The following is a 60948-nucleotide window of genomic DNA, read 5'->3' as shown; positions in this document are numbered from 1 at the left end:
GAATAACGTTTAAGTTGATAATGTGTTTGGATATATAATACTCTGAATTAGGATGAGGTGTTACATATATATATTTTATAAAAATTATTATTTATAACTAAAAATATATAAGAGTATATTTAATTTCCAAAAGTATATATAATATAAAATTTGAATATATATATATATATAAACTAAAAATTAAAAAGAAAACAAAACAAATTGCAAGTCGGGGCTAGATGTTTCTCATGTCAAACAAATCAAAGAATATTTATAACAAACTAATAAATTTTTGCCTATTCATATACATACAATTGAATTCTTGCCTATTCATATACATACAATTGGGAACATCTATAACAAACTAATAAATTGAATGGTTGTCGTGGGTGGCTACTGGGTGGCATGCCGGGCGGGCCCTTCAAAGTGTACCCGAAATAGATCATTCAGTGGCCCGGACCTTTGGGGCTGGGCCCCGACGCTAACCTTTCCAGCCAACTGGTGATGGTGGCGAGGTGGCCGCTTGCGCCGGCAAAATCCCCCGGCAGAACCCTCCCCGCCTCTACACGACCCTCCATCAAAATGGCGGCGACGGTCACGAAGACGATGACCAAAACAAAGCTGGTTCGCAACAAACCCATCTTCTTCGTTATATATGTAAACTGTGAAAAGTGAAGACGATGACGGCGGCGGCGACGAACGGAGGTGTTTTCTTTGTCCTCTGAGGGTGTCAGGAGAGTTTCTTCTTCTGATGTGATTTTGGTTAATTTTGTGGGTTTGAAGCATTTATATATATATATATATATATATGATAAAGAGTAAGGTACGAACGCGTTGACCAAGCCCCATATTGAACCAGTCTTGTCTTACACTCAATTGTTAATTCCCGTGAATATTTCTACTTCGTTCCGGCGCGGCGGCCGCATGCATATGGCCTGGCCTGTGGATCCTTAAGTTTGAATATGTCAACCCTATTCCGAAACTGCACCACTTTGTCGGGTCAACTTTGCATGGAAGCAAGGGTAATTTGGGCCTTTTAGTTAAAGTAGAATGGCTGGGAGAACTGTTGAAGTATTCAAGTAAGATAATGCTACACGAACATAAATTTGTACAACTTTATAGATAACTCTAATTTTTTGCTATATTTTAACATCAAAATTTTGCAAGATTTTATATCCAAATTTCTAAATCCCCTTTCCTACTTTCTTTATCCTTCCTCCCCCCTCACTCACTCACTTTCTCTCTCCCTCTCTCTCATTTCCCTTCTCTTGCCTCATTCTCGCCTAGCATTCGTTGTCCGCAGCAGTTGAAATCGTCGTCTTCGCCCACCTCTGTCTCTACCTCCGCCTCCGCACACCTCTGCTTTCGCCTGTCTCTGCCTCTGTTTGCTCCTGTCTTCCTCCGCCTCTGCTTGTTCGCCGTCGTCACCTCCATCTCTTCCCCTTCTATCTCTTGGTCACTAACATATATATAATTATATAATATATTTAATAAAAATGTATTTGAATATAACTTTCAGTTAAATATATATATTTTTTAAATAAAAATATAAACTAAACAGAGATATAATAAATAATATATTTTAGTTTAAAAATATTTTTATATTATTATTTATTTTTATGCAGTGTGAGGGAGAAATTGAGAGGAGAGGGCGATCGGGAAAGGAAAGGCGGAACTGCTGGGAGATGGAAGTTTTTTCAATTTCTCTCTCTTTTGTTCATGTGTTTTCAAAGGAAAGAAACAATTGCCCCCAGGGGCTTGTCTGATGATTCTGGTGACTTTTTCTTGGTGTCACGTCGTTATGTTTGTGTACTGTGCCCATGATCGAAATAGAGGGCCATCAGATATTTTGATTCATCTCATTCACTACATTGTGAGGTCGATAAGTGAGGGCGCTTGTGATGGAGCATTACCCAAAAGAAAAAGGAATGAAAATTTTCTTATAGAAAATTGAAAATTGCAAATGAAAAATTTAATAAATGGAAAATAAAATAATTTATTTTTCTTTTATTATAATTTAATGGTCAAATTACTAAAAAGTTCTTGAACTTTGTCTCGCGTCTTAATTATACAATGAACTTTAACTTTTATCAAAGATATAATTAAATTTTCATAACTATAATAATTAGGTAACACTATCAAACTTAGATTAATGATGCAACTTTTCAATCAAAAAATTATATTTTTTTCTTTTACAAAAATTCATAAAAAATGGGAAAAATAAGAAAAAGCTCTGGTAAATTGCATTTAGACCTCCTTTATTACTAACTTTATCACTTAAACCCTAATTAAGTTAGATTTAGTTAAATACAAATTAACTTAAGTTAAGCTAATTAAACTAAAATTTACCAATAATAAAATTAAAGAAACATTGGCCGCCAAAAGGAACCTACTAGCAAATGAAGTGGTGATTGGCGATGGTTCCAACGATTAGAGCCTTCACTGGCCTGCAAACTAGTGGTGGATTTGTTCCAAATCTAGAACTAGTTGACCATCGATAGGTTCTAAGAGTGAGAGAGAGAAGAAGACGAAGAAGAAGAAGAAAACGAAAAAGAGTTTCAACTGATCATAACCCCTCATCAGTAAGGGTTTGCCAGCAACTTCCTTTTTTTTTTTTTTTGTATCGTTCGTACTTTATCATCTTTCTTGCCCCTTTTCTCTATCTCTCTCTCCCTTACGCGTACTCATGTGCACACACATAAATCATTATGGAGATTCCAAAATTGATCGTTGTTTTAGGTTTCTACACTACAAGAAAAATCAGTTTTAGTGACGAGTTTTGTGACGGGGATGCTCCCGTCACTAATTTGTGACGGGTTTAGTGATGGAAAGCCGTCACTAAAGTGGTTTAGTGACGGTCTGAAATTACCGTCACAAAATTGTGACGGGATATCTATTTCCGTCTCAAATCAGTGACGGGATAGTGTATCCCGTCACAAAATAGTGACGAAAAATAATCTCCCGTCGCAAATCAGCGACTGGAGCGAGGTTTCCCGTCGCAGAATTGCGACGGGACTGATGTTTCGTCGCAGTTCTGCGACGGGACTGACGCCCAGTCGCAGAATTGCGACGGGACATGTCAGTCCCGTCGCAGTTCTGCGACGGGGACTGACGCCCCGTCATAGAATTGTGACGGGACATGTCAGTCCCGTCGCAGTTCTGCGACGGGACTAACGCCCCGTCACAGTTCTGTGACGGGGACTGACGTTCTGTCGCAATCGTTCCTTTAAAATAACGCACGCCCCCCCTTTCCCTCCCACTCTTCCTCCACACCTTTGAACGGCCCCCCTCCCTTTCTCTCACTGTCTCAATTTTTCTTCTTCTTCACAGTTTCCTTGGTTCTTCTTCTTCTTCACAGTCTCTTTGTCTCCTTGGTTCTTCACAGTCTTCTTGGTTCTTCTTCTTCTTCAGTTATCTTCGGTGCTCTCAAGCTAAGTATTTTATGTTTTTTATTTTGTTTTAGTTTTAATTATATTCTGTTAGTTTAATTATAATTTATTTGTGTTAGTTTAATTGTAGTTATTTTATTTTTGTGTTAGTTTATTTGTAATTATTATTTTTGTATTAGTTTAGCAGTTTATTTTTATATTAATTAGTTTAGTTTTAGTTTAATTGTTTATATTATTTGTAATGCTTAATTAAATAATTAAACTACAACTAATTAATTATTTAGTGATTTTGATATGTAATAATTGGACTAGGAAACTCGTGCATGTGTAAATAATGTTTATTTTTAAGTTTAGATATATTTTAATGAAAAATATTGTAATTTTAAATAAAATACGTAAAAAATTATACACTAAAAATAAACTTACTATTTAAGAAAGCATATATTTTAAGAAACTTAATATTTTCTAAAAATATTAAGTTTATATACTAAAAATATTTTCTTAATATTTTAAGTTTATATACTAAAAATATATACTAAAAATAAACTTAATAAAATATTTTAATTTTATATACTAAAAATAAACTTAATATTTTCTTATTGTCATAAGAAAATATTTATGTGTATACATTAAAAAATTAAAAAAATTCTATTAAAAATATAAAAGAATTCTATTTAAAATATAAAAAATAATAAATAATAAATAAAATTTTAATTAAAAATTTTAAAACTAACATATGAAATAAATTAGATAATTCTATTTAAAAAATTAATGTTAAATTTGTTTTATTTTTAATGTGAATGTGGGTAATATTAATTTTATTTAATGTTATTTTTAATATTTTATTTAAATTTTTAAAAAAATTCTTGTTATTTTAAAATTTTTTATTCTTATAAAAGAAAATTTTAATTTTAATAAATATAAATTTTAATTTTATAAATTTAAAAATTAAAAATATATTTTTTGAAATTAAAAATATATTAATTTCATAAAAATATATTATTGATTTAAAATATTAATATTAATTTAATATTTTTTTTCAAAATTATTATTTTTTATTTAAAAAATATCTACGACGGCTGTCCCGTCGCAAATTGATCATATTAATTTTATTATTTTTAAATAAAATTATTTATTTAATATTATTTTTTTTATATTTAAGAATATTTGTGACGGGTACTCCCGTCGCAGATCTGTGACGGGGGTACTACCCATCACAGATTGTTCGTTTTAATTATTTTTTTTATTTTAAGAATGTTTGTGACGAGTAGCGCCTGTCACAGATCTGTGACGGGGCAGTACTTCCCGTCACAGATCTGTGACGGCTTGTCATATCCGTCATAGATTTGTGACGGACAGTTCCCCGTCACAGATTTGTGACGGGAATCACCGTCACAAATCTGTGACGGGCAGTACTTCCCCGTCACAGATCTGTGACGGGCACTATTTCCCCGTCATAGATTTGTGACGGGCAGCACTTCTCCCGTCACAGATCTGTGACGAGTAGAACTGCCCCGTCACAGATCTGTGACGGGTACTACTGCCCCGTCACAGATCTGTGACGGGTGTCCCATCACAAATATGTGACGGAATTGCTATCCCGTCACAAATCTGCGACGGGTAGCACTTATCCCGTTACTAAAATTCTGTCACGCCCCCTTTAGTGACGAATTTTACCCCGTCACTAAACCCGTCACAGAAAAATTTAGTGACAGATTTTATGTTTTTAGTGACGGATTTTTCCGTCACTAAAACTGATTTTTCTTGTAGTGCTAGAATCATTATTAATTTGTGATTCTAGAAATTTAGAATCATGATTTTGATTGGTTTCAAAATCACGATAAGAGAGAAAGAAGCAACAATGATAAAAGGAAGAAATAAAAAGAAGAAGAAGGATCAAGTGGAACCCTTGTGGGTGATGAGTTTACGTCTGTGAGAGGGTCTAAGTATAATTTATCATTTTTTTAATTTTTTTAATTTTTTTATTTTTCAATGATTTTTTTATAAAAAAAATAATTTTTGAATAGAAAGTAGGATCATTAATTTAATTTGACTGAGTTATATAATTTTTATAGTTATAAAAATTCAAATATACATTTGACAAAAAGTTAAAATTCATTACGTAATTGATGCAAAAGACAAAAATTCAAGAATTTTTTAGTCTGTTATGTTAGTGATATACTTTAATGTTAGATTTGGATTATATTTGTAAGACTAATTTGATGTACTTTTGTATCTTATTTTAAAAAATGTCATATAATGTTCATTCATGTGTATCCATATTATTATAATGAGTCATTAGATTACTTGTTAAGGTTCATAAGGTATTAAAAACATGTTGATGAGATTCTTTAATATAAGAATTCTTTAAAAAGTTTATAGGACTTAGATTTCCTAAATGGGGACTTTAATTAATAAAGTACGGACCACTATGTAAGTTTGCTACCTTGATTCGTATAAAATACTAATAATAAAATATGGTAATTCACATGTCATAATGCATGAGATTTAAATAGTAAACATGTGGGTGATCATTAGTTGATTATTCACTAAACGTGACGTTAACAACAAATCACATGGATAAGGGAATTAATGATATGTTATTAGTTGTAATTGTGTAAGTGGTCTTTTAACTTAAAAGGAGCATGGTTGTCTTATATACTAGTGTTTGATATTTGCTAGTGTACGGGGACTTACCCTATTCATGGATGGGAATGTTCACTCAGTGATCTCTTTCATCTGATGTATGAAGGCATGTGTTTGGTTAATAAGATTTATTACCTGCAATGTAAGGTAAACGTTTTATGTGATCTTATATTGGATTGTGTTTAAAAAAAAAAGTCCTTGGTCTAGACATGAATAATTGAAAATGAATTTTCAATGAGTCAACTCAAATCACACCAAATAGGATCTATGACATAGAATCCAGTTATTGAGGTTAATCGGTGCATAACTCTCACACGATTGAGACGTTAGTAATAGAAAGATTAAATGGCACGGTAATCATCAATGAAATAGGTTCATTTGATATTAATTTCATTGCAATTTAAATTGTCTTGATATATTGCTAGATATTAAAGACCTTTTGGATGCTTTGAAAATATGGAGAGATTTCAAAACAAATCGAAGAGTTCAATTAATGTTAAAGTAGTTTAACGTTTCCTAATCGCTATTTAGCGATGAATTTAGAAAGTCGCACACCCAAAAGTAAAGTGACAAAATAAATTGATCATCATCATTCCCTTTAGTAGATCTCAACTAGCACAAGGAAGAACCAAAAGATTAGGAGTGCTCATTTGGTGTGGACAATCTTGGACCTTTTCATTTGAGTAGGAGTTTGTCAAAAAGGTGCAAAGCGGACTTTAAGTATTACACTTCAAAGGGTGGGGACCGTCCTTCTTGCTTTTAATTAACATAACGTCTACAAGTTGCATAAAACACTAAATCATATGGGGATTTGTGTTTAATCCGTTGTACATCTATTCTTGTTAATTTGCATGTTTAATAAATCACACAAATTCCGCATGTGATTTCCAACAATTTGCTCTAATTTTATATTGAATTTGAATTTGATGAAATGCATCTATCTTAAAGATATTTTTTATTTTATAGAACTTTTATATTTTCCCATGTTCTTTAATGAAAAATATGTGCGTGTTCTCTTTGAATTTCAATTTTTAGTTTTGAGTTTTTAATTTTTTTAATTTTTTATTTTGGTAGTTTGTTTTTAGAAAACAAAAAATGAGTTATGTTTGTCATTCTGAAAAACTATTTCTCAAAACAAAAAACTAGAAAATGGGTTATGTTTGGAATTTTGAGAATAATTTTTTAATGACATTTTATTCAATAAATTTGACTATTGAATAAATTAGATCTATTTAATGCTAATATATTATTAAAACAAATATATTTTAAAGTTGGTGAATCTTTCAACATCTTTTCCTATTACAAAAATAAAATACGAATAAATAAATAAAATGACTCATCTTTTCAGTGTTTTGGTTGTTTTGGCTCAAAACAGCCAAAACAACTTTGTTTGAGTTTTTTTTTATAATTTTTTTTATTTTTGAAAATATGTTTTTGAAAATAACAAAGTAAACGCGTTTTTACTATTTTAAAAAATTAAAAATTAAAAATGACCTGTAAGTAATAAATAGAACAAGTCCATAGGTTTTCAAGCAAACCAACATCGATATAAATTGTATATCATTATATTATAATATTATAGCTTTAAAATAAGGTAATAAGAAATAAAATAAAACAATAATATAAAGATTAATATTTTAATATTATAAATATTGTGAATAATAATATGATATTAACTTATATAACCATTTTGAAGCATATTTTGAGGTTTTAGAATATGAAAATAATTTTTTTGTATCATTATATATTTGGGTTACAATTTTGCACCTATTCTAAGGCAATTTGAATTATTTAGAGATGCCATTTTTACACCAGCTAATACTATATAAGCTTGTCACATCCAACATTTTTATACAATTTTTGGATGACTATAGTAGAAGAAATAATGTGTAAAAGAAGTTATTAGGGTATGAAAATTTAGTGAGGCTTAATTTAAGACTAAGCCACTTTGGTTTGAGAGGATGAAGAGATTAGGCTTATCTTTGGCCCATAAATTAGAGATAATCTTTTATTTAAGATTAAGTGTCCTTGCAAAATATATATATATATATATATTATTTAAGAATAGTGATATTAGATATATCTCTAAAGATTGCTAATTTAGAAAAAAAGATGTATTCTAAGTTTATCAAAATTATGATTAATTACTAAATTTTAATAAAAATCTTGAATCACAATCAAGTTTGTCACTTTATTCTATGTAAGAATCTTAGTCAAATTATGAAATTTAATTCTAAGCAAAATTGGTTTTCTATTAGATCTTTGGAAGACCTAATTTGTGAGCTAAGTAGGCCCAAGTAGAATTCCGCACAAGATCGAGATGTATTAGTTAGTCGAACCAAGATTGAGTGTGACTCAAATAAAATGTACATGCGTCAACCAAGCTAAATTTCAAGTATCATCAAATACATAAACGGTTACGTCAATTGAAAATGTTAAGTAGACAATGAACGTGTTGTATTTATTTATTGAAAGGTACATATTCAAACATAACCAAGTCCGAGATTATAAATAGGAATCAATGGATAAATGGAGTTACGTTTTTTCTTCAGTCATTTCTTTGCCCTTTCCAAATTTGTACACAATTTTGCTACGAGACTCTCGAAGGTGTTTTGCCATTTCAAGTGAAAGTAGATAACACTTTAAAAAAGAGCGACTTCATTCATGATTATAGTTTGATTAGAAATTGTTAGTTTATCCCACTTTTCCAAAAGGACGTGTTTAAGAGGTTGTTTGGCGTATTTGTTTTAGCTTATAAGCCTTTATACTTAATTATAAATTGTGTAAAATTTTAAAGATAATTAACGTTTAAGTTGATAATATATTTGAATAATACTCTGAATTAGGAAAGGGTGTTATATATATATTTTATAAAAATTATTATTTATAACTAAAAATATATAAGAATATATTTAATTTCCAAAAGTATATATAATAGAAAATTTGAATATATATATATATATAAATTAAAAATTAAAAAGAAAACTAAAAAAATTGCAAGTCTGGGCTAGATGTTTCTCATGTCAAACAAATCAAAGAATATTTATAACAAACTAATAAATTTTTGCCTATTCATATACATACAATTGGGCTTCCCCGCTTGAACACAAACTAATAAATTGAATGGTTCCTCCCACGTCCTGTCGGGCCGGGTGTGGGGGCATCCGGGGTGAACAATTTTATCTTTTGGACCAATAAATTGAATTGTTGTCATGGGTGGCTACTGGGTGGCATGCCGGACGGGCCCTTCAAAGTGTACCCGAAATAGATCATTCAGTGGCCCGGACCTTTGGGGCTCGGCCCCGACGCTAACCTTTCCAGCCAACTGGTGATGGTGGCGAGGTGGCCCTTTGCGCCAGCAAAATCCCCCGGAAGAACCCTCCCCGCCTCTACACGACCCTCCATCAAAATGGCCGCGACGGTCACGAAGACGATGAGCAAAACAACGCTGGTTCGCAACAAACCCATTTTCTTCGTTATATATGTATTGAAGCGAAACTGTGAAAAGTGAAGACGATGACGGCGGCGGCGACCAACGGAGGTGTTTTCTTTGTCCTCTGAGGGTGTCAGGAGAGTTTCTTCTTCTGATGTGATTTGGTTAATTTTGTGGGTTTGAAGCATTTATATATATATATATAGATGATAAAGAGTAAGGTACGAACGCGTTGACCAAGCCCCATATTGAACCAGTCTTGTCTTACACTCAATTGTTAATTCCCATGCATATTTCTACTTCGTTCCGGCGCGGCGGCCGCATGCATATGGGCTGTGGATCCTTAAGTTTGAATATTCCGAAACTGCCCCTCTTTGGCCTGTGGGTAATTTGGGCCTTTTAGTTAAAGTAGAATGGCTGGGATTACTGTTGAAGTATTCATCCATCGTTGGAGTTCAACGTTTCGAAAATTTCTTGACCCAACTGCCCCTTCATGCAAAGTTGAGTTATGGTCAACGTTTTGAATTTTTTTTTTTTGTAATTTTTTTTAATGATTTTTGTCTAAAATTAAAGGCAAGTATTTAATGGTAGAAAACATTATGTATTTTTTTTAAATCATAAAAAATATGAAGTTTTTGCTATAGTTATGTTCAAGAAAATGGACTCAAAGTCAAGGAAGTCCAAGAGAAAGAAGCCTAAAAAGAAAAGCTCGAGAGGTTTTCCTGACAAAATTTATTACCTTCGACATGAGGTGAACGTCTTATGCGATTTTATGTTGGATTGTAATTAAAAAAAAAAAATCCTTGGTCTAGACATGAATAATTGAAAATGAATTTTTAATGAGTCATCTCAAATCACATCAAATAGGATCTATGACATAGAATCAGGTTATTGAGATAAATCGATGCATGACTTTAACTCAATCAAGACGTTAGTAAGAGAAGGACTAAATGGTGTAGTAATCATCAATGAAATAGGTTCATTTGATATTAACTTTGATGTGTCCTGCAAAACAAATGGACAGAGTGGATAAACGAAAATAAACGAAAGAACTAGAGGAATGAGACAGCACCACGTGGGCAGGTGGGGAACCCCTGTGTGCATGGTCCCGACCCGCCACACAGGCTTTGCAACAACCCCGTGCACACGGTCTACACCCACAAGTGATGTCACCCGAGGTGCCCCGCACCCCCAGGTGACCCGCACCCGGGGGTGCCCCAGCCTACACGACCCCGCACGACCATACGCAACCATGCGTGGCCCTGCGCGCTGCTGGCCTCTCATCTGGGCAACACCACGCGTGCTCGAGCCTGCACCCTCCAAGTGACCATCACCGAGTGACCCCCACTTGGGGATGCCATGGGCACACCCATGATCCATATGCCATCACTCCCGCGAGACCTGGTCAAAACCACCCCTGAGTTACTAATCGAAGAAATCGGGTCACCGATACCTGGTTGCCTCTTCTATTGCTATAAATAAGGGAGTCCTCATGTAATACTTGGGAAAATTCTTGAGGTTATAAATGGCATTTTACGAAGGGTATAAGTAGAATTATCGAAAGAATGAGGCTTAAGGTACACTATCATAGTTTGAAGTGACTGAATCGACCAAAAGGAGTACCCCGGACCTTAGATGTTTAAGAAAAATGGAATAGTATCGACGAGTGATTCGAGTCACAATTTTAGGAGTCAAAAGAAATTGGATCAGGAACGATTTTCGGTACAGCTGTGGATCAGGCTGAAAAATCGAATCGACATAGGATACTTTCGAAAAGTTAATGGCGTATTTTGAGGACCAATATTTTATATCTAGAACAACTCTTGATAAATTTTTGGTTGAAATAAAGAGATTTAGGGTCAAAACAATCAACTGGGTCAAAGTGTAATTTACTAATTTTGTAACGACCCTAAAGTGGGTTTAGGTGTTTTAATACTTGACGTTAGTGTAATAGTATTTAAAATGTAGGTTTAAGTATTTTTTTTTTAAATACTTAATGTTAAATTTCTTGGGTGACACAAATAATTTTAGATTGCATAATTTTATTTTATGGTGCATGGAATTAGAAATTTAAGTGAAAATGCCTCAATTAAATAGTTAAAGAGATGTCTAACTCAAGTGGAAAAATTAAGCCTGGTGAGCTTGGAATATATGTATATGGGATACATGTGATTTGGGCTTAGGCCTATGGTGAGAAATAATTTGGAAATAATGGGCTTGATAGTGTAATAAGAAAATGGGGAAAGAAAATAAATTAAGTTAGCATTTGTCAATCAAGCCCCTGGATATTTTTTTTTATAATATGAAAAGTAGGGCATTTTGGTAAATTCTGGAGCTAGCGTGCAGATCTGTACGCACTCTTTTTTCCCAACAGCCTCTGTGCACAAATCTCCTATTTTAGTGCAATGCGTATCCCCTCTTTTTGAATGCACTGTTCCATTGCTTCTTTAGTTCATCTCCGTGTTCTTCTTCTTCTTCACCTTCTCCATCATATTCACTCACTTCTGTTTGCTACTGTTGTTGCTTTCTGTGCGCGGGTGGAACTTTTCTCTGATTTTTACATTCTCAACAGGCAAGTTCTTCTTGCACTCCCACTTTATTTTTCAATGCAAGCTCCCTTGTTTATTTACTGTCTTGTTCAAGATCCCTTGTTAGTCTCTTCATTTTAGTCACTGTGAGAGATTAGATATATGAACATTTGTATATATATATGCTTGTTGCTGCGTATGGTTCTTTTTCTGTTGGTGTTCATTGACTCTTTATATCTGGGTATCTGTTAGAGTCTTGTTATGATCCCAGAATGGGGTTTGTTTCCACCCTTAGTTCCATTAAGTGAATGGCAGTTATCTGTCTAGATATAGATACGAGGCCCTGTTCGCTTCTGTATCTTCATGAGCTTAATCGTATATATATATATATATATATATGGCCAAACACAGCTCGCAGGAGCCTAAATGACGCATCTGAATATCATTCGTAAATATATATAAGTCCCATTCGAATGCCTTTTGAATCATCCAAATGTTACTGTGAATTCTGGTTTGGCCCAATATTCGTATATATTGTAATAGTAGAAACCTTGAATCCCTTGTCCTGAGCTCACACCCCAAGCCTTGGCCGCAAACTCTCTCTACGAGCTCTTGCGCGAGATCTTACCTCGAGCCCTTCCTTGTGAACTCTTGGTTATGATCCTTTACTGCGAGCCATTTCTACGAGCTCTGCCCGAAGCCCTTTTCACTAGCTCTTTCCTCGAGCTTTCATCCGTAAGCTGCGAACTCATGAGCTCGAGCTCATCCTATAAGCTTCGACCTCAAGCTCTCTCGAGCTCTTTTTGTAAGCCTTTGCCAGCGAGCTCGTCTCGAGCTCTTCCCATAAGCCTTTGAATGCGAGCTCTCTACTCACAGCCCATCCATTTATATTTTAAGTAAATGCTTTCATTTTCTTTAATTTATATTTTACCTTTCATTTACTTTAATACATAAATGAAAATAAGAAAGTACCCCCTATTTGGATTCAATAAAAATATCAAAAAAATCAAAATCCATAACAATAAAAAGATAGAAATTTGATTTTAGTAAAATCTCAAGAAATTACGATTTTACCACCCTTGAAATACATAGCTTCTAGTTCTTGAAAAATTCATTAAAAATCATTCTTACAACCATGAATGTTAGTTATCAAAATATCGGGAGTTAGTTTTTCAAAAAGAAGACATTTACAAAAACACGTTCTAGTTGGTCCTTTGCCTTAGAAAAATTTTAGATTTATTTTGACCAGCAAATTTCATAGCTAATTTTTGGAATTCACTTTAGGAGATTCTTTTAAATGTCTTTAAAACTCCTCATATGTATAAGAATGAACATAATTTGGTTTCTATTTGAACAAAATAACACTTAATATGAGTGAAAAATTATCCAATATTGTGAGAAGGGCATAAAATATGTATAAGTATTGCAACAGCTTGTGAAATTAAATTCATGATGTTTATATATATGTAGAAGTGAATGCATGACGTGTTTCATACACATTCAGTATGATCACATTATGAGGCATAGTACTATTTATCTTTGCGCACCTAATATTTTGCGCGGAGGGAAAGGGTACCCTAGAGCACCTGGCGCGGGATGAGGTGGCCATAGCTCGACAGGTTAGCTCTATATTTATCGTGAGATTTTGTTTATGTGATACACTTTGGCATGTGTTGATTGATGGCTTGCGAGCTTATGAGATTTGACACTGATATTAAATCTATATGCACATTTTCATAATAGTACATGGTGGCATGATACATTTAACTTGGAATTGATCAAGTCTTAAATTATGAATCTTGTATACAACTATCGAGTTCTGGATTACTTTCTTTTGGTGTCACCTTATTCTTGGTTCTTGTTCATTATTAATTATCCTAGAACTTGCTGAGCTTTGTGGCTCACTTAATCTTCCTTGCCATTCTAAGTAAAGGAAAAACTATTATTGGGGACAAGTCCAGTAGAACTAAGGCCTAAGGATAGTGGTGTACAGGGACGTGTCCTAACTTGGAGATCTTGATTTGTAGTTAGTGAGGCCTGTAATGAATTGAACCTATTTTGTTAGTTAACATTAGGGTCTTTTATCTATTTTGTATGGCTGTCAAGCCCAAACTCATGAGATATTGGAAGTGTAACCGAACTTAAATTTAGTTTCCGCTGCTAGTGAATGAAATGAGTTGTTTGTTTACTTATGGTTTGTTCTATATCATCTCTATGATGACTTCCTTTCGAATATCCTATGCTAGCGGGAATATTCGAGACTGGGCCCTTACAAATTTTTCCCGAGTGAGGTTAAAAGAATAGTTTTTCAAAAATTTCAAGGATTAAATGAAGAGTACAAAACCTGTGGGCCTTAATGGTATTGTTAGAAGGATCAAGGGCCTCAAGGAAAGGGGTAAACTGAGGTTCGAAATTAGTTAGGGGGGTTAAAGTGTAATAAATCAAAAATCAAGTGTGAACACAACCAAAAATGGCCGTCTCACTGCCACTGCATATGGAGCCATTTTCGGCAATGGGACTACAAAGGTAGGAGTTGGGGGAGGTTTCTATACGGCCTAGGGATGCTTGGAGGCCAAGCCTTGGCCGGTGATTGGTCGAGAGATGGTCGAATTTTGTTATAAAAAGGAGGCCAAGGGTTTCGAATTTTGGCAAACAAATTAGCCGAGTTTTGGAGAATTTTTTAGGGATTGGTTAAGGGGTTTTTGATCCTTGCATCAAGGGAAAGAATTTTGAAGTTTTTGGGAGGGTTTTCATGGAGTTTAGAGGTTGTTCGAAGCTTGGCCAAAAAATGCGAGGCAGACACTGGAGTCGCACCTGCAACTGCTTTTTTGGGGCATTTTCTTGCGACCTTTTGGGCAACCAAAGGTGCCACTGTGATTGACTAAGTGAGGGCTTCAAGAGGGTGGGATCAGATCGGCCATCTGAGCAATCACTAATAGCCGGAATCGAGGAAGAAGGTCGGTGCGTGAGTTGTACACGCCACACTTCACGCGCAGACACGTGCTTGGTGTGTGGCATAGGGGTAATCCTGGAATTTTGTTTTAATATTTTTCTTGAATTATTTTAGAAATTATTGTGTTAAAAAGATTGAGAAAATGTTTGAGGAGATAATTATTTTGGAATTATCGAGGTGAAAACTAGGAGAAAAATATGAAAATTTGAGGGAAAATAAATTTTGATGCTCCTTTAAATAAATATAATGTTTAGGGAGTGTTGAGGCTCGAGATTGAGTATAAATATTGGTGTTTGAGGTTTGACACGTAAATCGAGGTCGTGCACGAGAATCTAAGCATTCCGAATACGTTCGAGGTGAATGTTCGCCCCAAAACTTGATTTATTGTAGGTGTTTCTACCCCTAAAACTTGGTATTTGTGCTACCTAAATGTGTTGTGAATTCCTGCAAAATGGTTTTGTTGCATGCGAACGGTAATCGGTGATGGTTGGTTTCATGAGGGACGTTCATCCCTAAATATTTTGTACATACGCATTGTATTTTATAAAATATTGTTATATGATACATTGAGTTGTGAAATGTGGCATTATCATGCGTTTTGTGTTGTTCATATGGAATGTCAACCTGGAATGTTGTCTGGATAATGTAGCCATAATTCCCCAAGGGTGTTGTCGGAATAATATATAGGGGTATCTAGTGCTGCTGTGTATGCCGAGATAGCAACCTAGGTTTTTGTGCCATGTCGTATGGCCAGGGAAGTTGCACTAGGACGACTGGTGGTCCATATGAGATTTGAGTTGGGATTGGGTAGTGGTTCATGGATGTTTTTGAGTAGGAACGTAATCTCCGATGTAATTGTGGTGAGTCGGGTTCTTGCGTTGATGTGATCCTCCTAGGTTAAGAGTGGTAACGATTATTCCTGAGGTGTTAAGGAGATGCGTTGACCTTGCCCCTCTTAAGCTAGGACCATGTTATGTAAATGTGTCAGTATGGTGATGTTGCCTTTAGAGAGATTGCTCTTTCCCAATGGTTGGGTTAAGCGTTGTGTGGGATTCTCTTGGACCAGGGCTTGTCGGGTTGTGTTGGTTTGTTTCATGTCTTGCCTTCATTTATGAAGGCGTGTTTTTGAACTCTCACTTAGATGATTCATCATCTAATATGAACTATGTTCTTGGAATATTCAATCGTTCCAAGTGAAGGCAACGGTGCGAAAGGAAAAGGGATTGCCGAGGAGCGATGGCGATTAGTGGATAGTTTATAGTATGTCATTTTCAATTATGTTTTACCTTTTGATGACGTCATGTAAAACATTGGTTAGGCTTTATATTATGAATACAATGGTTTTGGTTATGTTCTATTGAGGTTTCGATCTAGCTTCTGCATTTGAGATGATTTACCTATCTTAATTTATTAATGATTCTAAGTTGATATACTGAGAAGGTGTAATGGGATTTTCGAGAATCGATTTATGTGTTGGGTTTTTATGGGAAAAAAGAATATATCCTTGAAATATTACGTTATCTAATGCCTTAAGAGAGTGGGGTGTTACATCTCCCCCCATTTGGTATACAATCACTCACACTCACATTTCCTTCTTGTATTCGACTACTTCATACTTTTGAGAGGTTAATTTAGGCATCGGAGGGTCTGAGCAGGGATCCTCATCCGCACCTCTAACAAATCTTTTTTTTAGATAGATCATTCATCGCTCTTAACATACCTGAGGGACTCATCCATTGCTCTCAACCTAGCTGAGGAAGTCATCCATTGCTATTGCTACCCCCGGGAAAGTCATCAATCGTTGTTTTTCCCCCCAAGAGATTCATCCATCTTTGTCACTCCACCCTGAGAGAATCATCCATCGCTCCCGATAGTGACCCATTGTTCGGATAATCCACACGTGAATAATCTTAAGGCGGTTTTCCATTTATAAATTCATTGCCATTTAAATTGTCTTGATATATTACTAGATATTACCTTTTGGATGCTTTGAAATGTGGAGAGATTTCAAAACAAATCAAAGTGTTCAATTAACGTCAAAGTAGTTTGACATTTCCTATTTGTTATTCAGAGGTGAATCCAGAAACTCACACATTTAAAAGTGAAGTGACAAAATAAGTTGATGCTCATCATTCCCTTTAGTAGATCTCAACTAACACAAGAAAGAACCAAAAGATTATCGATGCTAGTTTGGTGCAGACAATCTTGAACCTTTTCATTTGAGTAGGAGTTTGTCAAAAAGGTGCAAAGCGAATTTAAGTATCACACTTCAAGGGACAGGAAACGTTATTCTTGCTTTTAATTAACATAAAGTTTACAAGTTGCATAAAATACTAAACCATATGGGATTTGTGTTTACTCGGTTGTACGCATCTATGCTTGTTAATTTGCATGTTTAATAAATCACACAAATCCAGTGTGTGATTTCCAACAATTTACTCTAATTTTATATTGAATTTGAATTTGAAATGCATCTATCTTAAAGATATTTTTTTATTTTACAAAACTTTTATATTTTCCCATGTTTTGTAATGAAAAACATAGTTTTTCAATCTAACCAAGATCGATATAAATTGTATATCATTATATTATATTATGGCTTTAAAATAAGGTAATAAGAAATAAAATAAAACAAATAATATAAAGATTAATATTTTAATATTATAAATATTGTTAATAATAACATGATATTAAATTATATAACCATTTTGAAGCATGTTTTGAGTTTTTAGAATATGAAAATAATTTTTTTGTATCAATATATACTTGGGTTACAATTTTGCACCTATTCTAAGACAATTTGAATTATTTAGAGATGCCATTTTTACACCAACTAATACTATATAAGCTTGTCACATCCCACATTTTTATACAATTTTTGGATGACTACAGTAGAATAAATAATGTCTAAAAGAAGTTATTAGGGTATGAAAATTTAGTGAGGCCTAATTTAAGACTAAGCCACTTTGGTTTGAGAAGATGAAGAGATTAAGCTTATCTTTGGCCCATAAATTAGATATAATCTTTTATTTAAGATTAAGTGTCCTTGCAATATGTTATTTAAGAATAGTGATCTTAGATAGATTGGAAGAGATTAGATCTATCTCTAAAGACCGCTAATTTAGAAAAAAAGATGTTTCCTAGATTTATCAAAAGTAGCATTAATGGCTAAATTTTAATAAATAATCATGAATCATAGTTTGTCATTTTTTTTTGCTAGAATCTTAGTCAGATTATAAAATTTAATCATAAGCAAAATTGGTTTGCTATTAGATCTTTGAGAGACCCCTTTGTAAGCCAAGCAAGATCAAGAGTGGACTAGTTAATCGGGCTAAGATTGAGTGTAACCCCACTACAAAAAAACTAACATTTAACGGCAATTTTTTTTGTATTTAGCAACAGTTTTTAACCGCCGCTAAGTAATTTAGCGGCGGTTTTCAAAACCGCCGCAGATACAGCCGTCGCACAACATTTAGTGGCGATTTTTAGCAACTGTTCGTATAACCGCCTCTAAGTGATATTTTTAGCGACGGTTTTTAAAATTTAGTGGCGGTTTGGAAACCGCCGCTAAAATTAATTGAATTTAATATTAAATTAAATAATTTAATATTAAATTTAATTATAAAAAATAATTTAACGGCGGTTTTGGTAATTTTTTGTAGCAGTTTTGAAATTGTCGCTATTTCCGTTTCTAAATTCCTCTCAGAGGAATTTTTTAGACAAATTTTTCCGTTTTAAATTTGAGATGAACTTTTTCGTCTCAAAATTTGCCTCAATTTAAAAAGAATTTAAAGATGAAGAATTCTATCTCTAAATCCGTCTCAAATTTGAGACAAATTTTTTTACAAAATGATTTTCTCATAATTTAATAGAGATTTTGTGACGGATTTTTCCATCTCTAAATCTGTCTCAATATAAATATAATTAAAAAATAATAATTTTCTAAAAATTTCAAAATTCAACTTAATAAACACAATATACGAACTAAAAAAAATCATTCATACAATACAATAAATCCATAAAGTAATACACATCATCCATAAATATTAAAAATACATTGTAAAATCTATCTATACTAATTACACATTCATAAATAGTAAAATACATAATAAATTTTATCATCCATACAAATAACAGATCCTCTTAATAATCTGAAGGATCTAGGGGTGGTGATGATGAAGACGGTGGCGGGGGAGGCAATCTACCTTGAATGGCTGACAGGTGATTGTGAAAGGATTTCATAACTGTCTTAATAGCATCTTGAGTTTGTTCTACCAATGAGCTCGACGATAGTGGTAACCTACTTTCAATGGTGTGATGATGCCTCCTGTTATCGCGTTTGAAAATCAGCCTGTAAACATCATAAATACATGAAATAAGTTGTATTATCAAAAAGTCAGTTAACCATAATAGAATAATATAAAAAGACATAAGTAATGTATACTTACAAATTGCTTCGATTGCAAGGAAAAAAAAATGTTCATGCAAAAATTATACAATATGGAATACCTTCAACAATAGAATGAGGTGTTTGGAATGCCATCCAGATATTCTGACATGAAGCCATATCCATATTTAAGTATCTGCTAGCTAGATATGCAACACCAGCAGCAATCTAATGGGGTTTAAACTGAAGCCACAGTGAACTTCGAAGCCTGTATAATAACATCCAACTTCAGTATCACATAAAAGAAATAAGAAAACAACCAACCTATAACAATGATAGGTAATAAATGGATGATCAAGTGAACCCGTGTGGTGCTATACCATAACAAAAAAGGTAACATCTCGCATGTTAACTTGCCACATTAACACAAATAACATCAACTTTCAAATAATATTTGAATAATTGGAACATATTGTCATAGCCATAAAACTTCCAATTTCTTAAAGAATACTATGCTAAGACAACATAATTAAACTTTCAAGTAACGAAAGCAAGTGAAGGCAATTCTCTTACCAACTAACAACTCAGCAACCCAGGGGAAATATTTTCCAAGAACCTCCAACAGAGTACACCAAAACTATAGCAAAAATACAATATTCATCTAGAGAAAACATCAACATCCATGCCTAGTTCTGCTGCTGGTGATTTCAGTTGGGAAAAGAAACAAAAACAAAAACAAGCAACCCATGTTGCAAGCAACTAAACCGCCCAAAGCAAGCAAATGTTGATACCTTTTGCAGCTGTGCTTAATAGTTTTATCTGGAAGGATTACTAATGTACCTACTTCCTTGCTAACATCAATATACTTGAGAAAATGCTCTATATATCATATAGCAAATAAAATATTGAATGTATTTATAACAAATAACCTGTCAGGGCTCGCTCCCGGACTACCCGCTAGCATAGGAAATCCGTGAGAAGGTTCATACAAGATGGATATAGATACAAACATCACTTACATTTTGCTAAAAATTCTTCTCATGCCCATGTTTGCTCACTATTAATAAGAGCCAAAATAACATTATACATCATTCTTTACATCATAAACTTGGGTTTACAGCCCATACATTTTAAAAATTAAAGGGCATTAAGGCGTTAAATACAAAACGGAACCCTCTAAACATGCCCTCAACTACACCCATAGATCTTTGAGGCCGGGACATCTCTGTACACATCTAACCATAACTCGCCCACTTACTCATCTTCCATTTACCTGGAATGACAAAAAGAACAAGGGTGAGCCACAAGGCTCAGCAAGCATATAACAACAGGGAAGTATCAACAGGATAATATCTGAAGGCACGAACCATTTAGAGCCAAGGAAAGATCACAATCCCCACAAGTAAACCTCACTTGAATCCATGCCTTCTACACTTGACAACATCATCTCCCAAGAATTTATAATTCATTACAATTCATCAAAACTCATTTTTCAAAGTGAGCCCTAAGGCTCGGCAAGTGTATAAACCAACGAAAACTGGACATAACCAGACTTCCCTGAACATCATTCATATCATACCACATATGGACACACACCAGCTCTCAAATCATAGGTGATACATAATCAATCCCATATAGTTATATCACACGTTACCTAGCCATAACATCAATGCATGGATGCACATATAATGCACACATATGGTCTTTGGGGCCCACATAAGAAAATGCACCTAATGGCACCCAAGACCCTATATACAAACATGTTGTAGCCAATGACAGGCTACTAAAATAAGAACGTGAGCCCAAGGCTCTCATCTCACATCCATCACCATCGTCATCATGTGCCACGACACCCAAAATCTCATCAAGGTCATAAGTTGCTATGGGCCTCCACCCACAGTCTTACGCGTCACAAGATCTAGCTGTTATGGGCCTCCACCCACAGTCTTACGCACCATAAGCACAAGCCTATTTCCACCACTATCGCCACCACGCGTAAAGGAATCATGCAATGCAACATATAAGGAATGCAATGGCTCTTGTAGCATTAACGTGATGACCAGGCCTCCATAAGCCAAGCATTAGGCCATGCTACGCCCACGTAAGAATCCACACACACGAATGCCCTAATGTATATGTTTGGCTAACATACACAAGTCAGTACTCACTAGCCAACCGTGTTATGCCAATGCTCACGCTCCCATCACATACAAAGCATGACCCCCCAATGAATGCAACCCATGATCCAACATCACAAAGTGAGGCAATAAAGAAACACAATGCCATGCAACACAACTACTAACAATGCCATGATTAATGGCATTCATACATCCTCATTTGAAATCCCATTAGAGCTCTTGGCTCTTCCACACATTTCACATTGATTAAGGGCATTTATTTATACAATGATAGTCATGTATCAAGCATGAGTTACTTGGACATGCCAACCAAGATCACTTCTTATTGACTTCCCAAGGGATTATCATCATACTTTATCATGCAACTCAATTACATTCTTATCTTATGAACCCCACGAATATACATATAGGTACTTTCAACCATATTTTATCAATATAAGGGATTGAGGGATATCAAAGGAAGCATTTTAAAACACTTTACATTAGCCATCTTACTTGAGTTGGATTAAGAAGAGCCTTAAACCATTAAAATCATAACCAAAATATATGATAATTCATATCAAATCGAAGCCCTCAAAGTCTAGTTTATGACGCTTCAAACGGATCACAAATCCGAGTTTTACATCAAAAGTTATGGTTGAAAAAGTAAAACATGCGCAGAGTAGTTAAAACCACGGCCGAGTCGACTTGACTACTTGGGCGAGTCGACTTGGCCGAGAACGCACGAAAAAGGCCAAAAACCCACCAAAAACGCTCAAAATAGCCACCAAACCTCCAAAGCCTCTCAAACTAGCTTCCTAACCCACAATGTCATTCAATTAAAGAGAAATATGGGGTGATCAAGCCCCAACGAAACCATCAATGGGACATCTTAATGATTCAAGAGGAGACCCACAACTTGAAAAAAATACAAAAATATGGAGGACTTAGCAACCATTAACAAAGTTGGTTCTCACCACCACAAGAAGAGACAAACTATAATTATATATGCATCACTTTGCCATCAAAGGAGGTTCTTTTGGAAGAGAACGAGAAAAACATGAAACTTGCACAATATAAAAATAAAAGTGCAAGGAGAACTTGCCTTGGGTGATGCTTAGAAGAAGAAGCAATCCACTAGAACTCCACCCTCACCTCTTGAACCTCCAACCAAGATGATGATGGAAGAAGAAGAAATGAAGAAAATGGAAAGAGAAGAGCATTCGAGAGAGAGAGGGAGAAAAGAAGCAAGAAGAATAAATGAAGAATGGAGGAGGAATGGCTTTCACGCCACCTCCAACCACTCCCCCCAACCCTCTCTTCCCATTATGACCCTCTACACAACACACACTCCATTAAATATCTCACCCCATTTTAGACATTTCCAACATTTTTCATTTCTTTTCTCTTTTCTCTATCAAACCCATTATGCCAATTACCATTTTACCCTCTTCTTAAATCAAAAAGCAAGCCCATTTTTGACTTTTGCTATTTTCATTTCTTTTCTCCATTTATTTCATTCCACATATATAAACACATAGGCCCAAGCCTATTTCTTTAGCCCAACTCAAAGGGCCTCAACACAACCTTAAGCCCAATGGGCTTCACACATCACAACGATTAAAATATACAAAATCTCTCTTGGGCTCAACCCAAGTTTCCAAACCTCAACCCATTATCAAAACACATAATTTACTTACATATATATTTTGCCACATAAAATATTACTCACATTTAATTTAATAGGGAAAAATTTTCAATTCCCATAAGTAAATTATTAATAACTCCTAGACCTATTAACGGGTCGTTACATAACCCACCCAAGGATTATAAGTACTGTTTAGCATACAGGAAATACAACAAAATAAAAGCAGTTGGGCATGAAAACAGTAATAAGTCCAAGGATTGTAAATTATTCAATTCTAGGTTTGGAAAATTGGTGAAGTCTTGCGGTTGATATTAATTAAAAAGATTTTAACTGATAGAAACACAAAAGATTTAACTGGCAGGTTTGGAGAAAGGGAGAACACACCAATTTGATTCTCTCACTTCTAAAGCCATATCACAATTTTGTGACGGTGTTGCCCTTAAATAATCTATGGATATACTCTTTAAAACATCTTTCTTTCAAGTAAATTTTTTAATTGACAAAAACATATATATGATATGCACACCATTGCTGAAAACTCAAGAAAACTACCATTTTGTGGATTTATGGCCATACGATATGACACCATTGCTGAATCTAAACCAAGTATAGATGTCTGGGACAATTTTGATAGTGATTATATATATTTGAGATGTTATTTGGACTTTTATTTATAATATTTGTAGTAAAATTTGTGTATTAAAAAACTAAACCACATACAACTCAAAATCCAACTGTTAACATATACACACACAGAATATACATACACAGAATATACATACACACAAAATACATATACACACACAATATATATATATATATATATATATACCTTTGAGGCAGATCAGGCAGCGATGAAGGCGGAGGCAGCGATGGCGACGAACGCAGAGGCGACGACTAGAGGCGGATCTGGCAGCGGTGAAGGCGGAGCCCGATCGAGCTGGAGGCGGAGGCGACGGCAGGAGTAGTTCACAGAAGAGAGAGAGAGAGAGAGAGAGAGAAGGGGGAAGAAGGGTGAGTTAGGGTTATATTTGGGGATTTGGGGAAGGAGGGGGGGAGAGAGGGACAGAGAGACGGCAGGAGTAATTCCCGCCCACATTTTCAGTTTTTTTTTAATATTTATTTGTTAGATAACAATAAAATAATTTGTAAAAATAATATTATTAATTATTTAATTGATAAAAATATAAAAATATATAATTATGATAATTAATAATATAAAAATAAAATAATTTAAATTATTGAATCAAATTAATATTTATTTTAAAATATATTATAAATCTATCGAACCTCCATCCATCCCCTTCCCTTGTTGGTTGTAATTAGTTTTTGTCTAATCTGGCCACTAATTATCTAATTAAGATTGAAAACTAATTGGGGTTATTTATTTTTAATAATTATATTTATATATATATTATTTTAAATTATCATAATAAACAATATTAATTATTTATTAATAATATAAATTTATAATAAATATTAAAATTCCTATTGCATCCCTTTCTTCTTTCTCTATTTTGATGTACATATATTGTTTATAAAAAATTTTGTTTGAATGATATATATATGTATATTTTTTTAAAATAATTATATTAAAAACAAAAAAAATAAAATAGTTTGGACTAGTTAAGATCAAACTGAACCAGTTTAAATCGAATGAATACTCCTAAAGTAGACATCAAATTTGGCATTACGACGTAATATTAGATTTTTAATTTTTTAAAATATCATCTATTTATTAATTTATTTATTTTCTTAAAAAAAGATAATAAATGAATAAGCTAATTCCTAATTTGATTTTATAACCTCCAAGACACAACAAATGAATAAGCGAAGTAACTCGATTGGGCTTAATTCACGGATTAAGCCCAATCGGGTTCTTTTAGATTAAGCCCAGTTGAGTTTTTTTAAAACTTACACTATTGCAAGCCATCTAAGCATTGACTACAGAGAACTTGGTGGTTGTGGCAAAAGACGTTTGAAGTGAAGAGAGAGTAAAAAGAAAAAACTGAAAAAAAAGTGACCATGCCATGGATTTGGGGAAATGACCAGCTGTCTGTCTCTCTGACAGTGGTTATGATACCTATGAGATGATGGAGGATGGGATGGTTTTAGGGAGAAAATATGTTGAGTATTTGATCTCAACCATTGACACTGTTGGAGTTTTTTTAAACTTCATGTCTCGACCATATGAATTTAAGTTAATTCATATATTTATGATTAATCAAACATTGTAATGCTTAATTAATCAAACACAACACAATGCATTGCATTTATTGATTAATCAAACACAATGTAGATAAAGATACCTGTGAGATGATGGAGGATGGGATGGTTTTGGAGAGAAAATATGTTGAGTATTTGATCTCAACCATTGACACTGTTGGAGTTTTTTTAAACTTCATGTCTCGACCATATGAATTTAAGTTAATTCATATATTTATGATTAATCAAACATTGTAATGCTTAATTAATCAAACACAACACAATGCATTGCATTTATTGATTAATCAAACACAATGTAGATAAAGATAATACTAAATATATTATTAATCAAAGTCATGTTTGATATATACTATATATATAGAGATTCTTGTATATTATATAGAAAAATGTACATTCTGATCATATTAAATGTATTGTTATTTTTAATTCAAAAAGTTATTATAAAATTGTGTGATATAATAAGTTTTTTGAGATTTGATGTATTTTTCTTGACTCTATCATCAATCTAAAAATATTTATATCATCTTTTTAATATAAGAATAGTATTTATATTTTCTCTAAATATTATTTAATTCAGTTTTAATATACTTTTTCACATTAAAAAAAATATAATTCATATACTAACTTCTTTTCTAAAATAAGAAAGTGCCCCTTTCTCTCTCTCCTCTCCTTTGTTTCATTTTGTATATATTTAATAACTATTACAAATAGTTAATTATTATACATTTAATATATATTTTAATTTATATTTTTTTATATAAATTAGTTTACATGTATATATATTTTATTTTATATTTTATGCACATGAAATATAATAATTTATATATTTAGAATTTAATTTCTATATCTATAGATAACAAATTTACATTTTATAAATTAATATTTTAAAATTTTACATTTTATAAATTTAAGAGGAAAAAAAATTTCCGTCTAGAAATCCATCTCAATTTGAGAGGGATTTTGAGACGAAAAAATATTTGTCTCAAATTGAGATGGATTTTGAGAAAAAAAAAATTTGACTCAAAAATCCATCTCAAATCAGAGACGGATTAGTTTCCGTCTTTGAATTCGTTTCTGATTAGAGACAAATTAGTTTTCGTTTCAAAATCCGTCTCAAAGCCACCTTGTAATATATTCACACATATTAATTATAAAGTAATCGAACCACTATTTTTCAGAATTCCCTTTAGACCCACAAACTCAAGTTTTTGAAATTACACTTGATCCCATATTAAATAAAATAAAAAATAATTTTATTTTTTATGAAATTGAATTAAATTAAATTAATTAATTGAACTCTCAAAACACCTAAAAAAGAGTTAACATATTAAATAAATTAATTGAACATAAAAAATTTTAAACTAATTAATTAAATTAAATAAATTAATTGATATAAATAAATTAATTAATTAAAAAATAAAAAAATTAGATTATATTGTAAAATTTAATTTAATTTAATTTTTAAATTATTTTTTTTTAAAATTTATTTTTTGATTTTTTTAATTGCTGAATTTGGCAGCGATTTTGACCAAACCGCTACTAAATTTAATTTTTTATTTTCTAATTTTTAAATTTTGCGACGGTTGATTAAAACTGCAGCAGAATTTATTTTTCAATTTTACTATTAATGAATTGTGCAACAATTTTGACAAAACCGTCGCTAAATTCAATTTTTTTATTAATGAATTTGGCAGTGGTTTTGGCTAAATTTAATTTTTTATTTTTTAATTTCTAAATTTTGCGACGATTGATTAAAACCGTAGCATAATTTATTTTTCAATTTTATTATTAATGAATTTTGCAGCGGTTTTGACAAAACTGCCACTAAATTCAATGTTTTTTGAATTTTTTTTATTAATGAATTTGGCGACGGTTTTAACAAAACTGTCGTTAGATTTAATTTTTTATTTTTTAATTTCTAAATTTTGCGGCAGTTGATTAAAACCGCCACAAAATTTATTTTTTAATTTTATTATTAATGAATTTTGCGGCGGTTTTGAGAGAACCGCTGTCAAATTCAAATTTTTTGAATTTTTTTATTAATGAATTTGGCGACGGTTTTGATAAAACCGCCACTAAATTTAATTTTTTATTTTTTAATTTCTGAAATTTGCAGCAGTTGATTAAAGCCACTGCAAAATTTATTTTTAAATTTTATTATTAATGAATTTTGTGGCGGTTTTGTTAAAATCGCCGCTAAATTCAAATTTTTTGAATTTTTTTTATTAATGAATTTTGCGACGATTTTGACAAAATCGCCACTAAATTTAATTTTTTATTTTTTTGGTCTTGAATTTTGTGGTGGTTGTTTAAAATCGCCACTAAATTTAATTTTATAATTTTAAATTAATTAATTTGGCGACGATTTTTCAAAATCGTCGCAAAAAACATATTTTGCGATGATTGAAAAACTGCCACAATAAACCCATTTTTTTGTAGTGCCCAAATAAAATGTACATGAGTCAATCAAGCTAAATTTCGCGTATCATTAGGTATATAAATAGTTATGTCAATTGAAAATGTTGTATAAACAATGAAATGAATGAACGTGTTGTATTTATTTATTAAAAGGTACATATTCAAACATAACCAAGTCCAAGAATATAAATAGAAATCAATTGGATGAATGGAATTATGTTTTTTCTTCAATCATTTCTTTGTCTTTTCCAAATTAATTTGTACATAATTTTAGCTACGAGACTCCTAGAAGTGTTTTGCCATTTTAAGTGGAAGCAAATAATACCTTAAAAGAGAGCGACTTCATTCATGATTATATTTTGATGAGAAATTTTTAGTTTATCCGACTTTTCCAAAATGATGTGTTTAAGAGGTTGTTTGTTTGGCTTATTTTTTTTTTTAATTTATAAGTTTTTATACTTATAAATTGTGTAAAGTTTTAAAATTGAGTAATGTTTAAGTTAATAATTTGTTTGGATAATACTTTGAATTAGGATGACGTGTTAAATATATATTTTATAAAAAATATTATTATAAGAGTATATTTAATTTCCAAAAGTATATATAATATAAAATTTGAATACATATATATAAACTAAAAATTAAAAAGAAAACTAAAAAAATTGCAAGTCGGGGCTAGATGTTTCTCATGTCAAACAAATCAAAGAATATTTATATTCTTGCCTATTCATATACATACAATTGGGCTTCGCCGCTTGAACATCTATAACAAACTAATAAATTAATTGAATGGTTGTCGTGGGTGGCTACTGGATGGCATGCCGGGCGGGCCCTTCAAAGTGTACCCGAAATAGATCATTCAGTGGCCCGGACCTTTGGGGCTCGGCCCCGACGCTAACCTTTCCAGCCAACTGGTGATGGTGGCGAGGTGGCCGCTTGCGCCGGCAAAATCCTCCGGCAGAACCCTCCCCGCCTCTACACGACCGTCCATCAAAATGGCCGCGATGGTCACGAAGACGATGACCAAAACAAAGCTGGTTCGCAACAAACCCATCTTCTTCGTTATATATGTATTGAAGCGAAACTGTGAAAAGTGAAGACGATGAACGGAGGTGTTTTCTTTGTCCTCTGAGGGTGTGAGGAGAGTTTCTTCTTCTGATGTGATTTGGTTAATTTTGTGGGTTTGAAGCATTTATATATATATAGATAGATGATAAAGAGTAAGGTACGAACGCGTTGACCAAGCCCCATATTGAACCAGTCTCGTCTTACACTCAATTGTTAATTCCCGTGAATATTTCTACTTCGTTCCGCCGCCGCGGCCGCATGCTTACGGCCTATGGATCCTTAAGTTTGAATATGTCAACCGTATTCCGAAACTGCCCCTCTTTGTCGGGTCAACTTTGCAAGCATGGAAGCAAGGGTAATTTGGGGCTTTTAGTTAAAGTAGAATGGCTGGGGTAACTGTTGAAGTATTCATCCATCGTTGGAGTTCAACGTTTTGAAAATTTCAGTTGACCCAACTGCCCCTTCATGCAAAGTTGAGTTATCGTCAATTTGCTTGACTTTGGGACTTCATGCAAAGTTGAGGGCTACCTGGGGGTGCCCGGCCAACGCGGCCCCACGCGACCATACACAGCCACGCATGGCCCTGCGCGCTGCTGGCCCTCGTCCGCGCAGTCCCACGCGTGCTTGAGCTTGCACTCTCAAGTGACCCTCACCTGGGGATGCCAGGGCACGCCCATGATCCACATGCCATCACTCTCGCGAGTTTCGGTCAAAATCACTCTTGAGTTACTCATCAAAGAAATCAGGTCATTTCGGTCAAAATCACTCTTGAGTTACTCATCAAAGAAATCAGGTCATCGACACCTGATTGCCTCTTCGATTGATATAAATAAGGGAGTCGTCTCCTCTATTTAGTATGTAATCTCTCATACTCACATTTTTTTCTTGCATTTGACTACTTTATACTTTTGAGAGGCTAATTTAGGCATCGAAAGGTCTGAGCGGGAATCCTCACCCGCGCCTTAACCGATCTTTTTTTTGGATAGGTTATTCACCTCTCTTAACATATCTTAGGGACTCATCCATTGCTCTCAACCTAGTCGAGGAAGTCATCCATTACTGTTGCTACTCTCGAGATAGTCATCAATCGCTGTCTCTCCCCCCAAAAGACTCATCTATCGTTGTCGCTTCATCTTGAGAGAGTCATCCATCGCTCTCGATAGTCATCCATCGTTCGGATAATCCACACTTGAATCATCTTAAGACGGTTTTCCATTTATAAATTCATTGGTGTAATTGAACAACAACAAACTTCATTGTCATTTAAATTGTCTTGATATATTACTACATATTAAAGACCTTTTTGATCCTTTGAAAATGTGGAGAGATTTCAAAACAAATCAAAGAGTTCAATTAACGTCAAAGTAGTTTAATATTTTCTAATTGCTATTTAGCGGTGAATCCAAAAACTCACACACCTAAAAGTGAAGTGACAAAATAAGTTGATGCTCATCATTCCCTTTAGTAGATCTCAACTAGCACAAGGAAGAGCCAAAAGATTTTTTATGCTAGTTCAGTGTGGACAATCTTGGACCTTTTCATTTAAGTAGGAGTTTGTTAAAAAGGTGCACAGCGAATTTAAGTATTACACTTCAAGGGAGAGGAAACGTCATTCTTGCTTTTAATTAACATAAAATCTACATGTTGCATAAAACACTAAACCATATGGGATTTGTGTTTAATCCGCTATACATCTATGCTTGTCAATTTGCATGTTTAATAAATCACACAAATCCCGCATATGATTTCCAACCATTTACTCTAATTTTATATTGAATTTGAATTTGAAATGCATCTATCTTAAAAATATTTGTTTATTTTACAGAACTTTTATATTTTCTCATATTTTTTAATGAAAAACATAATTTTTCAATCTAACCAAGATCGATATAAATTGTATATCATTAAATTATATTATGGCTTTAAAATAAGGTAATAAGAAATAAAATTAAACAATAATATAAAGATTAATATTTTAATATTATAAATATTGTTAATAATAACATGATATTAAATTATATAAGCATTTTGAAACATATTTTGAGTTTTTAGAATATGAAAATAATTTTCTTGTATCATTATATATTTGGGTTACAATTTTGCACCTATTCTTAGACAATTTGAATTATTTAGAGATGCCATTTTTACACCAACTAATACTATATAAGCTTGTCACATCTCACATTTTTATATAATTTTTGGATGACTATAATAGAATAAATAATATATATGTTATTTAAGAATAGTGATCTCAGATAGATTAGAAGAGATTAGATCTATCTCTAAAGACCACTAATTTAGAAGAAAAGATATATTCTAGGTTTATCAAAATTATGATTAATGGCTAAATTTTAATAAATAATCATGAATCATGATCAAGTTTGTCATTTTTTTTTTGTGAGAATCTTAGTCAGATTATATGAAATTTAATTATAAGCAAAATTGGTTTGCTATTAGATTTTTGGAAGACCCCTTTGTGAGCGAAGCAAGATCAAGAGTTGACTAGTTAACTGGACCAAGATTGAGTGTAACCCAAATAAAATGTACATGCGTTAACCAAGCTAAATTTCGAGTATCATTAGGTACATAAATGGTTATGTCAATTGAAAATATTGTATACACAATGAAATGAATGAACTAGTTGTATTTATTTATTAAAAGGCACATATTTAAGCATAGCCAAGTCCAAGATTATAAATAGGAATCAATTGGATGAGTGGAATTATGTTTTTCCTTTAATCCTTTCTTTGTCTTTTCCAAATTTATACACAGCTTTGGCTATGAGGCTCCCAGAAGTGTTTTGCCATTTTAAGTGGAAGCAAATAACACCTTAAAAGAGAGCGACTTCATTTATGATTATATTTTGACGAGAAATTGTTAGTTTATCCCATTTTTTCAAAAGGAGGTGTTTAAGAGGTTTTTTGTCTTTTTTTGTTTTAATTTATGTCTTTTTACTTATAAATTGTGTAAAATTTTAAAATTAACTAATGTTTAAGTTGATAATGTGTTTGGATAATATTTTAAATTAGGATGATGTGTTACATATGTATTTTATAAAAAATATTATTATAAGAGTATATTTAATTTCCAAAAGTGTATATAATATAAAAATTTAATATATATATATAAACTAAAAATTAAAAAGAAAACTAAAAAAATTGCAAGTCGGGGCTAGATGTTTCTCATGTCAAACAAATCAAAGAATATTTATATTCTTGCCTATTCATATACATACAATTGGGCTTGGCCGCTTGAACATCTATAATAAACTAATAAATAAATTGAATGGTTGTCGTGGGTGGCATGCCGGGCGGGCCCTTCGAAGTGTACCCGAAATAGATCATTCAGTGGCCCGGACCTTTGGGGCTGGGCCCCGACGCTAACCTTTCCAGCCAACTGGTGATGGTGGCGAGGTGGCCGCTTGCGCCGGCAAAATCCTCCGGCAGAATCCTCCCCGCCTCTACACGACCGTCCATCAAAATGGCGGCGACGGTCACGAAGACGATGAGCAAAACAACGCTGGTTCGGAACAAACCCATCTTCTTCGTTATATATGTATTGAAGCGAAACTGTGAAAAGTGAAGACGATGAGGGCGGCGGCGACGAACGGAGGTGTTTTCTTTGTCCTCTGAGGGTGTCAGGAGAGTTTCTTCTTCTGATGTGATTTTGGTTAATTTTGTGGGTTGGGAAGAGAGAGAGGAGTGATGAAACGAAATGGGTTTGAAGCATTTATATATATATATATATATGATAAAGAGTAAGGTACGAACGCGTTGACCAAGCCCCATACTGAACCAGTCTCGTCTTACCTTCAATTGCTAATTCCCGTGAATATTTCTACTTTGTTCCGGCGCGGCTGCCGCATGCATATGGCCTATGGATCCTTAAGTTTGAATATGTCAACCGTATTCCGAAACTGCCCCTCCTTGTCGGTCAACTTTGCATGGAAGCAAGGGTAATTTGGGCCTTTTAGTTAAAGTAGAATGGCTGGGAGAACTGTTGAAGTATTCAAGTAATTGGAGTTCAACGTTTTGAAAATTTCAGTTGACCCAACTACCCCCTTCATGCAAAGTTGAGTTATCGTCAATTTGCTTGACTTTGTTGAAATAGCAACAACAGCAGTTTATCGCAACAACGTGATACACAAATAGCAACAATATATATATATATATATATATCACAGGCACAACAAGAAGGAGATGCAAACCCAGACTCTGTCCACGATGACCAGCAAACGGAGAAGGAGGGTTCACGTGAGGCACTACTAAAAAATGAATCCAACGAGAGGCAGAGGGTATCGATGACCGAGGTACGCTGGCAGCATTGTTTTGAAGACAGTAACACCCTGTTTCGATCATTAGAGACTCAGATGACTGTCTAAGTAGGATACAACGATCTTGCTCTGGGGAATGACGACCTCGATCGACCAAATCTGACAAAACTGGGAAGACACTTGCTCTCTGTGTGACAGACTAAACACGGGAGGAAAAACGAAAGCTCTAAACTTGGGGGGTGGTTTGAACACGAGGCTCGACTAGCCTTTTATAGGTTGGGTCGGGGCACCGAACAGCCTTCCCAATCAAGCCGACATTGAACACCGGCATCAATGCCCGACGTTTGGGGCGATCGAACAGATGAACCATTAATGGACAGAGGTGCCGGAAAGCAAACAATTGCTGGAACTTTCGGAGGGCAAAATAAAAAATAAAGAAAATAATTATAATTTCCTTTATATAAAATATATATATATATATATATACGTATACCGACCCAACCCAGCCCGCCCGGATGGATGGCAGCGACGCGTGAGAGGGCCAAGGGATTCGCCCGCTCACAAAATCTGGGTGCCTCTTAGGGCCCAAACCCAAGTGAGAGGGAGGAGTATAAATATCCATTCCCATCTCTTTACACAACTAATGTAGGACAAACACCCACACTCACACTTACACTCACACACTATAATACACAACAATCCCCCACATGAGTGTAAGTGTGCTAAACCAAATAAACTGACACGACGCCACAGAGAGCAAATATCAAATGTTTGTAGTTTAAGAAGTATAGGTTTACAGTCTTTCATTTCAAATTTTGCTAAGATTTCTTTTACATTCTTAGTTTGGCTTAAATAAGTTCTTGAGATGTTTTCCTAATTTGAAGACCTAGGAAGTACGTGGTTTAGCATACTTACACTCATGTGGAGTTTTCATGTCCAAGTTAACAATTGGCATCCTATTCCTGAAACACTAACTCTTGGTATTAATTAGAAAACCTTTGTGATATGTAGTTTCAAACAAATACAAGAAAGGATGTGTCACTTCAAAGGTTTGTATTTCTATTCTGATATAAAGTTACGGGGGAGTTATGTGTATACTAAGTGCATATCGATTTTTTCAAAAGGTTTTCATCATTATCAAAAAATAGGGGAGAATTGTTGTATCATATTTTTTAATATATGAGAAAATGTGTTTGATGAAAAACCATATAAAAATATCATATTTCGAAATAAGTTTTTCATATTTCGAAACATACATGATTAGTGTTTTGGCGTTAAGGGTCAAATGTTTAAAAAATCCAATTTTTATGTATCATGTTTCGAAACTTTGTTTCAATATTTTGAAACATAATTCTGTTATATCTCTATACATATTCGAAATGCTCCGTGATATGTTTGAATAAATTCAATTTTTTTATGCATCATGTTTCGAAACAATATTTCCATGTTTCGAAACATCTGTCCATCATGTTTCTAAACATGTTTCGAAATGTATATTGATAAGGTTTCAAGTTTTGCTAAATCTATATGCTGTATTTCGAAACATATTTGAAAACTAAACTTATGTTTCGAAACCTATATAGTATGTTTCAAAACCTCTGTCAGCAATGGTTTTAAAATCCTTCTTTAACATGTTTTGAAACATGTTTCTGAAGTATATTTCAAAACCTTTTTTTTCATGTTTCGAAACATCTGACTCTGTCAGAAGAATATCTGAAAATCTGTCATGCTTTTGCTATTTATTTCAAAAGCTATTTTTAAAAGCTTATTTTTGAAACAATCCCCATACCCTGATGTTCAAATTTCAGATATGTTTTAAGTGGAGAATAAAACCAAATCGTTTTGTTTTTAAAAGATGTCCTCCACTCATTTTGTTTCTTGGTGTATATCCAGCTGTAAAGGCTGTATGTTTCGAAACATCTATATAAAAATGTGCTATTTCGAAACCTATAATATGTGTTTTGAAACCTACTTTATTATCTTGTCTCTAAGGGTTATAATTAGCCAAAAAGCTACCTCTTTGATATATATATATCAATTTTTGAAGACAAGAACATACACCTTACAAGCATACACAAGTTTACATATCTACAAGATATTTTTGCCACAAGCACAAGCGAACGAAACTTTTCTAACAAACTCTCAAAGATCCTTCCAATCATTTTTTGGTGTGCATTGTGATATAAAAAGGAGAAACAAGCTGAAACCAAAGCTCTCATCCTTTCAAGCTCTCCTGACTCCATACCAATAGGTTTGTAATAACTATTTGGTAAGGTGTTTAAATTACATTCAAATTGTTGGATTGTAAAAGATAAGTGTTATTTATCTTATTGTAAGGTTTGATTTGAGCCTGTAAAAACTCGTTGTGTAAGGTTTTAAGGTGAATCGTGATTAAACCTTTATCGCTAGTGAAAGTGATTGTGGTTTGCAAATCCTTCAAGTGGGTAAGATTGAAGGTAGTGGAGTAGGTAAGTGCCGAACCACTATAAATCTTGTGTGCACTTGATTTCTCATTCCTACTTGTTGTTATCCTTGTTCATGTTTTTTAAAAAAATCATTTTTAAAAATCTAAAGGAATTTCAAAATTTGCAAATCAGTGAGTAAGGTTTCGATACATACCATAATATGTTTCAAAATATATCTGACAGTAAGTTTGATTTCGAAACATACTCATCTATATTTCGAAACATATTTAACAGAAAGGCATGTGCAGGAAACATCCCAATCCCTTAACTGCTTCCTCTTTGTAGATTTCCCGAAGATTAGAGACTTGAGACAGACACTCCCTTGTAAATGCCTGAGATGTAAATAGTAAACACGTGGGTGATCATTAATTGATTATTCACTAAATGTGATGTTAATAACAAATCACGTGAAAAAGAGAATTAATGATATGTTATTAGTTGCAATTGTGTAAGTGATCTTTTAACTTAAAGTAGCATAGTTGTCTTATATACTAGTGTTCAATATTTGTTAGTGTATGCGGACTTACCCTATTCACGGGTAGGAATGTTCACTCAATGGTCTCTTTCATTTGACATATGTCTTTCATCTGATATATGAAGGCATGTATTTGATTAATAAGATTTATTACCTCTGACGTGAGGGGAACGTTCTATGTGATCTTATGTTGGATTGTGATTAAAAAAAGAAAAGAAAAGGTCCTTGGTCTAGACATGAATGATTGGAAATGAATTTTTAATGAGTCATCTCAAATCACATCAGATAGGATCTATGACATAGAATCAAGTTATTGAGATTAATCGGTGCATGACTCTAACTCGATTGAGACATTAGTAGCAGAAGGATTAAATTGTACAATAATCATTAATGAAATATATTCACTTGATATTAACTTCATTGCCATTTAAATTATCTTGATATATTGCTAGATATTAAAGACTGTTTGGATGCTTTGAAAATGTTGAGAGATTTCAAAACAAATTGAAGAGTTCGATTAACGTCAAAGTAGTTTGACATTTCCTAATTATTATTTAGCAGTGAATCTAGAAAGTCACACACACTTAAAAAGTGAAGTGACAAAATATGTTGATGATCATCGTTCACTTTGGAAAATCTCAAATAGCAGAAGGAATAACCAAACGATTATTAGTACTAGTTTGGTGTGGACAATCTTGGACCTTTTCATTTGAGTAGGAGTTTGTCAAAAAGGTGCAAGCGGGCTTTAAGTATTACACTTCAAGGGGCAAGAAACGTCATTAATTCTTTCTTTTAATTAACATAAAGTCTACAAGTTGCATAAAACACTAAACCATATGGGATTTGTGTTTAATCCGCTATATATCTATGCTTGTTAATTTGCATGTTTAATAAATCACTCAAATCTCACGTGTGATTTCCAACAATTTACTTTAATTTTATATTGAATTTGAATTTGAAATGCATCTATCTTAAAGATATTTTTTATTTTACAAAACTTTTATATTTTCCCATGTTCTTTCATGAAAAACATAGGTTTTCAATCTAACCAACATTGATATAAATTGTAAATCATTATATTATATTATGGCTTTAAAATAGGGTAATAAGAAATAAAATAAAATAATAATATAAGGATTAATATTTTAATATTATAAATATGTTAATAATAACATGATATTAAATTATATAACCATTTTGAAGCATATTTTGAGTTTTTAGAATATGAAAATAATTTTTTGTATCATTATTTGGGTCCCAATTTTGCACTTATTCAAAGGAAATTTGAATTATTTAGAGATGCCATTTTTACACCAACTAAAACTATATAAGCTTGTCATATCCCACATTTTTATACAATTTTTGGATGACTATAGTAGAAGAAATAATATCTAAAAGAAGTTATTAGGGTATGAAAATTTAGTGAGGCCGAATTTAAGACTAAGTCACTTTGGTTTGAGAAGATGAAGAGATTAGGCTTATCTTTGGCCCATAAATTAGAGATAATCTTTTATTTAAGATTAAGTGTCCTTACAATGTATATATGCTATTTAAGAACAGTGATCTCTTAGATAGATTGGAAGAGATTAGATCTATCTCTAAAGATCGTTAATTTAGAAGAAAAGATGTATCTTAGGTTTATCAAAATTAGGATTAATGGTTAAATTTTAATAAATAATCTTGAATCATGATCAAGTTTGTCGCTTTATTTTATGTGAGTCATATTATGAAATTTAATCCTAAGCAAAATTGGTTTGCTATTAGATCTTCGGAAGACTCCCTTTGTGAGCCAAGGAGCCCCAAGTAGAATTTCATGCAAAATCGAGAGTGTGGACTAGTTAATAGGACCAAGATTGAATGTGTGGACTAGTTAATAGGACCAAGATTGAATGTGATCCAAATAAAATGTACATGCATCAACCAAGCTAAATTTCAAGTATTATTAGGTGCATAATGGTTATGTCAATTGAAAATGTTGTGTAGACAACCAAATGAATGAATGTGTTGTATTTATTTATTAAAAGGTACATATTCAAACATAACCAAGTTCGAGAATATAAATAGGAAACAATTGAATGAATGGAGTTATGTTTTTCCTTCAGTCCTTTCTTTGCTTTTTTCAAATTTGTCCTTTCTTTGCCTTTTTCAAATTTGTACACAGCTTTGACTACAAGGCTCCCAGAGGTGTTTTTCCATTTTAAGTGGAAGCAAATAACACCTTAAAGAGAGTGACTTCATTGATGATTATATTTTAATTAAAAATTGTTAGTTTATCCCACTTCCCCAAAAGGATGTGTTTAAGAGGTTGTTTGGCTTATTTTTTTTGTATAGCTTATAAATATCTGTACTTATAAATTATATAAAGTTTTAAAATTGAATAGCGTTTAAATTGAGAATGTGTTTAAATAATACTTTAAAAATTATTATTTATAACTAAAAATATATAAGAGTATATTTAATTTCCAAAAGTATATATAATATAAAATTTGAATATATAATATATACAAACTAAAAATTAAAAAGAAAACTAAAAAAATTGCAAGTCGGGGCTATATGTTTCTTCTGTCAAACAAATCAAAGAATATTTATGTTCTTGTCTATTCATATACATACAATTGGGCTTGGCCGCTTGAACATCTATAACAAACTAATAAATTAATTGAATGGTTGTCGTGGGTGGCTACTGGATGGCATGCCGGGCGGGCCCTTCAAAGTGTACCCGAAATAGATCATTCAGTGGCCCGGACCTTTGGGGCTGGGCCCCGACGCTAACCTTTCCAGCCAACTGGTGATGGTGGCGAGGTGGCCGCTTGCGCCGGCAAAATCCTCCGGCAGAATCCTCCCCGCCTCTACACGACCGTCCATCAAAATGGCCGCGACGGTCACGAAGACGATGAGCAAAACAACGCTGGTTCGCAACAAACCCATTTTCTTCGTTATATATGTATTGAAGCGAAACTATGAAAGGTGAAGACGATGAGGGCGGCGGCGACGAGCGGAGGTGTTTTCTTTGTCCTCTGAGGGTGTCAGGAGAGTTTCTTCTTCTGATGTGATTTTGGTTAATTTTGTAGGTTGGGAAGAGAGCGAGGAGTGATGAAACGAAATGGGTTTGAAGCATTTATATATATATAGATGATAAAGAGTAAGGTACGAACGCGTTGACCAAGCCCCGTATTGAACCAGTCTCGTCTTACACTCAATTGTTAATTCCCATGAATATTTCATCTACTTCGTTCCGCCGCGGCGGCCGCATGCATATGGCCTATGGATCCTTAAGTTTGAATATGTCAACCGTATTCCGAAACTGCCCCTCCTTGTCGGTCAACTTTGCATGGAAGCAAGGGTAATTTGGGCCTTTTAGTTAAAGTAGAATGGCTGGGAGAACTGTTGAAGTATTCAAGTAATTGGAGTTCAACGTTTTGAAAATTTCAGTTGACCCAACTACCCCCTTCATGCAAAGTTGAGTTATCGTCAATTTGCTTGACTTTGTTGAAATAGGAATAGCAATTATACTGAGTACACACCCAACAGAAGCAACAACAGCAGTTTATCGCAACAACGTGATACACAAACAACAACAATATATATATATATATATCTGATGGTATTGGACCGATCACCGAGGTCTACCTCGAGCCAAGTACCTGCAAGGGCGGGGCTGTAATCCCTCGGGAGAACTCCGACGCTCAAGTCAGTAGAAGAAATATGCCCAAAATGAAAATTGAACCAAGAGTCAGATGATCCGTAATTGTAGAAGTCGATCTCTATTTAAAGATGGGGTAAAGCACACTCAGAAGAGATAAGATAACTTCTGAACCGAACGTTGGAGAGAATCTCGGTTGACTGAGTCAACCTCGTTCAAAATCAAACAGCAACAATATATATATATATATATATCACAGGCACAACAACAAGGAGATGCAAACCCAGACTCTGTCGACGATGACCAGCAAACGGAGAAGGAGGGTTCACGTGAGGCACTACTGAAAAATGAATCCAACGAGAGACAGAGGGTATCGATGACCGAGGTACGCTGGCAGCATTGTCTTGAAGACAGTAACACCTTGTTTCGATCACTGCAGGCTCCGACGACTGTCTAAGGAGGATACAACGGTCTTGCTTTGGTGAACGGCGACCTGAATTGATTGAATCTGGCAGAACTGGGAAGGCACTTGCTCTCTTTGTGACAAAGCGAACATGGGAGGAAAAACGAAAGCTTTAAACTCAGGGGGTGGTTTGAACACGAGGCTCGACCAACCTTTTATAGGTTGGGTCGGGGCACCAAACAGCCTTCGCAATCAAGCCGGCATTGAACACTGGCATCAATGCCTGACGCTTGGGGTGATCGAACAGATGAATCATTAATGGACAGAGGAGCCAAAAAGCAAATCGTAAATAAAGAAAATAATTTTAATTTTTTTATATAAATATATATATATATACATATAACAACCTGCCTCGCCCGCCTATCCAACAAGGTGGACGGTGACAACGGCGGTGCGAGGGTTAAGAGTTTCCCTCACTTACAAAATTTGGGCGCCCCTTAGGGCCCAAACCCAAGTGAGAGGAAAAAGTATAAATATTCACTCCCATCTCTTTACACAATCAATGTGGGACAAACACTCACACTCTCACACTATAATACACAACAGAGACTTCAAAAAAAGTATTTCTTTTTTGTAAATTTTGTTTTTTTATGATTTTTGGCTAAAATTAAAAGGCAATTATCTAATGATAGAATACATTATGTATTTTTTGTGAATCATAAACAAAAATATGGAACTTTTGCTATTGTTGTGTTGAAGAAAATGGACTCAAAGTCAAGGAAGTCTAAGAGAAAGAAGTCTAAAAGAAAAGCTCGAGAGGTGTTCCTAACAAAATTGTCCCCTAGAGTGTTGAACCTTAGGAAGCATTTACTATAAGGCAAAAAGTTATAACTGTTAGTCGTGGTGCAACTTTTATCCTATAAGCGCAATGGGCGGCACCATCACTAGGTTCAAGCCTAAAGACCAATTACTAGGTCAATTTCTGGGTGGCCTCAAACTTATCAGACATTTATCCAGGAACTGCCAATATTAAACCCAATAATCCCAACCTTTCCTAGAATTACATTCGCATAAACTTGAATCCCTGACCTGCTTTGATACTAGTTGAACCCTTGGAGCCAAGCGCTTACCACCAGGTCGAAAGCTATAGCTATTAACGACAACTTTTATCCTATAAGTGCAACATGTGACGCCATCACCAGGTTTTAACTTAGAGACCAATTACTAGGTTAATTTTTGGGTGGCCACAAATCTGTCTGGCATTTATCCAAGAGCTGCCAATATTAAACCCAACAAGAGATCTCTCTTGTGTACACCCGAGAAACCCCCATGGGGCCTTTCCAGGGTATCTTGAAAGACTTTCCAAAAGACTTTTCTCAGGTACTTTCGAGACACCTTCTCGGAGGTCTCTCCTGTGGCGTGGGTACCTTAGGAGACTCTCCTAGAGGCCTTTCTCGGGTCTAAGAATATATCAAACCCATCTTTGATGTCTTTGCCTAAAAATGTGGAACATATGGTCCGAGAAATGTGGATACTTTTCTATTTGTCAAGTTTGATCTCTATAAATAAGAGATGATTCTTTCAATCAAAATAAGATAAAAACTCTACTTATACTATAATTTTCTTGTTTTTTTATACTCTTTCGCATATTCTAACTTAAACATTAATGAAGGGCCTATGCAGGAAACATCCTACGCCCCGAACTAATTCCTCTCTGTAGGTCTCCAGAAGATTAAAGGCTCGAGACGGACACTCATCTGTTGCTACAAATTTATTATTATATTTAGACAATAACAACTATAAAGTAGATGAAAATACAAGAAATAAAATCATTTTCAAGAGGCGACGACGGGTGCTATTAATACACTCAAAATTGTTATTTAATTACAAAACAAATATTAGTGAAAAGACATGAATGATAACACTTAAAAAAATATTATTTAGTCTTTTTAAGGGTGTTTGTATATTTTTTTTCTTACATTTAGTGTGTAAACAATGCTATTATTTGTGTTAGTTTTAAGTAAAAATTTTCAATCAACATTAAGAATTACAATTATAGTTATATTTACAAGGCAAAACGTCAAAAAAACGTCTCGGGACTCTTCCGGTAACGTCCAAGTACTTTAAAAGAGGAGAAGATGGATCCTCAGCGGCGGCCGCGACAAAGAAGAGTTTCTTTGTCCTTCTGTTGTAATTTAATTATTATATGGGTTGGGATGTCTATGAGAAGTAGGAGAAATGAAATGGGTTTGAAGCGCTAATAGGTGAAGCTCTTTGAAAGATCCAATTAAGTTGGTAGGTAGAGAGGTCGCATTTTGAACTAGTCTTAATTACTTGGTAGAAAGGTCACTTATTGGGTCCTTTGTCTCAAGTTTGAACATTTGCTTGCCAAATGGGTAATCCTGTATGAGAGGAGACTTTGTTTTGGATTAGTTATGTTTTTGAGTGTCATTGATGAATTGAAAATATGTTACCAAATTAATTATAAATTATGACGTAATCGTTGGCATAAGAGTTGAATTTTAAGACTAACACTTGTAAGTGTGGGGTGTGTAAATGTTCGGTAACGACTAACTCCAACTAATCGAATTAATCAAAATTTAAACCGTGATAACTGAACCCAAAACTGAACTACCCACAAAATAACCGAAGGGACCGAACATTAGTTCAACCTTATTGTTGGGCCAGCCGGTGATTCATATATCCAAAAATGACTTTGATCCAACGATTGATTTTTTGTAGATATAAAAATTAATTTTATAGTAAAAAAACTCAAAACACGTTTATAAAAAACCGTTGCTAACCACCATCCACAGCTTATTTCGACGGTCGAAATCGAGCATCAAATTTGCTTTGGCTCAGTGACTCACATACCTAAAAATCAAAAGTATATAACGGTTGAATTTTAATAAATCTCTGTTTTAATGTAAAATATAAGTTATCAAAAAACTTACTGAATGGGTCATTCGTGTCAACAGGAGAGCATGGTGGTGCAAATAGGAGGGAGAGAGAGATATTGGGTTTGCTTTGGTGTTGGAGGGAGACAAAGGGTCGAGTGAATTGGAGACGAAGATGAAGGGCCAGCTTTTCAGGTTTAACCCGTCGGCTCTTTATCTTTGTCTCTAGTCAGTAAGCTAGCCTGAAGACGAGAGATGGTGGTGATGTTTGGGGGACGGGTTAGACGTCAGAGAAGAAGAAGATAGAAGGGCGGACATAACTCAGAAGGAGGGACTGAACACGAGACATCAATTTGGTCATTCTCTGTCTGTTGTTTTCCTTTTATAATGCACTCAAAAAACGATGTCGTTTTGCATATTGATCGGTTCCGTTAAAATTGAAAATGAAAATTGAAACAAAAATCGATAATCAAAATTTTTACAAAAACTAATCGAACCACTAACCGACTACTAAAAAAGGTCTATCAATTCGATTTGATTAGTTCGATCTAGCAGAATTTCTGTTCAATCCTACTTACAAGAGAGGTGTTAAGACGACTTGGAACAAGTGTAGAGAGATTTGATCTATAGATGAGATGTGATGTAACAATAGGGTACGAGGGCATTTATTTATAGGCTAACGAGTCTGGGTCATGTTAGAATTTTGAGAGTGCGATTTTGTTCACCCTCTTTAACGAGGGTGAACGTAACCCCCAATGCTTTGGGGGTTACAAATAAGGGGGCCCTTCTGTTATTTGTAACCCCCAAAGTATTGGGGGTTACGTTCACCCTTGAATTTTGAGATGTGATTGGCTTGATCTTATTTTCTTGAGTGGACAAATTAGATTTAATTTGTCCAGTGATATAGAATCCAGATAATAATAATAATAATAATAATAATAATAATAATAATAATAATAATTCAATCAAGATTTAATTTAATTTAAAAATAAAATATGTCCAAGAATATTAAATGACATGATTATCCCCTAAGACCAACTATGCCACCACCTAAATGGGTGGCTTGGATTGACTTGGATGTTTGGTATCCTCGCTAACATTCCAAATTCTTAATTGCGATGATCTACAGCCAAACACTGAGGCCTGCAGTTTTGTCTCTTAGTTTGGATATAAATCTCACGAATTGATATCTCATAAGTAAAATCTCATCAAAAGATTAAAAAAAATTCTAAAAGTTTAAAATAACATTTTGAGTTAAAAATGTGTAAAATTTCTCTTGATTGGGATTTTTGAACAAAGCACAAATAAGATAAGTTTGACTTCCTAAAATCCCTCTAAGAATTTTGCGAAAAGGATAAGTATTATTCGCAATAATTTTAATCTTAATGAATCTTAAAATATTAAAATAAATATTATTTAAAAAAATCATAATGATATGAGAAAGCTCTATACTCTTCTAAAAATAAATAAGCCCTCATTCTAAAAGAGGTACATCATTGATACTTGTCTCAATACAACCTTCAAGGTTTTAGTGTCTAATTTAAGCATTAAAATATTTGCACGATGACTTTCTTATGCCCTTTAATTGTTTTATTTCTTGTAAAATTTAAGCGGGTTAGCGACAATATTTTCTATTAATAAATTTATTATCGTATTCGAGCCATAAGAGATCTTTGTAAAATGGTTGTCTTTCTTTTGCTAATTTTTAAGCTTTCCTTCTAAACATGCTATAAATATTGGTATAAGAAAAATTTATCAAATTTTAACAATGCATATACACTTAAAAGAGAAAATTATAATGATTACTTGTAACATCCCACATTAAACGATAGGAAGAACTGGAATAACTTATCCTGATGGGTCTACGCGAATTTCCCAATGAATCACCCATTCTTGAGCTACCCTAGCTCAACCATGCTTAACCTCTAAGTTCTTTGTCTACATTTAGTCCAAAAAATATTTAGCTGGTATTTTTTTTTTCTTACTTATTCTTGATATATATTGCCCTTCTCTAGACTCTCAGAGTATTACATTACTCTTGATAATTGCCTTAATTATAGAGACACCCTCAATATCTTATGATGATATAGATTACCTTAAGAAGTACGAGAAATTGATCATTTTATTCCTAATTGTTTTGTCTCCTCCCTCTTTTCACTTTCTCGTTCTCCCGGTTGCCTTCATTTTTTCTAACTACCAAACATATTTCCAATAACATAAAGTATATAATTAGAATAATGAAAAATGTATTTTTCAATAATTTCATTATCAAAATAATTACAAAAATAGAAAATGTATAATTACATTATTACAAAAATAACAGAAAATGTATTTTTAGTTACAAAAAATATATTATCAATTTTTCTCTAACCTTTATATATAAATTCAATATATGTAAAATATTTTCAAAAATGAATTGTTATAATTATTTTTAAATCATACTAATGTTTTAAATATATATATATAAAACAAAAGCCTGTGAACCCCATCAGTGGGTTGCTTTCGCGCTCACACTCTCAACTAAGACGCTGCCTCCAAGCTTTGGCTCATCATCGGCCACAGGTATACAAGTCCTTGAAGCTCACCTCCTACATAAATAAAATCAAAGTGCAATACAAGCTTTGTGACTCCTACCTACTATAACAGCTCCAAAAGTTTTTAGAATTTTGAAAAGAATTTTGGAATTTTATATGAATGAAGATAAATAAGTTATTGTATCTTAAAAAGGGTTAATAAGTTTCAGATTTGAATCCAAATTGACTAGTGTATTTTAAAAGGGGCAAATATATAGATCACTCTACTTTTAGATAATGGACCATGTTAGCTATTGTGATAGATGACATCTTAAAGTCATTAACGACATTTTAATTTTAATTTTAATTTTATTAACCTTAATAACCAGCAAACCCACCTTAGTTGTGGTATAGATATGGAGAAAGTGGTAAATGCCCAAATCTAACCTCGAATTAAGATTTGAAGAAGCCTTTAGGAGCAAATGCCTAAATCGAACCTTAAATTCAAATTCAAAGAACCCCTTCTAAATCGAACCCTATATCAAAATTCAATCGTAAACTCTTCACAATACAAGAACCCTAAATTGCAATCATGAAAGTTCTTCTGTCTAGTGTGCGATGAATAAAATTTAGGGTCTAATTTTTGAATTATGGTTGATTGGGGATAAAATTAATGTCCTTAATGGAATTATGGTTGATTGTGGTTTTGGTTGAGTCTTTAAAATTCGGTTGTATTGGTTATTGCTGAGTCTATGAAAAGTAAAGGTTACAATTACACCAGTAAAAAATTGAGATTATAACTAAGCCTACAAAATCTATAGTGGATTCGGTAAATCCTTGGTGAGGACCCAAGTGAGTGGAGTAGTTTTGTTGGTCAAACCAGTATATATGTGCTGCATTTTTCATCTCTCTTTTTTTTTTTTCAGCATTGTCTTTCATCTTACAGCAAAGATTTTTACAACAACTTGGAATCAGTTTCCTTTCTTAAGCAAAAGCTTTCTAAATCCTAAAAAGAATATTTTTTTTTTTGTATTGAATTTATCTTACACTTATCTCATATAATTTTTTGTAAATGATATATTCAAAGCTTTGGTTTGAAAAACCCAAACTGATTTATTCAAAGAGTCTTCAAAATTAAAAAAAGTTTTTGAAAACCTAATTCACCCCCTCATGAGTGTTTATCATTTCTCACAACACGTAGACCAAGTAATGTGTCTGATTAGTGATCTACTATTGTTAGTGTGTTCCTCTTCATTAAAGAGTTAATGATGCCGATTGCAATTAAGTGTTAACCAAATAGATCTAGATGTACGGGAGATCACTAAGATTTAACGGGGGCCTTGGTTCCATTAAGTATTAGTGGAAAGGTTATTAAGTTTTAATAGCGGGGTTTAAGTGCAATATTTCATAATGGCTACTGACACAATTGGTTGAACGGGGCTTAAGGCTGTCAACCGATTGGATTAGTCGACTGCAAGTATCAAACGGTCGACAGTTAGTGCTAGGCACAACCTTTTATGTGATGCCAATATATAAACATGGAATGGAAATGGTGGAGGGAGCTCTACTCGACCAAGAAGATTATAGAAGAAGCTAGGGCATTGCTGAAACTCTCTGTCTCACTCTCGACTGATTGCATCTCTTTCATTGCAATTTGATTGTAACTTCTCTTTTCTCCATTGTTTTGCATGCTAAAGCTTGTTCTTGCTCCTTACTTTGGTAAGCTATCCTCTTCCTCTTGATCTTCTTGCTGTTGGACAACAATTTTGTTGGTCCTAATGATGGCAAATATATCCTAAAAGGGAGGGTGAATTGGGAATTGTATACTATATATGTTTCGAAATATACCTCACTATTTTGCTAGTTTCGAAATATAGATTGTATGTTTTGCAATATACTTTTATGTTTTGCTTGATTCGAAATCTTTTAGCTTGTATTTCAAAGTAATGATCTTTGGCAAATATGGTTTACATAAGTAAGAGTATACCAAAGAGTTTGAGATCAAAGATAGGTACTTATGTTTATATGAATGTATATAAGCTAATGCTTAAGGAAAAATATGTTTTAGACTTTGAAAACAATTCTTTTGAAAGAATAAGCAATAAAGGATAAGTAAAAATAAAAGATAAATTGCACACAAGATATATAGTGGTTCGACACCCTGCCTAGTCCACTATCTTCAACCTTACCCACTTGAAGGATTTTTCAATCCCAATAACTTTTACTAGTGATCAACCACAACAAGAGTTTTACCACGGTTCACCTTAAAATCTTGTACAATAAGTTTTTACGGGCTCAACTCAAACCTTATACCAAGTGAGTTTTATGCTCAATTCAAACATTTGACACAATGAGTTTTAGACTCAACTCAAACCTTACAACAATAACAAGATAAATAAAACTTATCTTTACAGCCTAATGAAATTTATAGCAATGAAATGCTTTACCAATGGCTGCACAAACCTCTAAGCTTGAGGTGAGGAGAGCTGAAGAGATGAGACTTGTTGTTTGCACTTGCTTCTCCTTTCACACTTGCAATGCACAAGATTAAGATGTAGATAGATCTTCTTTGAGAGTTTGAATAAATGATTTGATCACCACTTGTGCTTGTGTATGTGTCTCTAGTATGTGCTGTAACAGCCCACTTCTTCAGGGCGTGTTATGCCTCAGGAAATTTGGTCTATTTTTTTTTTTTTATCTTTACATTATCCCGAAATTCCCTAAGACCTTATCTAGTGCGAGATATCTACACTAGAAAATAAATACAAAGCGGAAGCTGAATCGAACCTGCTCATATAATAATAACTAAACATGACATTCATTACAAAGTTAATTCATAAGCGTCTGACGATAAATGCAATGTACATAATTCTTAAACTACTCATATTACAACATAACATGGTACATTTACTCGCTTCTTGACGTCTCGCGTCACTACATATCACCAATCTCGGAATAATCTCTGTAAGTCCCGGCTGGAACGTTGAATGTTCCAGGGGCGAACCCAAGTTAGATGATGAACCATCTAAATAAGGGTACTAAATGCAATGTCATGAGTGTATGCAATGTCTTTCATCGTAGGTGTCAACTGCACCCCTCATGCTGCCTATCATTTTAGCGGCCACCTCTTTCGAAGTCGGGGTGTATGGGTGCACCCTTGATAAGACAACGGTGCCAGTTCGTACTCCCTATGGCCTCATATGCGTGTGATCAACAGTATCAACGTGTAATTATGCATTTCATAGTCATGTATGCAGTCTATGTGATGGATACATATCAGGGCATGTCAATATGATGAAAAACATTTTCAAGGAAGTACCACTTACCTTCTAGAGCTTATCGGCTACCTCAAAATCCGTGCTTTGCCTCGATTTGCGTGCCAACCTCAAAATTCGCACCAGACACCTCAACTTTGACCTCAAAGCATCCTAATCACTATAGGTATTTGAATAAATATTAAATCCTATTTTTCCATAATTTCTGGCATTTTTTTTAATTTTCTCTCTATTTCTTCCTATTTTTCCTCAATAATTCCAAATTAAATATTTCTAGAAATATTTTCTCAAATATTTCACTACGAAAATTCATAAAATAATATTTTTAAATTTCTAAAATTTTCTAGAGAATTTTACTCACCTTGACTTAGCATCTCCGATTTTCTCGATTTGCATGCAATATTCTCGAAAAGCGTGCCCGAGTCGTTTCTCACCAAAATCTCCGAGATATCACCGAAACATAATTTCCTATTTTTCAGGATTTTTCTAGAATTTTTCCCATCATTTTTCCTATTTTCTTTTCTTTTCTTTCTTTTCTTTTCTTTTTTTCTTTTTCTTTTCTTCTTTCTCCCTCCTTCTTCCTCCCGCGCCCGCTTGCAATTGCCGCGACAGCCGCCGACCACCGCACCCGCCTCCTTTGCCGGCCGCTTGCTGCGCCATCACCGGCCGTCCCCGATCGCCGCCGTCGTCGGAGCTGCTCGCGGCCACTGTTGGCTGCGGCTGGTGTAGCCCTGCCGCAGCTGGAACTCGCGGCCATGGCTGCCATGGCCACTGCTCGCTGCTTTCGACCGCTTCAGAGGCCTCTTCTTACCACCACCAGTCGCCCCCGCTGCCCGCACAGCTTCGCCGGTAGCTGATTGCGACCGCCTTCGGTCTTCGGCCCTTGGCTGGTTGCTGCTCGTGCGGCCATGGCCGCTCGCTGCTTGCTGTGGCGGTTTGCTCCGCCACCCCTCGCGCCATTGCCTCAGCTCACCTCTCCCTCATGATCTCTTCTCTCTCTCTCGGCCTTGCTCGCCCACGCTTGCTGCCATTTCTCCTTGCTTCCATTCGCCCACATCTCCTTCCTTTTATAGCCGAATTCCACCCTCCACCTCACCACTTTTGCCCATACTTCCTTGCGTGCAAAACCCTCTTGGCGTGAAAAATCTCCCATAAATCTCGGCAGGCATGGAGTTTGCGTGCAAAATCAGTTTGTAGAGCAGCAACCATCACTCACGCACACACAGCCACCGAATGCACACGCATTATATATATATAACTATAAATTACACTATTAATTAAGAGAAATTACACATTTAAATTTCAATTTTTACCTTAATTCCACTTAATTAATTTCCTTATTGCAACTATACCCTTAAACATTGAATTAAATTGCATTATAATATTGAAAATCTAAAATTAATAACTCAAAACTTAGTCAAAAAAGATGATTCGCCCCAGTGCCCTCACCGGGCTATTGGTTCATCTCGTAATCACTGAAGGGTTGCTCGTTACGCAAAACCGGAGCCCCCCTAGGGTTCCGTTGATTTTTAGGGAGCCTTCTACAACAATTCGGTTTTATAGCCTAAATGATAGCTGTATTTTAGCTGTACCGAAAAGTGTTCCGAATTTGATTTCTTTCGATACCATAAATCCTATGTTGATACGCTCGTCGAGACCATATAATTTTTCTTAGACAATTTCATTCTGAGGCATTCCCTGCAGTTGATTCGGTACCTGAAATTGCTATAAAATCAATTTTTTGGTGTTCTAAACTCATTGAAATTATGTGGCAACCTTATCTAAACATGGGGTATTACATGTGCTCTCTTGTTGTTACTTTTTCTTATCTTCAAACACCTGCTATTTATATCAAGAGATAGAAATCTGGTCGTTTATAGCCGTGAGAGACAAAATAGAAAAGTAGGTTTCGAAACATACATAATAGGTTTCGAAACATCACAAAAATACACTAAGCTTTTGAAATATACAGCCTTTCCAATTGTACTTGCACTTAGAGCACTACAAAAAATCAGTGTTTTAGCGACGCAAAATTTTGTTGCTAAAATATCAAAATCTGTTGCTAAAAAGGGCATCGCTGAAATTTAGCGATGGGGGTTGTACCCGTCGCTAATCAGCGATTGAATTAGTGATGGGGTTGACCCAATCGCTAAATTTTAATTTTTTATTAATTTTTTTTATGTTTTAGCGACGGGGTTGAGCCCGTCGCTAAATTTTAATTTTTTTTATTTAATTTTATTTATTTTTTAGCGACAGGGTTGAGCGTGTCACTAAATTTTAATTTTTTTTTTAGTGATAGGTTTGAGCCCATCACTAAATTTTAATTTTTTTTATTTAATTAAGCTTTTTTTTTATTTAATTTTTTTTAGTGACGGATTTGAGCCCGTCGCTAAATTTTAGTTCTTTTATTTTTTAGTGACGGGGCTAACCCCATCACTAAATTTTAATTTTTTTATTTAATTTCTTATTTTTTAGCTAGGGGGTTGACTCCGTCGCTAATTCCATCGCTAAATTCATTCCCAAAATTCAAAAGTCAACACGCGCAAGGCCCCCGCCTCCCCTTATGTGCGCCACGTGGTTGCGCCTCTGCTCATAACGTGGCAACGCTGCGATATTGTAACACCCCAAATTTCTTAAGCGTGTTATAATTTAGGATTTTGGGAATATAAAAAGTTTTCATATCACAATAGCTGTCATACATCACACAATATCCCAAGAACCCTAATTTTCATATTCTTAGCCTAACAAACTCAATAATCGAATAGTTGAGACAGACGTTTAAAATTTCAAATGCAGAAGCTAGATTGAACCTAATATGGTTCACAACCATAATACTTTATTTATCATAAATAAAATCGTTCAAGATGCCTACAAAATGTATTACATGAGCATCATCTCTAGCAAATGATAACTGAACGTCTTAACGATATCCAAAATTACATAGGTTGGCACATAATAAAAATATGTTAGACATGCTACAGGTAGTAAATTAAGCTTATTCTTCAGCTATCTCCTTTCCCTTAGAGCCGCTCGTCGAACCTGAAACGTTTGAATATTCCAAGGACATAGTCCAATTAGAAGATGAATCTTTTAGTGAGAAACTCCAAAATAGTTTATATCAATGCATGAACAAGTATAAAACGTATGAGGAAAATAACGAGAACTACTCTGAAGTGCCTCGTGAACATGTCAGCTTCCTCCAACAAGAGCTTTCTCAAGGGCGCACGTATAGCGCCTCTCGGGAGGTCCTTAACTATGTCACCTTGGCCCGATCTCATAGAACTCATGCAAGCACCACATCCGTTGTTCCTTAGGCTCATGGTCTTCCCCACGAGAACTTTCTCGATGGTGCACGCATAGCGCCTCTCGGGGGATCTCCGACTTTTGCCCTCGTCCAACAACAAATAGGTGCAACAGTATGGCCACATGAATTTTATAAATGCAACAATTAAAAATCCAATAGCATATAATTTTTAGAAAAATACATTTCATATATGCAACATGATTTCACATAAGAGAATAACAAGAGTTTACGTAAAAGAACTTCACGAAACCCATCTCATGCAATAGAACTCTCTCATAAGAGAATAAAAAATAAGATTTGGAGTATAGGGGTCTCACCTTATTGGTTTATCTCTTGGACAGTATGGTTTCTATAGAAAACACGAGTTTTGATAAACCTAAACTCAAATATTTTTGCATAGGGTTGAGGGGCATTAAATTAGGGACAAAACTAGAAAAGTTGAAGAAAAATGGGGCCCTCACGTGCCCTGGAAATGTGGGCCACCCGCCTTCACGCACAACCACTTTCTGGCGCGTGTAACTCACGTGCTGCACAGCAAATTCGGACAGCTTCGCCTCGGTTTCGTATTTCGGCTATATCTCCCTCGTTTTAACTCCGATTCGACCCTTGTTTGAACCTACGCGACCCTCTCTTCCCCCTCTACAGGATTATCAAAAAAAGAGGGACTTACTTTGCTTTTTTTTTTTTTTTCTGACTTATTTTGGTGAATTCCAGCAAAGGCTCGTAACTCCAACGAGGTTTGTTCTTCTCGGCTTTTCCTTCGATTACTTCCCGCCTTCTTGCGGAATTTCCTCCTCTTTCTCTAGAGCAAGCTCCTCATCTTAGAGTGCCTCAACTCTCAAGTTTGTTTGGAATGATTTGAGAACAACCCATGGTGCCTATTTATATATTTCTTCAACCAATCATATTATGCCACTTGTTACAATCTTAGCCATGGACTCCACAGACTCAAACCTATAATTGAATGGCTTTTCAAATCCAAAGCTAAAATGAATTTAACTTTTGAAATCCAAGTTAAAACCCCAAATTTCTTCCAAATGACATTTTGACCCTTATTTCAAGTCCTCAACTTTAATATTTTACCACATGAGCTTATAATTTCATCCTTATTTCATTTAAATAATTCTCTAATTACAATTACACCCTCAAACATCAAATTTATCGAGATACCTAAAATCTCAAAATTAATAACTCAAAATTACTTGATATGTACGATTTTCGGGAAGCCCTTACCATCATTCGGTCTTTTTAGGCTACAACTTAGCTTAACCGAAAAACCATCTCTGATTTGTTTTCTTTTAGCATCATAAATCTCGTCGCGAGACGCTCATTAAAGATATACTTTTGTGCTTAGGTATCTAAGCTCCAGGGCACTCCTTGCGACCGATTCGGTCACTTATTACCATTTTAAACATATTTTTCGGTATTTTAAACTCATTTAAAATACGTGGCATCTTCACGAAAATATGGGGTATTATAGATATTACTCCCAGCTATTATTTCAAGCTCTCTACCGGATTCGAAACTCCAACCTCTCATGACCAAGTTCTATGCATGAGCCAGCCGATCTGGAAGCTTTCTCGTTTATTGATGTACATAAAATATATTTATAGTATTCTCTTCCAAATATTTTTGAATTATATTTATACACAAAAATTTCTCAAACTTATTTAATGATATTAATTTTAATATTAATGTTAGTAAAGGGAAATGAATATTAATTTTAATTTTATTTAATTATTAATTCAAATAAAACTTTACTAATTATTAAATTAGTAGTGAAAAGTTATGTTTTTATTTTGATTTTAATTTGTAACATATTTAAAAATTATTAGTTTAATTTTTACTAATATTAATGTTAGTAAAAAGTATTATGATATGCTTAAATCTAAAATTTTTAATTAAATTTTTATTTTTTTACTTTTTTTTATTTTTTAGAGAGACCATCGCTAAATTCTAATTCTTCATTTAATTTTCTATTAATTTTTAGCGACGGGGTTCACCACGTTGCTATATTTTGATTTTTTATTTAATTTTTTTTATTTTTAGCGACGAGGTGTACCCTGTCGCTAAATTTTAAATTTTTTATTTAATTTTTTTTATTTTTTAGCGACGGGGTTGTCTTGTCACTAAATTTTATTATTTTTTATTTTTTAGCAATGGAGTTGACCCTATTGCTAAATTTTATTTTTTTAATTAATTTTTTTTATTTAATTTCTTTTTATCTAAATTTTAATTTTTATTTATTATTTTTTTATTTTTTAGCAATGGGATTGGCCTGTCGCTAAATTTTAAATTTTTTAATTTAATTTTTTTTTATTTTTTAGCAACGGGTTGTCCCTGTCCCTAAATTTGAATTATTTATTTATTTATTTTTTAAGTTTTTAACGAGGGGATTAACGTGTCGCTAAATTTGAATTATTTTATTTAATTTTTTTTTATTTTTTAGAGATGGGTTTGAGCTTGTCGCTAAGTTTTAAATTTTTTTATATATTTATTTTTATGTTTTAGCGGCACAATTGATCCCATCGCTAAATTTTAATTTTTTTATTTAATATTTTTTATTTTTAGCTACGAGATTTCCATTGCTAATTCATTCTCTAAATTTAGTGACGGGTTTTCGGTAGCTAAATTAAAAAAATATTTAAAAAAATTAGTGACGGAAATTCCGTCGCTATCCATTGTTAATTAGTGACGGAATAATTTCGTCACTAAATTCCATCACTAAAATACATTTTTCTTGTAGTGGAGACAGCATTGAGTAGGAGACAAGGTCTTAAGTCCACTATGATTAATAATGATCTCCAATTCAAATTTGAATTTAAATTCTTAGAGCATGGAGAAAGCATTAGACAAATGATTTTTATAAAAACAAATTGTAAAACAAATGCATCTTGATTTTTAAATGATTTGCTGACAGAATGTCAGAGATTTTGAAACATGATATATATGTTTCGAAACATACCTTTCTGGAAATAAAGTTTCGAAACATGATATATAGGTTTTGAAACATAGTTCAAAACCTGAAACAAATGCTAATACATAGATGTTTCGAAATAGCATACACACTTTAGAAAACATGAAATCCTTTTCAAAGGGGTTTTGAAACATGCACAAAAACAAGACAGAGTTTCAAAATGATTTGCTTGAAAGCACAATCCATAGCATGCATACATCACAAGTAAATGCCTACATTTTCTTTTATTTATATTTTACATTTCATTTACTTTAATACATAAATGTAAATAAGCGAGTACCCCCTATTTGGATTTAATAAAAATATCTAAAAATTCAAAATCCATAACAATAAGAAAGTAGAATTTTGATTTTAGTACAAACTCAGGATTTTGTGATTTTACCACCTCCAAAATATATATTTTCTATTTATTGAAAAATTCGTTAAAAATCGTTTTAACACCAATAAATGTTAGCTATCAAAATTCGTTAAAAATTATTTTCTTATATGTCTTCTTATAAGATGTTAACCTTCCAGACTTAAAAAAAATAAGGTTTTACAAATCTTGATAATTGGAATTCATTTGGTTTTCATTTTCACAAAATAATATTGAAATTGATATATGTTGAAAACCACAACCTTGACTCATGACTTAGGGATGAAGCTTAATATATATTTTTCATCATCAAAACTAATATGCAAAAAGGTGCAACAACAAATCTTGCAGCCTTTGGAACCCAACCAGCTTTGAATCACCTTTTTCGAAAGGGTCCTAGCACGGCTCTAAGGAAGGGTTCGGTTGCAGCTTGGGCGTTAACAGACTAGGACCTCTACGTTTGAGGAGACGAGCTAGTCACCTAGCTTGTAGGTTCGTGGGAGTAGCTTGGAGCTTTTTTATGAACAATCGACTATTACAATATCATCTGTGGAGGTATATCTGAAACCCTCTATAGTTGGTTTTCTATTTTATGCATATGGATGACTTATACCGAGTCTGGCAAGGGTTATTTTTGCTTCCACTGTTTGTTTTGATTTTGAAAATATTTTAAAACCTATGACCTTTGCATTTATCCACAAAATGTTGGTTTTTGGCCTCGGACACATGTGCATATCTTTCTGTGGTATTAAAGACTTGGCTTGGTATTTTCATCCTATGCATGTGTTTAGTGGATTTTGTGTATATAATAGAATAATTGGCAATTGGAGAAGGGATTTGGAGGAGAGGGCGACCATTGGATTCTCACAGAACGAGCAAGCAGTTCACGCAAGTAGCAAGCATCTTCCATCTTCTATGATCGAGGGGCCACTCAGTCAATAATAATTAATTCAATATCTGTGTGCAATTCATGGTCAGTTCAAGTGCAATCCATGAATAAACAAGGCAATTAAATAACACAAGCAAGAAGACCAAGCCAAGTAAAAAGCAAGTAAAAAAAGCAATTAAATAACATCTACAAAATTAGATAAGATGATCAAGGGATAAGTGTGGATCAAAAACTCTATACGAGTATAATAGGGTCATTATTTTACCGAATGGAAAGTAGGCCCGATATCATGTTTAGTGTATGCTTATGTGTAAGATTTCAATCAAATCCCAAAGAATCTCATGTATTGACAGTTAAAAGAATTTTCAAATACTTAATTGGAACCCAAGATGTAGGTTTATGATATCCAAATGGGGATAATTTTGAATTAATTGGATATTCCGATGCGGACTTTGCCGGTTATAAGGTAGACCATAAGAGCATTTCCGGAACTTCTCAACTGTTGAGCAACAAGTTAATTTCATGGTTTTCTAAAAAACAAAACTCGGTAGCTTTATCCACTGCCGAATTCGAATATATAGCTGCCGGTAGTTGTTGTGCTCAAGTTCTTTAGATTCACCAAGAACTACAAGACTTAGAATAAATTTTAAGCAAATCCCTATTAGATGTGATAATACCAGTGCAATTAACCTCTCTAAGAATCCACTGTTGCATTTAGAAACAAAACATATAGAGGTTATACATCATTTCCTTAGAGACCATGTCCAAAATCAAGAAATATCTCTTGAGTTTGTCCTAATGGAATTACAATTAACAGATATTTTCACAAAACCCTTGCCACAAGAAAATTTTGATTTTATTCGAAGGGAATTAGAAATAATAAATTTGTTTTAAATAGAGGAAAACATTTTTTGTGTGTGTGTGCATTGTATGTCTAAATTTGTTCTCATATATATGAAAGATAAATATGTGCTATATGCGAAAATATTTTTACTCCTTTCCCTTAGAGCCGTTTGTCAAACCTGGAACGTTTGAATATTCCAGAGACACAATCCAATTAGAAGATGAACCTTCTAGTGAGAACTCCAAAACAATTTATATATATATGGATGAACAGATAAAGTGTATGAGGAAACAACGAGGACTATTTCGAAGTGCCTCGTGAACATGTCAGTCTTTTCCAATAAGAGCTTTCTCAATGACGTATGCATAGCGCCTCTTAGAAGGTTCCTAACCATGTCACCTGGGCCTAACCTCATAGAACTCATGCAACAATCACATCTATTTTCCCTTAGGCTCACACGGCCTCTCACACGAGAGCTTTCTCACAAGCGCATTTCGCGCCTCTCAGGGGAAACTCCAACCATGAATTTTGCCTTTGGGCAACAATAGACAGGTACAATAGTATGGCCACACGAACTTTATATATGAATGTAATAGTTTGAAAGCCAACAACATATATTTTTCAAGAAAACACATTTTTTATATGCAATATGATTTCATGCAAGAGAACAACAAGAGTTTACGTACAAGAGTCTCACCTTGAACTTAATTTGATAATTTCTCAAAATTTGCACCCGACCTTGATTCTCATGCTAGGTTTCTAACGGTTTTCAAATTCAAGTCTCAACGATCCCTAGCTATCATATTCATTTCAAAGAAATATCAATATCTATTTTTTCCATAATTTTCTCTTATTTTCTCCCTATTTTCTCCTAAAAAATTCCAAAATAAATACCTCCTCAAGGTTTTTTTCAATTTTTTCTCCACCATAAATAATAAATTAATTTCATAAAAATAATAAAGTAAATTCTGAATTTAAACCGTACCTTATGCGCCCTCACGCGCTAGGTGCATGTGTTACTTGTGGAGTCCGCATGTGCATTGCATGCGCATTGTCTTCTCTGGCGAACATTTCATCGCTAACGACCTGAAATTTGCTTCGATTGATGATTTTCTTCACCCTCCTTACTTTACACCTCAAGTTGATTCCATTGGCACCCTTGGATGCCTGAAACAATGGCCAAAACCCCTCAAAAGCAACAATTCTGGCCTAACTATCCTCTATGGAGGCACAGTTTGCAGCCTTAACTGAAGCCATTAAAGAAGCAATATGGCTTTAAGGTATTTCCCAAGAGTTAGGAATTGTTAAGCCTATAACTCAAGTTTATTTTGACTCATAGTGTAACACCCCACTTTCTCGAGCATGTTATAACTTAGAACAATTCTGGAATATTAATTTGTTTTTCTTAAAAACTATTGCTAAACCATATCATTCCTTATATCCATCCCAAAATTTTCATATATTTATCTCAAAAGAGAATAATCATAAACATCAATTGCGGAAGCTAGAATCGAACCTAACATCTTAACATTAATCACAAATAAGGTTATACATCATCATTAACCATAAATGAAGGTTATACATCATCATTCCTCAAAACGTTTAGAATTTAAAGTAGCAGAACTTAAATACATGAGCTACATCACATATATTCAATTCATCATGCACTTTGTTAAGTGCCATTTCATGCTTCATTCATCCTCGTTTCTACTACAATCTCTATCTGGAACATTTGAATATTCCAGGGGCAAATCCCAACCTAGACGATGAATCATCTAAGTAAGGGTACATCATTTAATGCATGTGTATGAATGCAATGCACATAACATCATTACTCTTACATTTGTGTCGACTGCACCCAACTGTTACCCATCATTTTTACAGTCTTTCTGCCAGACCGAGGTGTATAGGTGCACCCTTGGTAAAACAACAACGTCAGTCCCTAATCCAAAACCCATGCAACGTATGATCGTGAATCTCATCGTACTCGTATGCATATTTTATCATTAGAAAATGTAAATGCACTCTACGTGATGCATAGCATACCAAGATATGACAACATGATAACAAAATGTTTTCATGAAACTGGGGTTTTTTTTTGGGTTGAACCACTTTCCTTTTTAAGCTTATCAGGTTACCTCGATATTCGTGCTTGTCTTGAAATACGTGCATAATCTCGATTTGCGTGCCAACCTCAAAATTCGCACAAATCACTTTAACTTTTAAGCCTCAAAATACCCCAATCATCATATTTATTTAAATAAGCATTAAAACCTATTTTTTATTAATTTCTTACATTTTCTTTATTTTTTTCTCTATTTATTCCTATTTTTCCGCAATAAATCCAAACTAAATATTTCTCAAATATTTCACTATAACAATTCATAAAATAAATTTCCTAATTTTATAAAATTTTTTAAGAAATTTTACTAACATAGCCTCTCAGGCTTCCTCGGTATGCGTGCCTTAACCTCGAAATGTGTGCAAATCCTACATTCCCATGAACCACCTCAAATTTTGTGCCAGACCTCAAAACGCATGCCAGAACAATTTTGCTTTCCAAAATCTTCAGAATATTAATAAATCTCCATTTCCTATTTTTCTAAAATTTTCTCACTTTTTTTCCATTTTCTTTCTTTTTTTCTTCTTCTTTTCTTTTCTTTCTTCTTCTTCTTCACTTCTTCTTCTTCCTTGCTTCACGCACGGCTGCTTGCAAACAGCCAAGCCTACCACCGCACGATTGTCCCAGTCGGACACCACAGCCTCGCCGGCCACTGCCCACCTCGCCGGATGCCTCAGGCCTTGTTGGAATGCCGTGGCTGCTTGTTGCCCACGGCTTGCCTTCTTTCTTGCGGCCATGGCTGTTGGCCGCTTACTACGGCTATTTACGGCCACCATCTTGTCCATCAATCCGGCCAACTAGCCACCCTATCGACGACAAGTTTGATGTTGCTCTGCTTTAGCCCTCTTTCTCTCTCTTGCGCGATCAGTCGGCTCCATGCTGTCATGAACTCTCTACTTCTTCCCTCTTCTTCTTTTTCTTCATTTCCTCTCTATATATTTATATTATAAATTATACACTAATCTTTCTTCCTCAAATCACTCCGAACTTTCTTGCTAAATTTCCTCAATCTTGTCTGTAATTAGTTTTCCAGCTTGCAATAACTTTCCTTCAATTCTTGCGCAAATTTCGCCTGTCTCACTCGCACACGCGCATAGTTGTATATGTATATATATATATCACTTTATATTACCCCATAATAATAGGAAAATTACATATTTAAATCCCAAGATTCATTTCTATTTCACTTAGACAATTCTCTAATTGCATTTACATTCTCAAACATCAAATTAATATGCATTATGATATCGAAAATCCTAAATTAATAATTCATAGCTTACTCGATAGGAAAATTTAGTCCCTGCACCCTCACCAGACCTTTGTTTAGTTTCGAAACCACTCTAGGGTTTATCCTTACACTAAACCGGAGCCCCCTCATAGTTCCATTTATTTTTCGGAAGTCTCCTACGATGATTCAATTTTTTAGCTTGAATCAAAGCTGTATTTTAGCTATATCAAAAATTGACTCAATTCGGATTTCTTTTAATACCATAAATCCTATCTCAGGATACTCGTCGAGACCATAACATTTTCTATAGACAATTACACTCCAAAGCATTCCCTACAGTCGATTCGATACTGATAACTATAAGAAATTATACTTAAGTCCTAACTCTTTTGATAATTTAACCTATGACCCATGTTAAAATTACTTTTGAGCCATTTTGAAAATCTGGGCAGAGTGTAATACACTCGAGTAAGAATAGTGCTTTTCATGAGAG

At 33.9% G+C, this 60948-nt stretch overlaps 2 long non-coding RNA genes across 2 annotated transcripts; one reads left to right on the top strand and one right to left on the bottom strand.

Moving 5' to 3' along the window:
• Positions 1-377: 377 nt before the first annotated feature.
• Positions 378-32490, top strand: LOC127791519 (uncharacterized). The gene is made up of 3 exons (XR_008020961.1): positions 378-494; positions 28653-28836; positions 32405-32490. It is a non-coding gene; the product is annotated as an uncharacterized LOC127791519 (long non-coding RNA).
• LOC127791520 (uncharacterized) lies at positions 28407-32295 on the bottom strand. Its single transcript, XR_008020962.1, has 2 exons — positions 32151-32295; positions 28407-28597 (listed from the first exon to the last, which is right to left on the bottom strand). It is a non-coding gene; the product is annotated as an uncharacterized LOC127791520 (long non-coding RNA).
• Positions 32491-60948: the final 28458 nt, after the last annotated feature.

This window comes from Diospyros lotus, chromosome 15 (assembly GCF_014633365.1).
Source record: "Diospyros lotus cultivar Yz01 chromosome 15, ASM1463336v1, whole genome shotgun sequence".
NCBI lineage: Eukaryota > Viridiplantae > Streptophyta > Magnoliopsida > Ericales > Ebenaceae > Diospyros > Diospyros lotus.
This window is presented reverse-complemented; position numbering and strand designations above follow the sequence as displayed.